The sequence below is a fragment of the Amborella trichopoda genome, chromosome 3, assembly GCF_054954075.1.
Source record: "Amborella trichopoda isolate Santa Cruz 75 chromosome 3, AtrichopodaSantaCruz75HAP2 v2.0, whole genome shotgun sequence".
In the NCBI taxonomy this organism is placed as follows: domain Eukaryota; kingdom Viridiplantae; phylum Streptophyta; class Magnoliopsida; order Amborellales; family Amborellaceae; genus Amborella; species Amborella trichopoda.
The window spans coordinates 44,083,475-44,155,000 of record NC_142338.1 but is presented as its reverse complement, the minus strand read 5'-3'; the positions used below and the strand labels follow the sequence as shown (position 1 = coordinate 44,155,000).

The 71,526-nt window shown below is 34.7% G+C and overlaps 1 protein-coding gene across 1 annotated transcript; it reads right to left on the bottom strand.

Moving 5' to 3' along the window:
• Positions 1 to 22,771: 22,771 nt before the first annotated feature.
• LOC18444004 (Major facilitator superfamily protein) lies at positions 22,772 to 32,724 on the bottom strand. The gene is made up of 3 exons (XM_011628690.3): positions 31,930 to 32,724; positions 25,101 to 26,035; positions 22,772 to 23,317 (listed from the first exon to the last, which is right to left on the bottom strand). Exons 1-3 carry the CDS (start codon positions 32,236 to 32,238, stop codon positions 22,870 to 22,872), a joined length of 1,692 nt encoding a protein of 563 aa, XP_011626992.2. The 5' UTR covers positions 32,239 to 32,724; the 3' UTR covers positions 22,772 to 22,869.
• Between the last annotated feature and the right edge of the window lie 38,802 nt (positions 32,725 to 71,526).

Here is a 71,526-nt window from a genome sequence, read left to right as displayed (position 1 = left end):
TACAAACTTGAAAGTCATGTAATTCTTCTATACTTGGTTCAGTATTAGAAGTTGTAGGATGAGATGATGTATATGTTGGGATTACAATATTATCTCTGGTTCTATGTGTTCCTTGAAATTGTATATCTGAACTTATTTGATTATTGGATGAAGATGGATGAATATGACTTGGAGGAGAAGGTAATATAATAACATTTGGGGTATGAGAAATTGATTTTCTACTTGGTATCTTTTGCTTATTATTTCTCTTTCTGTTGATATCAATATCATCCTGTGTTTGTGAATTTGTATTTTGGAATTGTATTTCTACATTTCCATCTGTATGTTCTATGATATGATTGGGAATATACTGTTGAGGAATTTCTCTTGGCTGATTGGCATTTTGTAATGCCCATGATTGAGGTAGAATTATATCTGACCATTTTATAGTTTTTGGGACTATCATATTAGATTTTTCTATATTTGTTTGGAACAAAATTGTTTGGTCTTTTTGATCAAGTTTCAAAGTATTGGGACTTAATGTATTCATAACCTTATAGTATATTCTATAGACTATGGCAAGATTTTGTGATCCATGGATCATATTAAAACCATGTGTTTTAAGATTTATTGTTAATATATCTAAGATATTGGGATCTGTTAAAGAAACAGAAAAATTAGGAAAACAGTTAAAATATATTGGCCCGCTACAGAGGCTGGATTCTACCATGCCTAGTAGAGAGTCTGTGAAAATATTGTGTCTTGTATCTCTTAGGCATACAAGCACAGAAGTGTTTAACCCTGGTCGGGTCAAGGGTTTCACGGCTATTTGGATTAGACCAATGTGTAGGTATTTGTAATTATTTTCTCTATGTTTTTCTATTACTTTTTTAGAGAGTAGGTGAAAGTCTTCTTGATTTTGTGTGACTGATAGACTTTCTTCTACAGTCTTGATGGCATAACCCATCTTAAGTTTGAATGATCCTTTGTTATAAACATCATGTATTGGTACCTTGGGAATATTCCAATTTTGTATATTTTCTTCAATATCATTTATGATTATCTGTTCTTTATTTTTGACTCTAAGTTTGGAAGATGAAGGTACAGTTTTACTAGTAAGATTTCTTATGAGATTTGCCATCCGTAGGTTGCGGATAATGACAATCTGGACATTCAGTGGCCTTAGCTTTTTTCCCTAAGCGGCTCTCCTGGCCTTGGCGGTACTTTTCGCATCGGCGTTCACTTGTCTCTTGTCTTAACTCTCGGACCAACTTTCTTGGTGGTCAATCTCACTTAATTTCTTATAGTAAAATGTCTCTTTATCTTACTTATGAGGTAAGAAGAACAGTTGTACAAATTCTACAGTTATAACTGTTTGCACAGTTCCACTGGGGAATAGTTCTTACTGTTGCAATTTGTCAGACAGTGTATCACTGTATGGCTCTGATACCACTTTGCGCCAGGATCTACAGCACTGTCTTTTGATTAGGTTTTATCTATTTTGATTGATTGCTTTTAGGTTTAAGTCTATGGAGATTCGACTATTGCGGATAACAGAGTTATAATAAGTAAGTAAACAGCAAGCTGTTATATTGGATTAATGATTGTAAAATTCTGTAGTAATTTAAGCAGAATAGTATGATTCCTATGAAAGGAATTATTGATATGTCAATTACAATCCACTGAGCATAACTAATATTACCTATTTTAATATTAAATAAAATTTTAAATTGCATAGAAGATTTTCTAGGAATTCTCACTAGCATCTTATTATCATGTACAGGGGAGATTACAAGGAAATATTACAGAGGAAATAAAAACAGGAAAGCAAGAAATAAAAACTAGAAATGCATAAATGAGAAAGGGAGCATAAGACTTACTGGGTACATATACAGTAACTGGAAAAGAGTTTCCAGTGGTGAGGACAGTAAGAAGGCAAATTATTGATATTCGTTCACCATCTCAATCACCAGTACATCAAATAACATACCCAGAGGCTCGTACTTCAACTCCTACTTTTTCACCTGCCCAATCCAAGTCCACTCTTCCTACCAATACTCCCAGATCTGAATACATTGAAAGAGCCTTTCTAATAGATATTTCCATAGAGCATCAGCAGGTTCACATGGACCCAAGCAAGCTCGTACCATTATATCTATTAAATCATCTTAATCCTATCAATGGGGTTAAGACCAGAGAGTACTATGAAGCAATTCTAATGGAAACAGGATCCATATCTGTTGTCCATTATTTCCAACAAAATACCAGAATCATAGCCTATTCAAAGGTACAAATAAAAAAGCTCCTTCCTTACACTGAGTGGGGTTCTAATCCCGCACATGGGAAGAAATTACAAAATTCTGAATTTTCTTACAAATATTTCAAATACGCTGAGTACATAGAAGCTTGGCATAAATTTTTCTACTACCAAAACCCCAACAATACTCATAGCTGGTATTTACAGTTCCGGCTACCAATTTTCGAAAGATTCCCCACCTGGTTTCAAAACTGGTTTTTTGTGTGGGGATCAACGGCTATGATTTTACCTCCTGCTTTCAAAGATTTGCAGGAACAATTTATACAATACAATAATACCAATAATACAGTTGACACTCACCTTTACTTCATGGCTTTATACCAAATCCCTTGGATTATGAAATGGGATTACACCATCTCCCCTATCTCCCCTAATACTTCAAATGATTATACTTACATCCCTCGTTTGGGAAAGACCATCTCTGTCAAATGGTGGGATATCTTCCAAATGGATCTCACCAAAGCCACCCCAAAGAGAATACCTCCTGAATCACCTATATACCAGAAAGACCTAAATAATACTCCAAACACTTCATTTGATTTTCCTACTTATTTGAGAAACATGCTTCAAACCAACCCTCATGCTTCCAAGGACGAACTTGAAAAACAAATGAAAGAGATATTTGCTGAAGCAGGAAGAAAACCTACATCTTCCGAAGAAACAGTTCAGTCCTCTCCACTACACACCAATAGGTATCTTCAGCTCAGTCAAAAGGATCCAGAAGAAACAGATCCAGACGAAACAGATCCAGAAGAAGACGATCCGGACGAGTTTAGCCAGAGACCATAATCATTGCAAGAAAGATAATATGGGTCCTACCACCAAAGAAGGACACTCATTGTAATAAGGCCAAAAGAGCCGAAATAGTTTACTTTATTTTTTACTTTACCTTTATTTTACTTTTTACAGCATCCTCCTATGCTCATGTTTTGTCCACTAGCACTTTTGTCCTATACCACCGACACCTCCTCTTGTCGTATTCGCAGACATCTGGGCCCCTCTCTTTTATCCATATGCACCAAAGATTCCTTTCTCTTTGTCCACATATGCAATCCACATATGCTTTCTCTTTTCCTTTTTTGTCCCATGCAAAACAGTTGCCAGCTATCTTCTTTTATTACCAATGGCCGACAAGATCATTGGCTGGATTTGTCCTCTTGCCAGCTGCTTTCCTCCACCGACAAAGCTATCCACCTCACTTGTTGTCTTCTTCTAACCTAATGGCCAGCTGTAAAGCCAAAGGAATCTCCTCCGACTCCTATAAGAAGGAAGCACCTCCTTCATTCAAGGCAGGGCCTCACTCCTCTCCTCTTCCAAAGCCAAACCCTTCCTTCAACCTACCCGAAGCCTCTCAACCTACCTGAAGCCTCTCAACCTACCTGAAGCCTCTCAACCTACCTGAAGCCTCTCGACCTACTTGAAGCCTCTCAAGCCTCTCAACTTACCTGAAGCCTCTCAACCTACCCGAAGCCTCTCAACCTTACCTAAAGCCTTGACCAACCTCACAACCTTTACCCGATAGCCGCTGAGTCTCTCTCTCTGAAGTTCCTAAGTCTTAACCAAACTCTGCTACCGACCTCAGATCTCCGATCACCTGCAACCTGACTACCTGAAACCTCAGACCATCAGACTACCTGAAACCTCAGACCATCAGACTACCTGAAACCTCAGACCATCAGACTACCTGAAACCTCAGACCACCTGACTACCTGAAACCTCAGACCACCTGACTATATATATATATATATATATATATATATATATATGCTAAAGTATGGACATCCGTCCATTCAAGAGGATTCTTTTTTAATATTTGAAATAACGGTTTAGCATCAATAGCTAAATCTTTATAAAAATCAGCAATGTAATTGAGACAACCCAGAAATTGTTGGAGCTCAGTTTTGTCTTTAATCACATCTGGGAATTTATTGACAAAGTCAATAGCTCTATCAATAGAAATTATTCTTCCTTGGAAAATATTGTGTCCTAGAAATCTTATTTTTGTTTGACAAAGACTAATCTTTTTGGCAGAAACTACCAACCCAGCTACTTCGATTGCTTTGACAAAAATGTTTAGATGTTTGAAATTCTGAATGGGCATTTTTTAGCCCGAAGGGCATAACATTCCATTCATATTGTCCGAAAGGAACATTGAAAACAATTTTATAACGATCTTCTTCAGCAATTTGGATCCGCCAATATCCAGATTTTAGATCAAATTTAAAAAAGATACAAGTATTAACAAGTCTATCTAACAGATCTCTTTTATTGGGAATGGGATATCTTATCCATCATAAGGCTTTATTAAGTTGTTTATAATTTATAACCAATCGTGGAGCCCCTCTTTCTATTTTAGAAGCTTTTTTACATAGAATGCCGAACAGCTCCAAGGAGAGGAGCTTTTTTTAATGAGCTTTTTGTGAAGTAAATCAACAATTTCTTTTTTACATATTTCCAACCCTGGGATTCATTTGGATTGGTCTAGCTTTGGTAGGAATTTTCTCTTCATGGAAATTGGCTTCATAGGGCAGGTGAACAATATGTTTTTGCCTATTCCAAAAGGCATTTAGAATTTCAGCACATATCTCTGTCTCAATATTTTTTCCGAGGGATTCTATTATCCTTTTATTTTCAAGAAGTAGAAGTTTAGTCCCTATTGTTTTATATTTTATTTCTTCTTTAAGGAAATATAAGAACTTTTCTTTATTAGAAATTTTTTCTTTTATATTATTAATTTCTCGATTGGTTTTCGAAAAACTCAAATTTTACGTCATATCCTATATTTGCTTCAATTTCGGTATTATGGAGTTCCCAAAATTACAGATTGGCTTAATCCTTTTACCATAATAAAGGGGAACTCAAAGCAATTGCCATTTTTGCATACTGCGGCATTTGACAGTTTATAGTTTATGATAATCTTATTGCCATCTGCCATGTTTAAGACTTGCGTGGTCTTACTAAAATATTTAGTAGGGACCAATCCTTCATTTATGCAATTCAAATCTGCTCCTGAGTCTATTAGAGCAAGGGTTTGAAACTATATTCTTTTTGAACTATTATTTTATCATAGTGAACCATTTTTTACGTAATTACTTTGTCAAGAAGACTAACGTAATTACAATCTTGTGTTATATTAGAGGATTCTGGTTCATCCTTAACTATTTTAGGGAGAAATTCTTCTGCAATAGGGGGTAGAGGATTTTTATAATTATTTATAATATTATTAAATTCTATCTCATCATCTGTATTAACAGGGCTATCTTCAACAAGGTTAGAGGCTAACTCTATAATCTGTACTCTATTTTTTAGGCTTATTAGTTCATTCCAGACTTCATTTATTTCTTGCCTTAATTTAGAGATAGAAGGCTCTTTGGGACCATTATTTTTGTCCCCAAACCTTCTAAGAATTTTGGCAAAACTATTGTCCCCTTGAGTGTGAACTAGAGGAGGAGAAGGTTTTTTATTCATTTTGGCTATGTTTATATATTGGACTAAAGCATCCCGCTTAGTCTCAGGATCAATTATTTTATCAATTATTTCTATAATTAAATTCTCTTATTTGGTAAGAGTGTTGCAGAAACAATTAGCATCAATATTATTATAATCTGAGTCTGAACTGCTAAGGATTAAATCTTCGTTTTTTATTTCTCTGGTTAGCATCTCTAACTCAGAATCAAAAGAATTATCAAAGGATTCTTCATTGATCTGTAGTATATTAAACAGTTGGTCTTTAATATTATCTTCTAATCGTATAGCATCTATTTTTTTCTTGATTCTACACTTATTTTTATAATGTCCTACTTTTCCACAGTTATAGCAAACAGAAATTCTTATTTTTCTCCTGGCCTTTTTAAAATTACTTTTGGGGGAAAATTTCTTAGAAAATTTTTCTTTGATAATATTTCTATTGGATCCTGGCTTGCTGCTATATTTTCTATTTTTATATCTTTTTCTATCAGAATCTTTGGAAGAAAGCAGAATATTAAATCCAAACTGTTCACAAAAATCTCCCTCTTTTCTTCCAGTCATTCTCTGTTTTTCTAGCTGTCTCTTAAGCTTTAGATCTGTACAGAGGGCAAGGGCTTCTGCACAAATTTCGATTGATAACTCGCCCAATGTATACAAAGAATATGGGATTATTCCTCCATGTTTATTTTTTAATCGTGTCTTCACCTTCTCTGCAAAAAGATGGGGTAAACCAGAAATGAATTTTTCTTTCCAATGATCGGATTTACTATCTTCCCTATAAAGGAGTATGGAGAAGAACACATCTTTGTACCACTTATAATGGGATAGTGTTAGGCATCTGAGATTGGAAAGAAGGTCTTCTGATCTAACATCGAGTAATGCAGTACTTCCCACAAAGTGGAGAGTAATAGTATATATTAAAGTATGGACTGCATCACTCTCATTATTTATTATATCTTACCCAAACTCATTTTTAACCGCCCACTATTTGGTGGCAGTTAATATTTCATTTTCTGTATTTTCTTTCATATGAAAATCCCCTCATCCTCTTAGCCATCCTGTAAATCCACAAATGATGGCTTTGGCTATTTCTTGGTCTTGGTTTCCACTTATTTTGTACGCAGTTGCGTACATGGTCATATGTTTCATTAAATCAAGAATCTGATTTTCAGACATTCCATCGATATTCCAATTTATAATGGACCTTCCAGAATAAGATATAAAGCTGGTAATTAAATCTTCTTCAAACTGGATATCTATAGGAGTAGGCCTAGGATATTATATCCTTGTCTGAGAAGTAGGCTTAAACTTTTTCCCATAATCTATTCTATTTATCTCAAGGCTTTCAGCCTTGAAAGCTTATTCTATTTCATTAAGTTCGTTATTGGAAAATGAGTCTTCTTGAAGGACCATAGCTCTTTGATCAGAACTAGTCTTAAAAGTTACTCTATTTTTTTTTATATTTAACTTTGTTAATTTTTTTATTAGCTCATCCACCAATTCTTTATTGTTATCTTTCTTTTTTATTCCTTGAAGGTTAAATTATTCTTTATTGATAGTTGGAAGAGGTTTGAACAGTAAATCTTTCTTTCCCTCAGACTTAGGATCCGTCTTCTTATCCTGAGGTTTATTCATCATATTTTCAATCCTGGTTGTCTGTCTCCCAATGGTTTGTAAACAGAGATTAATATAATTATTTTGCTCAATTATATCCGGGATTGCATCTATTTTATGGGTATGGTGATCATTGCTTTTTGGGGTAATTTTATAAGGTGAAGCTTTAGCCTCAGGTTTATCTTCTGATTTTCTTTTCATCTGAAGACTTCTTTCAGGGGGATGAATGGAGTTCAGTTCTTCTCCTTGCGTAGTATAAAAGGTTTGATACTGATTCTCAATAGTATTGAGATCAAACTCTGGAACTTCGATCTCTTTCTCCTTTAAGGTGTCTTTTAACCAATCAAAGAATTTTATATTCTTTTTATGTTTTAATATAAATTTATTGAATTTTTTATGCATAGCATCCAATAATTCTTGGGGAAATTCTGCCAGATACCAGTCTCTGATTTTCTTATTTTCATCAGACAAAAAGTCCTGTTTGATCCCTTCTTTATCTATTCTAAATCTTTTTTCCTTTTGAAGGGTAAAAATATTAAAATCTAAGTCAGAAGGTGTTGGTTCTTTATCTGGAGAATCAGGTTCATATATTTTATATACTGGTTGTTGCACTTGACTATTAGTTCTAGTCAGTCCTTCGACTATTGGTCTTAGGTGGGTTTGCTCATGTTCTGACTGCGGAACAGAGGAAGTAGAGCATCTTGAAAGAATTCTAAAAAGGGTTTCAGAAATATTTATTCAGGTTCGTCTATTTGAGCTGAATTGTATTTCTACATCCCCATCTGGGTATTATATTATTTGTTCTGGTTCTCTATTTATTGGGATCCTAGACTGTTGGTTTTCATAGCGTAGAGACCACTTTTCAGGGAGTTTTATTTGTGACCAGGCCATAGACCTTGGTATCACGGTATTAGATTTTTCCATATTGGTTTGGAAAAACACTGTTTGTCCTTTTGTATCCATCTGGAGTGCGTTTAGACATATAGTGTTCATCACTTTATAACAAATTCTATAGACCAAAGCAATATTTTGGGATCCGGTATTCATTTCGAACCCTTGGGATTTTATGTTTAAGGTAAGAACCTTTAAGAGGTTAAGGGTCCGTTAAGGCCACAGAATGATTAGGAAAGCAATTGAAATATATAAGGTCATTACACAGACTTGATTCTACTATACCTAAGAGAGAATCAGAGAATTTATTATGTCGTTCATCTCTGAGACAGAGAAGTACAAAGTTATTTAAACCAAGTCAAGTAAGTAGTTTTATTGCAATTTGAACAAGTCCTATATGTAAATATTTGTAATTCTTATTCTTATGATCTTGTATCATTTTATTTGAGAGAAGTTGGAAACTATTTTGTTCACTAGTAATAGAAATACTTTGTTCTACAGTTTTAATAGAAAATCTTGTTTTAAATTCAAAAGTTCCTTTTTTATAAACATCTATGGCTAGAAATTTAGGGATATTCCAATTCTGAATTTGTTTTTCTATATTATCTATAATTATCTCTTCTTTGTTTCTTACGTATAGTGTACTATTAGAAGAAGAGGTTGTCATATTGGATAGAATTCTACGGAAATTTTCCATTTCAGATAATTGTTGATCACAGAGTCAGTCGGAAACAGTCCCTGTAACTTTCGCTGCTCTTCCTGGCCTATCGGTAGTTGGGGTCACGACGACTTCTGGTGTCAATCTTATTATCCCTTTTGGGAAATTTCTTTAGTTCCTAAACTCTAGGACAGTTCTTTTACTATAGTTCACCATTGTAAGCTAATGGCTCTGATACCAGAAGGCTCAAAAAAGCAAAATTACAACAGAAAACACGTAATAGCAACGAAAATACTATTAATAAAGAAACTTTAAAGGACATATAACAGTCTTGTAAAAATAAACACTATTAGACAGAAAATACACAAAGGAGTCGATATATTGATAATAGTCCAATGAACATAAATAGCATGCCAAACTCTTATATAGACAACTATTTTAAATTGCATGAAAGAAAATAGACAACTTACATATGACACTTGCAAAAGCTGGAAAACAAGTTCCACTCGTCTGGACAGTAGTTGGGTAACGAGTACCAATTACAATCACACATATAGCAAACCCTCTTATAAAAATTTGATCTGGTTGGCTAGATACACCACCAGATATATAGTCGGGAGAGAGTAGAGTGGCAGAGAGAGTACAATTTCAGAGAGATTATAGAGAGATTACAGATGCAAAGAGCACTGAGGAAAACTTGAGAGCGAAGAGCACTGAGGAAAACTTGAGAGCAGAGAGAAAACTCCCGGATGCCCCAGATGAATGGTCTTCCTCCCCTTTTACAACCTGTGGACTCCAAATCTTATTTTCAAGTCCGTCGGTGCTGGACAAGACCTAAAGGTGTTGCTGACATTGGGTGGGACTAAAAGGTAAAAAGGTGTCGATGATGCTGAGTGGGGCCGAAAGGTGAAAGATGCTGTCGTTGAACAGGAAAAGGTGAGGAATGCTGTCGGTGAACAGGAAAAGGTAAGGGATGCTGTCAGTGAACAGGAAAAGATGATGTCAGCGGCTTTTACTATTTTGTCGACATTATTTTGTCGGTAGGACTCGTGTGCTTCTGGTTGCAGTCGTTCTGTCCTGTGTATTATGGTATCTCCTATTGTGATATTCCAAAGTCCATATCCTCCTTTTCTTGCTCAAAGGATTCCTCATTTTGAGTTGACGTGGGCATAGCTTCTTCTTCTTCATCAAATATTTGGAGTAGTTTCTTTTTGAGTTCTTCCGTAGTTGAAGTAGGGTTTTGCTGACGAAGCTTATTTATATAGTCCGCCATTTTCACTTATGTATCAGGGGGTGAAAATGGTACCGTTTTCATTTTTATCTTGTCTAGGTTTAGGGCTTCATTTTAGTACACATCCCACCATTTTATATATATTTGCTTGCCTATTTCTGGGATATATTCCCAATTATTTGTATAATCATCTGTTATATGGTACGACCATTTCATGATCCACGGTATTTGGTATAAAGTCATAAAATACATATGGAGATCTATTTTATTATTATTATTGTTATATTCTACAAAGTTCCTTTGCGAAGCTTAAATATTAGGTGGCAATATTTACATTCCAGATCTCCACAATTGGAACCAACTTTTGAACCAATTTGGAAATTCTCCTGGTATAGGTATTTTTATTTGTATGAACCATGTATGAGAATTATTAATATTCTGAAAAGTAAAGACCTCATGCCATGCTTTAATGTATTGGGAATATTGATAATATTTATCACTGAAACCTTCATTTTGTAATTTTCTATGTTTCAAGGGGTCTGAACCCCACTCTTTTTATGAAATTATTTTTTTTATTTGAAACTTGGAATATGCTATCATATTGATATTCATTTTATAAAAATGGACTATAGTAACAGATCCGGTTTCAAGAAGGATGGTTTCATACCATTCTCGACTTTTCTCTCCATTATTTGGGTGCAAATGGTTTCTCAAATATATAGCGGCTACTTCCCATGGGTCCTTGTCTTTATGAATATCTTCTATTATAGTAGTAGTTATGAAAGAGGTTTCAATGAACTTGCTCTTTTCTCCAGTTGTATTTATAGCTATAGGTATTGGTTCAGGAGAAAAAGTAATTTCTTGAGTTTGTTTTTTGATTATTTGGTTTGGGGTTATTGGTGATGATGATGTTGCCAAGGTTTTACTTGGTACGGGAACTATTTCCATTTTCCCTTTTTTGCTAAACTCCTCTTGTCCCCCCTGTAAAAACTCATGAGTTAAAAATCAGGAAGGTAATTAGTAGTGCTTTTAATATGTTCAATATCAAATTCAAAGGAAGAGAGAATACGTTGCCATCGGGCAAAAATTTGTTTGGAGACAAGGTTTTTGACATCTTTAATGAGGATGTCTTTTGTAGCTTTACAATCGGTTCGAATGAGGAACTTTTTATTGAGTAAATCATTCTGAAATTTGGTGACACAATGGACAATAGCAATGAGTTCTTTTTTAACAGTGGAGTAATTTTGTTGGGTCGGAGTCTAGGCTCGAGAAGTAAAACGGGCCAATTGTTCAGTATTAGAAATTTTTTGTTTTAATATTCCTCCCAACCCCTTTTCTGAAGCATCACATTCAATTATTTTAACAGCAGTAGGGTCGTAGAGTGTAAAGCAGGGTAACTCTTTAGCTTTTATTTTTATTTTCCTGACTGCTAAAGTATGGACATCCGTCCATTCAGGAGGATTCTTTTTAATCTTTGAAATAACCGTTTAGCATCAATAGCTAAATCTTTATAAAAATCAGCAATGTAATTGAGACAACCCAGAAATCGTTGGAGCTCAGTTTTGTCTTTAATCACATCCGGGGGTTTTCTCTCTGCTCTCAGGTTTTCCTCAGTGCTCTTCGCTCTCAAGTTTTCCTCAGTGCTCTCTACATCTGTAATCTCTCTAAAATCTCTCTGAAATTGTACTCTCTCTGCAACTCCACTCTCTCCCGACTATATATCTGGTGGTGTATCTAGCCAACCGGATCAAATTTCTATAAGAGGGTTTGCTATATGTGTGATTGTAATTGGTACTCGTTACCCAACTACTATCCAGACAAGTGGAAGTTGTTTTCCAGCTTCTGCAAGTGTCATATGCAAGTTGTCTATTTTCTCTCATGCAATTTAAAATAGTTGTCTATATAAGAGTTTGACATGCTATTTATGTTCATTGGACTATTATCAATATATCGACTCCTTTGTGTATTTTCTGTCTAATAGTGTTATTTTTACAAGACTGTTATCTTTCCTTTAAAGTTTCTTTATTATTAGTATTTCCATTGTTATATATATATATATATATATATATATATAGCACTGATTTCATGCAACGATTATATCATAGTATAATGCAACAACACTTCTAGAAAACCATATTTGTGGTATTTGTATGACCCAAAATTTTGCACACTTACTCTCTTCATCTCAATAATCAATCCCCAATAAAAAGAATTTCAATTTGAACCTTAGATATGGTCAAAATGAGTCCCCTCCAAAAACGAATCTAGACCATTCATTTGGTGAATTTCAATATCTTAACCTTTATAAACTCAAAATCATTTTTTTTTCTTTTTTAACATTATTCATCTAATGATAATAAAGTCATCCAATAAAATTGGAAATGAAAAAATCATTCTAAGGCCTAGATCTAAGCATCTCACCAAAATGAACGGCCTATGTTAATTGGGCTAAAAAAAATACTTTTTAAGTTGTGTTTTCAAATTTTCCTTTTTTGTGGTTGTTCATTAGAATGAAAAGAGTGTATATTTCAAAATTTGGATAAAAAAAATGGCCATAACATGGTTTTTTAAGGTTGTTGCATCATATTACTATACAACCGTTGCATGAAATCATTGCATATATATATATATATATATATATATATATATAAGATTGCTTATAAATAGACCATTTATCTATATATATAAGATTGCTTATAAATAGACCATTTATCTTTTATACAAAGAGGTCACAACTATATATCAACTTGTGCAGGCATCCTTCTTCCACCCGTTGGCAAAGGGTCCATATCCGGGATCGTATTGATAGATGCCTCCGCGGTAAGGAGGTGTCCTTTATCCATGTTCACATAGAACGAAATGGAAGTGTTGATGCCATTGCTAGGGGTTGGTAGTGGTGTAATGTTTTGTTGCCCACCTTTTTTCGTTTTTCCTTTTTTGTTTTCCTTTATTTTGCTTCTGTATAATTTTTCATTCTATCAATGAAAAGCTACAGCTAAATGTTCAAAACAAAAAAAAAAAAACTTGTTAGGACCATTTGTTTGACCTCAATTTTAAAATATACAATCTTTTCATTCTTAAAAACAATAACAAAAAATAAAAATTTGAAAACACATCTTAGAAATTTTTTTAAGCTCAATTAATATAGATCATCCATTTTGGTGAGAAGCTTAGATCAAAGCCTTAAAAGGATTTTTATCCTTTCCAAAACTTTTGATGAATTTTTTATTATTAGATGAACAATAGTAAAAAAAAAAAACTTGATTTTGAGTTTGTGAAGGCCTAAATCTTGAAATTCACCAAATGGATGGTCTAGATTCATTATTGGAGGGGAACTCATTTTGAGCTTGTAGAGGCTGTAAGATGAATTTTACTTTTTTGAGGACTAATTATATGGGGAATAGTGATTTTATGTCACTGAGTCATTGTAATATAATAAAACAACACTTCTAGAAAATCATGTTTGTGACATTTGTATGACCCCAAAAATTGCACATATCCTAATGTTACCATAGTACTTGGGGACCAGGTTAGGCTAGCCCTTGTTGCTCTATCATTGCTCCCTGGACATGGGCTATGGAGGCTAACCCTAGGAAAGTCTATTTTAAGGTATTATGCCTAACTTGAGATCCTTCCAAAACCTTATTTCATTCCCTTACCTCGCTTTAAACTGTATGTGCCTCATGAAATATGGGTATATATAAAGGAATGTGGAATTAAACTCTACGTGCTCGAGGAAATGTGAGGAATGTGGGATTAATCAACCATCTTTGCCCTACATTTTAGTCATCAGCTTTATAGTATTCATCATAAAATCGGTGGCTCTTGTAATCTTTGGTGATCTCTTAACCTAGTGACTAGACCCTCCCTATAACCCTTGGAACAAGGACTTGGTTCCTGAGCAAGCAAGCCATTTGCAGGGGGTTTACTTGTCACTTGGCCAAAGTGTGCTCTGGCAAGCTTAAGCCAAACCCAGACTAATGCACATATATACTTCAGCAAATCCACTCAAGAGAAATGGAGCAAACACTCACACAAATTCATGCAAAAATCATATACAAGGCTCATAACCTATTCTAAATGCTCTATACACTTGATTGTATACAATGATTGTTACCCCTCAAGGGTCGAGGCAAGGATTATATGTAGTCTCAAATATGCGCTTACACACTTGCCCTCATTTGTATTGACCTTTACGGCTTGCACCACAATATTGCCCACCACCTGGTGTGCTAGATACACCAGTCCATACCTCACCATTTATGACTATTACCATGGATCACCAAGTACATAGCTCCATAATGCCCCCTCAACTCATTGAATGTACACTCACCCACCACTATGGCCCATAACTATTACACAAGCCTAGATCTGGTGGACTATACATTTCAAATTTGAATTTTAATTTGGCCATTACGGTTCACACCGGCCCAACCAAATGTTTCGTCAGCTGCCTCTTGCAGCTGGTTGATGAGTATGCCATATTAGGTCAAATTACTGAGGTTAAACCAATTAAGACGTGGCGTGCCTGTCCATATATACCATCTCCGATTGTCTTTGATAACAACCACATTACTTGCCCAAAGCATTTCGAAGTGTCTTTAGCTGCTGGCTCACACTTGCATGTGTATTTTATGCCAGCCTCACATCTCGCTTACGGACATCAAGGCAAAAGTTACTCAACTCCCTCATATAGGTTCGTGGGTCTAAAGAACTGCTCGCTAAGAGAGAGAGAGCTAAACCACCTGAAGTAGCACAAGTTTGTATAAAACTTGTATGCAAATTGTTATATCTGTGAGGGATTATTGAGCACCCTACCTAGCCTGCATGCATGAGCGATTGTCAAGCCTCTCGTACCTTAACTCTGACATCCTTGTTTGACACTTATTCTTCTAGACTTTGGCCCAATTCTCGCATATGCTTAAACAAAGCCTGCTATTAAAGTTCTTCTCATGCTTGGTCAGGTGTATTGTTGCCATCATGCCTCGCTACTCATGCGCATATGATCAGGTCACTACGATCATGTGCTCACCTGGGTGTGTGGTGTGCTCCATACCTGCTACAATTCCTGCCTCCTCGTGCATCCCTCTCAAAGAAGGCTTCACTCTAGCCTTACAATAGGCTGAGTAGCACAAGCGATGTTCACGCTAGTTACCAAATATCCTCTTATTTCTCCCACTCGGTCTTGGTCGATATCCCCATTCGACATACCCATCATTGGTTGAGGATGGCTTATATGTCATGGACCCTGTCCCTCACTTTGCAGTTACCCTACTCCACCTTCCTGTGATGTGCTATGTCCCTAGCAGCCACCATAGCACTAGGAAAGTCCTAGACGCATTGCATCCTCAACTCGGCTTGGTCCCAACCTTGCAGTTCAAAGACAAAATTGAACAACCTTTAATCCTTAATAATTGGAATGTCCAGCAAGGCAGATGCAAACCATTTCACATAATCATATACAGAGCTCATGTGCAAATCCTCAAAGGCCTTTAGGATGCATTGCCCAGTAAGAATTGGTCTTTTAGATCTTGTTTTAAGGCCTCACAAGTACTCATCTTAGGCCTTGAAGTGTCGCGAACCAATATTCTTCACCAGAACATCTTTGGGAGGTAAACTGTACAAATGCCAACTGGATCTTCTCAATAGCATGGATGGCTCCAAAATAATGATTCATGGCCCCATAGGATGTTGTCCAACACCTTAGAGTTCCCCATGCCTTCAAACACCCACACACTCCAAGAGGCCAGCAGCCATAGTGCTACACAAGGACTTCTTAATTCTTATGGAGTTACTGAACTCACCTTCAAGGAGTCTAGAAATGCTTTGAGGTTATTCATAAGCCCTCCCATGTGAGCATCAAATTTGCCACATTGCTTTTCCAAGTTAGCCTCCAAGAAACCGATCTGAGCCTACAAGGCAATGATGCTCAACCAGGGGGCGGTTCCTATTTTGGCTGGTTTTGATGATATGGCTGAGTATTTAAAAAAAATTTATATAAAGTCCCCAAAAATAAAAGATTTATTTGTAATGCAGTTTTAAATGTTATTCATCATTTTGGCAAAGATTGAAGTGTTTTAGCCATTAATACTTATTTTTACATTTTCTCATCTTTTTTGAAAAATCTCAAAAATACCCCTAGGCACAAATCGATTTTTTAAAATCTTTTTTTTTTTTAACTAATTTTCAACTTCATTTGGATGCGATTTGTTTAATTATGATTTAAATATACTTTTCATACTTTTTTTAGATTTATTTTGTATTTTTTAATTTTTTAACCGGCTGAAACTTGCCCAGTTAGGACAGTTGAACCAGCCGGTTTGCCGGTTACTTGGTACGGACCCTTGGCCAGTTTCTAAGACTTTCGATTTTTCGAACATTGTGCTCAAACCTTAGCCATTGTCTTGTGCCCGTCATGATTTGCTCCAACTAGTCCTTGAGGCGGTTGACACACCTTACAAATTTTGACTGAGACACCACCAGCCATGGTCATTTAACCACACTTTGATATCATCACAGGGAGCTAATTTTTCACTTGGCTAAACCATGCAACATCAAGCCTAAGTTGAACCCAAAGTAAGGCACCACCAACTTTCCACAAACCTACACAAGAGTAAGCAGTCACGCGAGCTCATTCACAAGGGTAGCATCCGCTCTCATTGCTCATACACTTGGTTGCATACAAGGAGGGATGGCCCTTAAGGTGCAAGGCAAGGTGCGCATGGAGCACCGTGAATAAACCGACACTCTCACCTCATATATGTTGGAGATTAAGGTTTGCACCACATTACTACCTAGCAGACCACACCCTACCATCAATGATTGCTAACATTTCCCTATGTTTCATAACTACCGATGCACGTCCATTTAGACATGCATGATCATTACATAACTCTTTAATACCCACTTAACACACTACATGTGCAGTCACCAACTAAAACAAGGCCATAGTTCGTTACACAAGCTAATGTATAGGGAAGTTACACATTTCAAATTTGAATTCCCGCTTCACTTTATATTCAAAAGGGCGCGGTTTGTATAGAGCCAAGGCTCTAAACAATCAAATTAGAGTTCGCCTCCAAATGGTATCGAGAAATGTGGTTTGAATATTGAAAATCTTTGTGATAGCCTTAAAATATATTTTCATCTTTAATTATTAAGCTTCAAAAATAGTGTAGATCAAGCAGATCTATGAACACTTGAAAATCATAAAAATTGAAGGTCCCAAAATGCATTACAAGATACACGATTTTCAATACTTGAAATCTATTTTTTTCTCTCGTCCATGCATCTAGACGTCGAGATGATCAATTTGAAGATATTTGGGAATTAAAACAACCACTCCTAATAAATTTTTTGAAGTGGGCTCTAATTTGATTGTTTAGTGCCTCAGCTCTATATAAACTTTTTCCATATTTAAAACACATACACAGCTCAGTCTATGCTTCATTGCTTGTTACCCATGGTTCTCACCCATCCAAGAAAGGCTACCCATGGTCCTGGACCAACTATCATGCCCAACTGTCCATGGTCCGACCAATCAAGCATCAGCCTGTCGGTTTTAGCTGTTGACCAAGTCTCACTGTCATCTACACCACTTGCTCAAGGTCATGTATCAAGGGTCTTTAGTCGCCATCCCCACATGTGCAGTATGTTTGTACACCAGGCCACACCAGCCACACCTCCCGCCCATATTCGGTTAAGCTGGTTATGGCCTAGTACACAAACACATGCGGCTTTGTTGATTCACATGAAATTCTTTGATCAAACATTGGGGAATTTCGAAGGAAACTCCTTCAATACAACAATACAGGTCTTTTCGGAAACACATTTAACATGACGCCAACAACCCACCATAAGCATAGTTTTATCAGGATCATACCGATCACCAAAATGGTGAGGAGACTAGTCTAATTAAAACCGGTCTTACCGCATGTCCTTTGGCATGATCAGATTTTATTTTTTAAAACAATAAAATTGATATTTTAAAAATATATAATATATTTAAAAAGACACTATCCAACTTGTTTTGGCCGGTCAAACCAGTCAATCAAATAGGCAAAAACTAATCGAGTATTGTTTTTGACTAATTCTTACCAAATTCAATTTTGTATCCAGACCAAAACGGACCAAGGCACTAGCAACAATCTAATTAGTCGGACCGCTGGTCCTGTCTGGCCTTCTAATTATATCCAGCATCGGCCATAGATGAAGTAAACAAATGTAGCCCACCAGTAAAACCAGCACTCCACCAGCAATTTTGCAAAGAAAACGCAGTTTTTGGGAAATTTTGCTTTCTTCCCCGCCGTTCTTTGAGTCCCACGAGGGTTTTTTTGCCTATCTCAAAAATTTGAGATCACACCATGTAAATAATTTACATTTCATCATCCATGAAACAATTAATATTGGAAGGAGGATACATAAATAAAAGACAGAGAAACAACCCTAGACAATTTAACAGAAGTCGGCACCACAATCCAAACTAGATGGCATGAACACGAAGGAAACCGACTTCTCCATCCTCAATGCTTCATCCTAAGTGCCACCAAACTTCACGACTTACACTTCTCTCGACCTTTCTACATGTGTAAAGCTCTAGCAGGCTTGAGAAGATGCATGTTCCGTGAGCAAGGATGAGCGGCACACAGAGAAATATTTCAAATTTTTAAAAATACTTTGAAATTTTGCAATTTAATACTTCAAGTATTTAAAAATAATTCAAAAGAAATCGTCAATTTGGACCGGAAATCGCTTGGGACCGAACCAATTCCGGATGGTATTGGTATTTCTTGTACATCTTAATCCTCTAAATCCCCCTTTTCATACCTTTTTCTTTTCTTTAAGTTTCTCATGTTTTTCCCAAAATCCCCCGACTCCCCCTCCAAAAACAAAGAAAAATAAAAAACCTCTTCCATTAAATGACAAAAAATAACTCCTGTGTTTTAATTTTTCAATATTTTCTTGATTACCAATTCGAACCGATCCGGATCGGTGATCAATGGTGATCCGTCGCACCAATTCGGTTTTGAAACACCAGGTCAACGAGTGCCACAACGCCTCTATTTGTAGGAGGACAACACGTGGCTCATTCCTCTCTTCCGTTATTTACCTTGTAAGAAAATCTCAAGGAGGCTGTGTCAAACTGACTTACTGCATGGTGCAAAGGGCAGGTGTCACGGGGACTTAGCCCGTGCAGCTTTGACACCCAAGCGAGCAATACTTGGATGCCAAGTTAAACATCTCTCAATGTCTTACATGGATAAAGTGCCGCCAATCCTTGGTCATGCACCACGGTCCTATGCCTATCGACTACAGTCCACTCCTCACCCCAAGGTCCCCTTTACGATCCAAGACGATCAGGCCCTCAGCTTCATCATGTCAGTCTGCACTTGCCCACACTGTTCGTACCTTTGCACCAGGTCCTTTGCATCTGGCTGCAAGGGTAAAGTGCTACCAATCCTCGATCATGCTTTGCCGGCCTCTGGTTGCGTATTGCCTTCTCCCAGTCACATGCCACTTCCTCAGTTATAGGACTCCTCCTCAACTAAAGTCATCACTTGACTCCTCCTTGGTCATAACCAACTATCACGGGGTGATTCTCTCAATTCCACCCACGTGTGGCGCCTAGCCTTAGTCCTCGCACAACTAAGCCTAAGCCAACCTTCACACACCATGCATGCACAGAAGGGAGTTAGAGTCAATCAACCACAAAAGGGCACTCTCACAAATGCTATGAATAGCCAAGGGCCTCAGCCCAATTTATTTCATTAGACAATTGCAAATAGCCAAGGGCCTCAGCCCAATGTATTTCATTATACAATTGCAATGTGTGTACAGCCATGGTCCCCTCACTCTAAGCCAAGCAAGGGGGTACTTATAGCCCCCCATATTTATATTTAAATTTCACAGCCATAGCGGTCATGCCACCACCATGACCGCTACATAGAGGCCACCTGCCCTCCATGCACTCTGTGTCAGCTACCTGGCCGCCCACCACATGGGTCGGTTATGTTTTGACCGTGCCTATGTCCCATGTTATGTGCCAACTAGGCATAATTTCCCACCAATCATGGTGGCCGTTATGCCCACCTTTCTCATTCCCTCAATCCACGCCCTTTGGCTCATGAATAGAGGGGTCGGTTACACCTAGTCACCCCACTGCTCTAAGGGTTGACTAGTCACGCCTTTGCATAGGACGGTTACAAGAGTCCAGTGGCATGCACTACCACTCACATATTAAGGGCTATGGCCGTTACATGAGCCCATGCATGTGCGGCTACACATTTTGAACCCACACATATTCGTATCGCACACCTACCCAGCAAGCTGTATGGCTCGCCTCTTGCACACAGTCCTCTTGACCATGTCCTGTCAAGTCGAGCCATCTCTTGGCCAACAGCCTACTTCGTCCTCTGCCCAAGGCCTCACGCTAAGGGTTTTTAGCCACCACCTTCTTGTGCATGTACCATGCACCTAGTGCTGAATACAATGGCCCCTCGAGCAGGTCAAAGAAGATGGTAACACATTCTTCTCAACTATAGTTGTAAGCCTAAAGAACAAGCCCTTCATGACTTACAACTCTGCTCTGCCTAAGTTGATATGTGCTGCCTGATGCACCAAGGGGTTTACTAAACCCTTAGCCATCAAGGCACAATGCATACCACTTGGCCTGCACCACACACATCATGTTGCTAGTCGGCCTGCACCATGCACCAACCTCACATCTAGCTGCAACATATGGACCAGGCTGCCTGTGTCATGCGCACTATGCCACCGCCTACACCATATGCACCAGGCTACGTTGCCTAGCAATAACTGCTCCTTCAGTTCTTGCTTTTAGGCCTCTCAAGTGCTCACCTTAGCCTTGAAGTTTCCTGAACCCTAATCCTCCACCACGGCTTCGCATCTCCAGCGAGGAACGTGGTGCAAATGGCAACTCAATCCTTCTCATGAGCATGAGCAGCCTTGAAATACTACATGTCCCGTAAGATGTTCTCCAAATCCTTCTCATTGAACTGAATTAAAGAAGGATAAGGTGTTTAAATCCATACTATATATCATGATGGCATGATGGTGGATGGTAGGCTAGAATCAAACCTCTCTTTGTAGCTATTGAATGTTAATATGGAAAGCCAAGATTCATTAATCTAGAAGTATCTCTACACTTAATGGTTTGAAGTCCTTAAAATACCCCCTTGAGCCTTCATTTCACACGAGTTCACATTCAATCTCTCTAAAAGTGGCACCCCATTCTCTCTCTCTCTTCACTCACAGAGTGGCGTGCCCAAGCCACTTCTCCTCTTCATTTCTCTCTAAAGATTGTCTTTAAGTTAAAGTGAGAGAAAACTCCATTTAAGCTTCTTCATTACTCTTTTAATGGTGATCCAAAGCTCAAATTTAAGTCATCGATGATCTAGTCTTCAAACCTGCTACAATTGAATTGATTCTCATTGTTTCTCCTCGTTGTAAATTCTCAATTATAGCAAGTTATCTTCATCGCTTGATGATATAATCATTGATCATTTGAATCCATTTTGATCCCTCTTGATCTATATAGTTGAACGCATTATCCATGCATAGTTTGATCTTGTTTCCATGAGCTTTTCTCTTTGATTTTTTGAGTACTTTTGATTGATATTTTTTGAGATTTTCATTATCATATCAGACATTTAGATCATTTTGTATCCCTTAAATTGTTATTTTATAAGAAGAGACTATGCTAAAATTTTGTGGCTTAAATTATGAACTCAATTGAACCGATTTTGTGTTTTAAGAGCCCTCCCACAAATTCCCCACTTGATTTGATATTTAGATATCTGTTAATCCTTCCATGTTTTAAATGTATATTAATAGATGCTTGGCCTACCATTTATGAGACAATGAATTTAGCTGATTTTTTAGATATACCATCGCATGTCACACAATGACACAGCTAAGACTCAAGACCACAAACCGAGCACCCGAGAACTCCGATTGACTTCCCAAGGTCATGATGCATTGCACACTTTTAACATGTGAATGTTGGAGATCATGTTTTGTTGAGTTTTATGAAGTTTATTGATGTATAATTTTACCTTGTAAATTTGATTGGTGCGGAATTTTCAAAAGCACCATATACATATGTAGCTTGATGATGTCCTTGTGTAGTTTGTTATGTTCATATATAAGGGATCCTAATTGAGTTGTATCTTCTCAGAGGAGTGTATTTTGAAGTCAATTGTTCCCTATAGTTACGCTGACCTTGCTGTAATTTAATTTTGCAAGTTGTATTTTCAAGTGTATTGAAAATTTTCAAGGTGTATTGTATTGTATTTTGACTACATCGTACCCCAAGTACAAGAGAATTGATTTCTATACACTCACAAAATTAAGGAGAAAAACCAAAAAAAAACCACTACCATAGATGGAACTTGTGTCACCTATCTATCGTTCAAGATGTGATTGAAGCATGTCCATTTGTAAAGAAAGGTCTCCATCTTTTCTCAGTCCTTAAGAGTAGGGTTGTTTCAACTCTAAGGCCCTGCATGCCTGCAATCAATTGTTTGTCAATCACCTGCTCTAATTTTCATGGGAATGAATGAAACAAGGAACATCATAACAAGGCACACAGTCCTGCATAAATTGAACCATCATGATATAAATGTAAATGTAAATTCATTATTTTTTCTTGGGAGGACTTTTGCCTGTGTCGTCTGTTACCCCCGTTGTGAATCACCCCCTAGTTATTCTCCTATAGTGATTATATATGCCTTTTGTCCTCAAAAAAAGCAAGAAATTACAAACAAGCCCCACAACAGAGAGACACCCCCACCACACAAACGTTGTCCGATAACATGCTGCCCCCATGCACACGATTGCACCATCGTTCTCTCTTCCATTAAGATCATAGATAAGGGCAGCAATTGAGCCATACACCAAAGATCCAATGGGTATGTTAGTGATAAGTATGTTGTGATTAACCCCGAAAGCATTAGGGCCGAAAAGCTCGGCAGTTACTGATACTGTGGCCGCAAATATGAAGCCTGAGCTTAGGGCAATGAGTGCAGTGCTTATGTACACCATACGTGCGGTGCTCCCTGAAGCTATTAGGATAAAGAAAGCAATGGGGGTTGGCACTAAGGCCATTGCAAGTGAGCCAGTCCGAGCAAATGACATCCACCTGCACAATCCACCAACACACCTAGAATCAATATATGTTTTTTAGGTTTTTATTGGGAAATTTTGATTATGAAGACCACTTTTTTGCGACTGGTTCTCTATGTTCACCCTTAGGTGGAAGGAATTCGTAATCTTGTTTCGAGTGCAACTAAAGAAAGCACGGTTACAAATAGCAGTCACTGAAAAAAGGGGAAGTCTACTACGGACCGACATGCACAGGAAAATCATTCGACTATTCGGCCATCACCATCCAACTAGGGGTTCGCTGGTTGCAAAGAGTGGAGTCAACCAAAATGTGACATGATCCCAATAATGGACCCCTCTCTGTATACCCCACCATCGATTATTTGGATGGTGATGACTCAACTAATGTTTTTCCATAGTATGTGGGACTATACTATGTTTTTCCCACGAGGAAAGAAATAAATTGGATGTCATGCATGCGGAGCTTTTACTATACTCCCTGTTTATATCTTGTATGGATATAAACAAGTCTTTCAGTCAGCTATGGCCAAATGGGGAGCTCCATTCCTCCCCTCGAAATCCATCAAAAATTTCGATCTGAATTTAGAAAAGACACACACCATTGGGTATATGTTTGAAAAGCTATTCATATCTATATGTAGTATATTCTCACTGAAAGACGAGCCTTTAGGAGGTCACAAAACAATTTTTAGCTGGAAAGTTTCATTTGGAAAAGCATGCCACACTCAACAGTCCATTCTTAACATGGTTGAGATGGACCACTGAATAAATTATGGGATGTATTGTTCCAGAAAGAGGTAATATCAGTCTCAACCATCCGCTATAGAATGTATGGCTGATACTGTGATGCCATTTTCCCCATAGACTTTGGCAAGGGCAAGGCAACCATAGTGTAGTTTCCCTTAAGAGGCTTACAAGTGACAGGGAAGGGGGAAGGTTTTAGAAGTGCATCCAGTTCTGAGAAAACAGTGAAACTAACTGAAGCTCCTCCTGTTCTTAGAAAACCTTGAAGTAATGCCAAAACTATCACTTCCTTGAAACAACCAAATCACACCAGCATTCTTGTGTACGATTTCGTACAGTTTCAATAAATTTGCAAATACCCCACAGTTATTGGAAGAACTTTAAAGAGATGCATCAGTATTCAAATATGAGAAAGCAATTGTTTTAAGAACATAAAACAACCACTGGGGCTTCCCCAATACAAAACTCAAAACTTCAAAAAGCCTTTAAAATGAAAAAAATGCTACTAAATGTTCACATTTTGAAAATTGGAAAATCAAAAATTGAAAATAGAAACCCCAATACACTTCAGTGTACCTGGAAAAGATAATGTCTTAAAATTGAACAAAGACAGTCCCATTAATAGACAACTAGCTCCATGTGTTTGGGAGGTAAAAATCAGAATTCCTTTTTTTCTTTCTTTTTTAAATTGTTATCTTATGATTCCTAGTAGGAAAACTCCTCTTAAAGGCTCACTAAATACTACTCATGACTATATTACACGTAATTAACATAAGCCACCATAAAACGTTTGGGTGAACAAGTCACCCTAAAACTAGCAAAACGAATAATTGGCCTCCCAAGCTTCTAAAACCGCTAAAATCTGACCCAGTTCTTGAAAAATGAAAGAAGTGCCCTTACAACTCCCCCACTCAGAAAATGATGAGACAAATAGCCATAACCCTACCAGCTTTAGAAAAATGATCAAAACACCTCAAACAGATTTTTGGATGTTCAACTCCCCCAAAAGGAAAAGAAACTTGAACACGAGCAAGGAGAAAAGATTCTGATCTTACCCTCTAGAGTAATCTGGCCATGCAGAAAGAAGTCTTCCAAAAAAGGAGAATGAGGAGTAGAGAGAGACGATGCTCGATGCCCCCGACGTGCCCCCCACCGACTGCAAAATCTGGCCCATATTGTTACTGTACACCAGCCCCACTGTGCCCCCACAAAAATACCCCATAAAATACAACCAAAAATCCACCCTCCGCACCAGCCTACTCACATTATGCTCGTCACCTAAGTAGGCAAGTTTGTCCACTCCAAGAATGTAACTCCATAATTGACCAAAGTACCCTCGAATCCTTGAAAACAAATAATTTCCATCTTGCTCCTCGAGTTCGAAGCCATCACCATGATCCCCTTTCTCTTTCTCATGCACCAAGAGCTCCTTGGTCAAATCCAGGTCGTCGTTGTCAATGAGATTGAATCCTGGCCCTTCAAGCCTGAAGCTGGAGTGGATAGTCCTCTTTGCCCAATCTCTGGCATATATAATGCCGGGTATACACAATGGAAGTATCATGAAGATGATGGCCCCTGCAAAGAGGCCCCTATAGATATCTAGAGAGGTAAATTTCAAAGAATCCATTGAGAGTAAGTATATGCCTATGACTATGGCTAAGATATTTAAAAAAAGAAAGACCACAGCATCGCGGTTTGCAGCTTCCTGGTCTAGGGGCCTAGGCTCGGGCTGTCGAAGAATAGGGGGGAGTGCAGCAATAGAGGCAAAGAGAGGAGCAATGGCATTGAGTAGGAGATAGACAGAGCCAGAGGAGGAGAGGGTAATTGAGCGGGCAGCAAGGTGGTAGATGGCGGCGCTCACACCATTGTAGCTTATGGTGAGGGCGAGGGCAATCGGGCGGTTCACTGGGAAGTTGCGAATGCATAGCACAAAGGACACAGTGTTGAACCAACATATGCTGTTTCCGGCTAAGAGGCATAGGAGGAACACCTACAGAGAGATGGGGCATCAGTGCTTAGGCTTAAGTCATAAAATTACCATCAATTTTCTGAAATTCGGTTTAGAATCTAGCTCAGTTTGGCATGAGAACAAGAGCATTTTAACAAACACTTTTAGTCCTCCCGTTCCTCGTTTAAAGATAAATTTAAATTGCTAAAATGCAAAAAATGAAATATAAAGATATGATAGCATTTATTTTTGTTACAAGGTGATCAATATTACTTCTAGTATTAGATATACTTTTTTAAAGATAAATATAATGAGTTTTTAAAAGCTAAATATGATTTCCACTGTAATGTTTTTTTAAGAGAGTAGTTTTTTAGGACAAAATTAGTCCATGTATAAGCTGAAATTTGAGAGATTTTGTCTCTAAAAATTTTGAGATAGTTTCTCACCCTAAAACTTAAAAATTGAAATAGTTTCTCCCTCTAAAAATTTTAATATAGTTTTCTCTCTAAAATTCAAAATTTAAGATGGCATATCTCTCTAAATATTTTTAGGTAGTTTAAAATTTTGAGATAGTATATCTTTCTTTAAAATTTTGAAATCTGAGATAGCTTCTCTCTTGAAAAAAAATTGAGATAGTTTCTCTCTCTAAAATTTTTAAGATAGATTCTCTCTTTAAAATTTGAAATTTGATATAGTCTCTCTCTAAAAATTTTGAGATGATTTATCTGTCTAAGACTAAAAATTATGAGATGGTTTCGCTCTCTAAAAATTTTAAGGTAGTTTCTTTTCCTAAATATTTAAAATTTGAGATAGCTTCTCTCTCTAAAAATTTTGAAATGGTTTCTTTCATAGTTTCTCTCATTAAAAAAATGTGAGATGGTTTCTCTTACAAAAAATTTTAAGATAATTTCTCTCTCTAAAAAATTTGAGCTGGTTTCTTTATCTAGAACTAAAATTTTGAAATAATTTCTCTCTCTAAAAAATTTGAGATAGTTTCTCTTTCTAAAATTTTAGAACTTAAGATTGCTTCTCCTTTAAAAGCTTTGAGATAATCTCACTCTAATATTTTAAGTTACTTTCTCTCCATAAAATTTTTTATATAATTATTCTCTAAAGCTTAAAATTTGTGTTTTTAGAATTTTTGAGATAGTTTCTCTCTCTATAACTAAAATTTAAGATAGTTCCTCTCCTTAAAAGTTTGGAGATAGCTTCTCTCTCTCTCTCCCTCTCGCTCTCTCTCGAGAAAATTGAAATTTGGTATAGCTTCTCTCTAAAAACTTTGACATAGTTTCTCCTTCTAAAAATCTTAAAATAATTTATCTTGAGATAGTTTTTTTCTCTAAAACTTGAAATTTGATATAGTTTCTCCCTCAAAAAATTTTGAGAGCTGGTTGAAGGTTTTAGAGATTGAGAGAGATTGTCTTGGGTGGGAGAGATAGGAGTAACCTCTATTTTCATAGAACCAAAGGACCATTAATTGTTCTCAAAGTAAAAAAAAACCAGTGTTTGAGAGACTTGTGTCACCTCATGCCCAATGATGAACAGCTATTTCACCATTGCAATTTTCAACTATATATTTTACTGAAATATATAAAGGAAAAGGTTTATGTACTTCTCCTATACAAGATTTATGCTTCCCCTACTATCCAACTGTCCAATTTTGATCAAGAGAGCCACTCACCGTTTGATCTTAAATCCAATGTCTCAAAGTATTTTTTTTTATACAAATTGTATGAATATGAAATTGATCAAGAGAGTCACTCACTGTTTGATCTTAAATCTGATGTCTCAAAGTATTTTATTTTCAGTTTTTTTACAGAAATTCTATGAATATGAAATTTGGTACGTATCATCTTTTCATTGGAGCGCACTTATAAAAAATATTAAAAATAAATTTTTAATAAAATATAATGATCAAAATACTTTTCGAACTTTCAAAAGTATTTTGGTTATATTTTTCATTTTTTCGATAGTGCAAATTTAATAAAAGATTGGACGTACAAAATTTAGCGAAAAAAAATGAAAAATAAAATAATGTAGAGATGTAACATTGTGATTGAGGCAATCTCAGCCCTCCATACAAAAAAGAGGGGCTTGGAGCTAAAATAGCGTCGAAACGTGAATATATTCTCAATCAAAACCCCTGACTTGAGCTTGGAGTATCATATTTGACGGTCGATTCTTCTCTTTTCTGTAGTACCATTCTCCTATGTTCTAATTGAGATTTCTCAAAATACCAGTTCTGAAAATACTGGATCACAAAATTTCAAATCGACAACCTCCGCTTTTGCTTTGTTGCCCAAGGGAGCAAGTGCACAGCGTGCTCCCGCGGGAGGACTCTATACGCGCCTAGAAGAGTTGCGAGAACACGCAAACCAGCGAACGTAGCGCACGTGTCTCGACGAATTTATTTTTTGTTGATCGTAGCCCTTTATACCCCTTCCCGAAACTTTCCATGCTTCCCATTCGGTTCACGTAAATCCCTTTTGTACCCTTTTAAATTTAAAATTTTGGGATGTTACCTTTTATTGTTTTTGTTTTTATAAAATTTAATTTTTTTTATGTTAAAAAATTTTTCTTACTTTTTTTCTTTCCATGCTTAAAACGAATTTTACTTCTGTAGATCTCACTTTATAAATTTAGACATGAAAAAAAAAAAAAAAAATTTAACGCAATGACCTATTTTATAATTATTAAAATATCGTTTGAACTTGAAAAATGATTAATCAAAATATTTATTACTATGTTAATGGTTATTATTATTTATTTATTAAAAAAATTTATCAAAAAACTTATAAGAGATGAAATATTTAACAATTAATATATTATTGTTGTTGTTATTATTGTTATTATTATAATTATTAATTAATTATAATAACTATAAATTATTATTATAAATAAAATTTATATATCAAGTTAGAAAAAAAATATGGATGACTAATGCATGGGTTTGGCCATTCGGCATATTGTAAAACAAAGAGATCAAATTTGTAAAAAAACAAATAAAATTACAATTAAAAGGCTAATGACCCCGAAGTTTAAAACTTGATCAAGAAATTTTGGTGAACCCCAAAGCTAATAGGAATGAAAATTCCAGGGGGGAGGTAAGAGGTTTTGACTGGATAAACTTGACACCTTGTCGTGGTGGATCGTAGCTGCCAGATTTAAAAATAGAATTCACAAGTTCGGTTTTTGGAGAGAAATTTATTGGAAAAGAAAAAAAACAGCCACGAAATCAGAAGCTAGAAACCTTGCTGGATTCTAGAGAGAGAAAGTAACAACTTACAACAAAATATGCCAAACGTACTAAAAGCCTTGGCCTAAGTCCTATTAGGGCTTAGGGTCGGGCCGGGCTGAAATAAATAAATTAGAGAAAATAAAGAAGCCCGGATCTGACTGGGGCCAGGTACGGCCATGGTTTTTTAGGGCAAGATTGGCTGGTGGATTGCTCCGCTCTGACTGAAACAGTGTAACGACCATTGCTGTTTAAACTTTTAATGGTAAGTGGAGAGGATGAACAATCCAAAGGAAAATACAAAACAGGGCATGGAAAACATCAATGTTTAAAAAAACGCCGAGTCGAACCGGACTCGCCCGGTTCGACTCGGGAATCGCTATGGACGGATCGAATCGGCGAAAAGAACGGGAATCGTCCGGTTTTAGAGAGAACCGGACAATTCTGTACAGTGACTCGCCGATTCACTGTACGGAATCGGCGAGCCCGAACAAAAAATCGGTGAGTCCCGTACGGATTTATTTTATTTTTTTTTTTTTTTTTTTTTTTTTTTTTTTCTGTTTGTTTGTAATTTGTAATCCATGATAGATTTTTTTGTATAACTTGATCGATTTTTTTGTAATCCATGATCGAATTTTTTTTTTTTTTTTGTAATCCATGATAGAATTTTTTGTTTTTTTTGTAACCCATGATAGAATTTTTTGTAATCCATGATCGAATTTTTTGTAATCCATGATCGAAATGTTTGTTTTTTTTTCTTGTAATCCATGATCGAATTTTTTGTTTTTTTTTTTTTTTTTGTAACCCATGATAGAATTTTTTGTAATCCATGATCGAATGTTTTGTAATACATGATCGAAATGTTTGTTTTTTTTTTGTAATCCATGATCGAAATGTTTGTTTTTTTTTTCGTAATCCTTGATCGAATTTTTTGTTTTTTGCTTTTTTTGTAACCCATGATAGAGTTTTTTTTAATCCATGATTGAATTTTTTGTAACCCATGATCGAATTGTTTTTTTCTTTTTTTGTAATCCACGATTGAATTTTTTGTTTTTTTTTGTTTTTTTTTTTTATAATCCATGATCGAATTTTTTTTTGTAATCCATGATAGAATTTTTTGAAAATTTGTGATTTTTTTTTTTTAATCCATGATTGAATTTTTTTTTGTAATCCATGATAGAATTTTTTGAAAATTTGTGATTTTTTTTTTTAATCCATGATCGATTTTTTTGAAAATTTTTTTTTTTTTTTTAATCCATATTATTCAAAGAGAAAATGAAAGAGATAATGATTCTGAAGCCACCCTATCCCAGCCATATTATTCACATATCGAGTCCCAATAGCAACAGTGTAGGGATGACCACGACAGTGCAAGTGAGCATGAAGGATGGACAATCTTCGGGGATTTTAGATTGGGAACACAACAAAACACTAACACTCAGGGATTTGGGAATAGTCAGACGCCTGCTAATATCGATGATTCGTTTTTAGATCGAATCAATGAATTGTTAAACGAATTCAATCAATGGCACCAGCGTGACCAAGAAGAATAATAACGTCGTCTATCATTTTATTTTTAGATCATATGTTACTAATTTTATGCTTTATAGTAGTCCATGTATGTTGATATACTTATTCCATGATAATTATATGTTTATCCTTTGTGTGATGTAAATTAAATGCTGAATGGCGGTTCATGCAGGGAAAGAACATATCAATATTCGTATATTCATTCAAAAACATGAAAATTCTTAATGGAGTACCCTCATTTTTTATTGAATTCCTAAAAAACAATATTTATAATGAATTTTAATAATTTTTTCGGATTTTTTTTAAGCTTTAATATGACCGATTCATCCGATCCGGATCGCCGATTCATCGATCCGAATCGATTTTTTGGAAACCCTATCCAGATCACCGATCCGTTTTTTGAAACCATTGGAAGACATGCATCAACATAACTCCGAAAAGAACAATGAGAGGTACTGTAAGCTTGACATTGGAATTAGCATTCTGATCCCAATTAATTGGGAAAAGATTATGATAATGAGGATGATGATACAGTCCGACCTCAATTAATTGAAAAAATATTATAATAATAAAAACAATGATACGGTATAAAGCATAAGCATTATGAGTCCTTGATTAATTGAACAAAGCATAAGTCTTATGAGTCCCCAATTAATTCGAAAAAAGCTACGATAATGTCGACGATGATACTGAAATGATCACGACCATTACGAGTAAAGAGGCCATAAACTAAAGTTCGGAAATTAATTCAACGAACCAAATTAAAAGCCGATGGTGACGTGAGAGAATTGCTTAGTTCTCAAGCATATGTGGAACTGGAATCTTAGAACCAGAGTGAGAGGAAGGAGGAGAGAGAAACAGGAAAATAAAATTTACCAAATTATAATCAGAGAAGCTCATAATTGATGATTCGATTAAACCCAGACAAGAGATTAACAGCGAACCATAAACTGTATTCGATGATTTTTTCTTTTCTTTTTTTACTCTCTGGATTGATTTGACAGTTGAAGGAATTGGGGTTTTTTATCCTTCATAGGAAACTAGAGAGAGATTAAAATTTACCATCAGACCTAGAAATGTACTGTAATAAGATACAGAAAGCAGAATTAGAGAAAGAGATTAAGACCTAGAAATGCTTTGTAAGCTAGAGAGAAAAAGAGAGATTGCATACCACGAAATATGGAAGAGAGATAAAGCTTCGAATGACGAGCCACTGTGCCCCATAGCCAGCAAGCCCCATGATGGCAGCGATGAGAAGAACAGTGGGCACAGGCAAATGCAGAAGAGCAAAACCAGAGGACCACGCAAGAGCCTTTCCAAGATCAGAGGCCACTGCTAAGTAATTCAACTGAACCTGAGAGATCCCCAGCACCGATTTCAAAGAAGAAGAGTAAGCAGAGAAGTCGAAGTTGGTTCCAGTAAATGCCTGAATCCAAATGGTTGCCACCAAAATGGTCCATTTTCGAGATTGGCCAGCCATGGTGAAGGGTTCGCCGGAAAACAAAGAAACACGGGGAGTTTCTGGTTTTTCCGGAGTCGTTAAGTTTGCCGTCCAACGCTACCAGACCGGACTTTCCATTTATACGCCGGAAAATTCCCCCTCCCCGCTGGGTTCTCTTAGGCTTCACTTTCCAATGAATCTGACTAGAAATTTTTTGTCTCTGAAATTGGGTCCCTCGATTTGCTAAAGCTTTTGGGTTTCTCTCTCTTCTTCGAAATCCAATCCCTCTCTCTGCTCCATGTTTCGTCTCTTTCTCCCGCTCTCTCTCTCAGTTGCCGGGAACTTTCAGGCCCCAGAAAATCTTGGTTTCTCTCTTTAGGGTTTGGGGAGAAAAAGCTTTGGCTTCCAGCAGATTTGGTATTTTCCGGCGAAATTTCGGTGAGCTGCTGTGATGCAGTCGCCGGAAAATTTTGAGGTATTGGAGTTGGGGGTGCGTACTTGCAGGATTCTTATCCCCACGGTTTTGAACGTGAAGTACCCTATTCACTGCACTCTAAAGTATCGCCGAAATTGTTATTTTGAATAGTTTTGCCGAAATTGTTATTTTGAATAGTTTATCCGAAATTTCGGGTTTCGCGAAAATAATTGGGTCGTCCTAGCTTTGTGGAGCTGTTCTTTTCGGCGCCGAAAAATTTCCGTTTAAGAATTAAAGTGTCCTCATTTCGAAATGAAAAAAAGTTTATATAAGGTTGTTGACACCTCATGAATTCACACCTCGTAAGGCGTACCTCATGAGTTCACACCGCGTAAAGTCACCAGAAGAAGTTGTCATTCATGCTAAAAAACCATCAAATGGATCATCTCGACTTTGAGATGCATTCACGTAAAAAAAAAAAAGGACTTTAAGTTTTAGAAATGGTGTATATTGCAATGCATTTTATTTATCCAGTCGGTTTTTAAGATTTATGAGTGTTTATAAATTTATTTGATCTACACTACTTTTAAAGCTTTAAATTTTGAGTGTGGTTTTTATAAATTGTAACTTTAAACAATCCAATTAAGCCGTACCTCTAAATTTTATCATAATATGTAATTTTGGAGTAAAAAATTGTTAGGATTATCTGAAAATCTAATTTTATCTCTAATAATAAAATTTTAAGCTCTAAAAATGGTTAAAATCAAGTAGATCTATAACCATGTGAAAATCTTGAAAATGGACGGTCTAGATAATTTATTGTAAAATATACTATTTATGAGACTCAAAATCTTTTTCTTTTTTTTCATATTCATACATCTTGATGTCGAGATGATCAATTAGAAGGTTTGTCAATATTAAAACAACCTTTTTCGATAGATTTTTTATGTGCATCTTTAATTCTACATTTTAAAGTTACAACCTTATATAAACTTTTTTCCTTAAATTTTATACTTAGAGATGAAAACAAACTTTTAGGTCATCATGAAGATTTTCGAAACTGAAATGACATCTTCCTACAATATTTAAAGGTGCGCCTTATTTTGATTATTTAAAACCGCACCTTTTGGAAATTCGCCTTTACTGGGTGTCGTTTTATTAGGCCCACAGTTAAATGAAATTTGGTAAAGTCGCTTAGAAAATTACACATTATCCCGAAAAACGCATGGCTTGAAACCCTTAAAAATAATCTGGAAATTTATTTCCACATTTGCAAGATTTAGTGATTTTGGAGTTTGAAATTTATTATTTTATTCTTTTCAGTATCCTGAAAAAATAATGCAAACGTTATGGATGATGGCTTGAGATAGACGGTCCAAAAAATATATTACAAGATGTATTAACTTTTTTTAGGATTTGAAAAATCATTTTTTCATATACATGTTTACTGAAGTAGAGATAATTGACTTGCAAGTTATAAACCCACTGAACTTTATTTTCTAATAAGATTTAAGTTGTAATTTTTTAAAGTTACAATCTTACTATATACTTAACTATTGGTCTAGATTTCCATTCCCAATAACACATTTGAAAAAAACTAACTATTTCTAAAAACAAATAGGGGCCAGTTATCCCACTGATCCACCTAAAAAAAAACGTACATACTCTCCATTCTTACCTTGCCCCAAACGTACATACTCTCCATTCTTACCTTGCCCCAAAATATGTAGCTAGATGGATTTTTTAGCTGCAGTTTTATGCAACATATTTGATTAGCAAAAAGTTAACTTGAATAAACTCATTATGAATTTTTTAAGCCCTAGATCCAACATCCATTAAATAAATGACATGAAAATGATGAAGTATCTTTGCTTGAATGCAGTGTCGTTTAAATAGGTATTTCATCACCAGGACGAGTTCGACATATGTTTCATTAATGTGTCACTACCGATTGACAGCATACAAATGTTTTTTCATGTCTTGAATAAATCAACTTGCACAAATCCGTTAATAAAAAAATCATGCGAGCAGGCAATCTTGAATTATTTGGATGAATGTCCAAATTGTTGGTACTTGTGGATGGTCATGGCCTTCACATGTGCTATATTTCTGTCTCTTTATTTTAATAATATATTTTTATATTTATCACTAAAAAGACATTTTAGAGAGAAGATGTTTTGTATCCAAGTCAAACGTTGGAGAACGGCTTCATACCCTCCCTCTATAACTAGGGTTTCATTGTTATGGAGAGGCATATAGAGAAAGCTTGAGTTTTCAGTTGTTTTTGGTAAAACCCTGATCTCTGTGATTCACAGTCTTACGACATTGCTTTCGATTTTTGGGATTTTTGCGGTTCATCTCTTCCCCTAAAAAATTCAATACAAATGACTTTGTCCTTATCAAACATTCGTCCGGAACTTCGGAATTCGGTCGAGTGAGTGATGTTCTCTGGATGCCTGAGTAAGAATCATCCATTTCTTTGTTCAGCATCCATATCAATGTTAGAAAGTGCGACTTGGACTGAGTAATTGGTCTTGGCTTGAGTTAATTACTCGGATTGAGTCCGAGTAACTCAGGCCGATTAGTGTTGAGTATTGTAGCAAAAAAAAAAAATCAACATATTATAAAAACATAAAAAAAAAAAAAGTTCAAAAAAAGAGGAAATGTAAGATCAAGCGAAACAGTTCAAAATGATGTTAAAAAAAGTAGTAAAAACATAGATTTTAAAAGACCTACTTGTGATTGGGTTGTTATCAAAATAATTCAAAAAAAAAAAGGGGGAAATGTAAAAATTAAGTATTTATGACTAAAATGAAAGTTGGACTAATGAAATCTAGCCAGTGTATATATTATTTTTTCCTTTTTTTTTGTATTTTTCTTTTTATTTTCCAACTTTGATTACTCACAAGTAGTCCATTACAATATATTGACTTGAAAATAGAAAAAAAAAACAAATCTAGGATCTAAAACTTGATGCTACTAAAAACTTTCTTTTAATAATAAAAAAAAACCACAACAATATGCTTAGGAATAATAAAAGACGTAAGAAGTAAATATAACAAGAAACAAGAAAGTGAGTGTCGAAGATTACATCAACCAGCCTTATTATACCCCACACCGACTCACCACCTTTTAATGACACAGGATCAATGATCAATCTTCAATCTCAAATATGAGAAAGCAATTAGATCAAATCCTCTAATGGAACAAGAATTCCCTTAAAAACTTAGACCTCAAACTAAGGCTTTAACCCATTGATAACCTAGTTGAGAGAGATAATATCTCATTACTAAAACTCTTAACCTTTTAGGCCACATGAAAGAGGGGAGATGAGAGATAAACAAAATAGGTGGGGGGCATGCCCCTTATGGATCATGAAAGAGACTCAAGAGATGGGGGCATTATTCATGAAACTAGAGAGAGAGAGAGAGAGAGAGAGAGAGAGAGAGAAACTCTTGCTAGGGGTATGCCCCTTTTTTTTTCTATACGAGCGAGAGAGAAGAGATGTGATGTAAGTGTAGAGATATAGGAGAGGGCACCTCTTTTTTATAGTGCTTCAAGGGGTTCAGAGTTTTTTAGGGTTTTCCATGACTTGCCTCCCCTTGTGAGATAGAATATATACCATTGATCTCGGGTGACTTGTGGGGTGAAAGATATGAGTCATCTATTTTATAGATAGACCATCAATATCACATATAAAGTGCTAGAACCTTTTATCCCCCATTTCTTAAATCATTTTCCTATCAATTAATTTAAATAAAAAATATCTACAATAATATTATGCTTTCTTATTTTTATGCACCAACATTATGTCACTTTTCTTATTCAATTTCAAAGTTTCTTTCAAGCATAGTTTCTAAAACACAAGTTTTCTCACCCTCAAGCCATGAGCTTGATATACCAAATGAAAGGTTCCATAAGGTGGGGCGTGCCACCCTAGGTTGAGCCCCACCAAATAGCCATGTTGGGCCTATATACATATTTGGGCCTCCTATGTAATATTAAATTATTTTAAAGTTATAATTTTTAGAAATTCATAAATCATATTTGAATAATTAAATCAAAGAAAAATTACTAAAAAAAGCCCCAAAATGAGCTTTTTAGACCTTCTACCCCACCCTAATCTTTCTTTACTCTTTGTTTAAAAAAACCAACTTTCCTTACTAAAACCCCCCAACAGAAAAAGGTTTATTTTTTTTAACCAAAAATACCCCTTTCCGTACCTTGAACGTCCGATCAAATCTTGCAGACAGATCCCAATTTCCATTAACACCGGACCGTGGCTATTATTTGCCGAAGTGCTTATGAGAAAACAATATGCCGGATCGAATAACTAAAACGCCGGACTGAAGTGCCTGTATATCTAGGAAACATATCGCCGGAGTGCTTCTTAGTTTTGCCGATGCACGTTTTTTAGATTCCGGACAGGCTATTAACAGTGAATCAATCTCTGAAGTAAATTCAAGAAAAGTCGGAGTGCCTTTTAGTTTTTTCGGAGTGCTTTTTACAGATGCCAGACTGCTTTTTTATAGTGAAGTAATCTCCGGAGTGCTTTCAGCAAATGCCGGAGTGCTTTCTAATGTTGTCGGAGCGCATTTTACATATGCCGGAGTGCTTATTTAACAGTGAACATTCTCCGGAGTGCATTTAGAAAATGCCGGAGTGCTTCTTAGTTTTACCGGTGCGTGTTTTTTATATTCCGGACTGTCTATTAACAGTGAATCAATCTCCGGAGAGGATTCAAGAAACGCCGGAGTGATTTTTAATTTTGCCAGAGTGCTTTTTACAGGTGCCGAAGTGATTTTTTATGGTGAACTAATCTCCTGAGTGCTTTCAGAAAATGCCGGAGTGAGTTTTAGTTTTGCCAGAGCGTGTTTCATAAATGCCGAATTGTGATCTCCGAAGTGCGTTCAAAAAATGCCGAATCCCCCAAAAATGCTCCAAGTTCTTAGTTTGTTCCTTCATTCTTTGTTTGCTATAAATACTGGTTTTCTTTCACCAAACAACCTTCTTTCTCTATCTAGAAAACACATGTGCTGTGTAAAATCTCTCTCTCTCTCTCTCTCTCTCTCTCTCTCTCTCTCTAGAATACCTCTATTGTGTGAAATCTCTATCTTTCTCTCTCTATAGAGTACGTCTATTGTGCGAAATCTCCCTCTCTCTCTTTCTCTCTCTAGAATACCTATACAAAATCTCCCTCTATCTCTTTCAAACACACAGACACACTCTCTCTCCTCTCTTCTCTCTCTAGAATACTTCTATAGTGGGTTGGAATTTCCTCTATATGTTATTTATTCTCTCTACAGAGAGATTCTATTAGTATGAGGAAGCCAATGGAGAGAGAAAGAAATTCGTGGAGAGGGAAAACCGTGAGGAAGCTAATGGAGAGGGAAATCTGGTGGAAATAAGAGATGAGGAAGAAACCCGGGGGAAATAGAGAAAACCATGGGGAAGAGGTCGTGGTAGTGGAGGAGAAAGTAGAGAAACCGTGGGGAAGATGCCATGGTGGTGAAGGAGAAAGTTGTGAGCATGTGGAAGAGGCCGATAGCCCTGAGGAAGAGGCCATAAGCCTTAAGGAAGAAGCCGTCAGCTTGCGGAAGATAGAGGAATGGGTAAAAACCAGTGTTGGTGAGGAAAACATAATAAATGGGTTAACGGGAGGGGTAACGGATAAAGGTCAAAACAGGGGTAAAATTGTTTTTAACTCATCTTTTTTTGAGGTGGGGGGTTTTAGTAAGAAAAATTGATTTTTAAAAAGGAAGAGTAAAGAAATGTTAAGGTGGGGGTAGAAGGTCTAAAAAGCTCATTTTAAGGGGGTATTAGCAATTTTCCCTTAAATCAATATAGAATCAATATATTTGTTTTTGTAAATCCAAATTTTATAAATAAAATACCCAAAGATTCAAAAATACTCAAATAACAATTCTAAAAATCACATAACATTAAAACAAACATAATTAAATACTTTAATGAAAAAATGGTCTATGTAGTCTAGAAATAGTTAAATAAACATTAGGGCATTTCACCTTCTATTGTGGACTAAGATCCACACTTGCTTTTTCAAACCGACCCAGTGTTGCCCATGACCCACACTCTATGCAAGAGCTCATTAGTGGGTCACCAAAGTCTAGTCAATAGATAAGAGGTCTTAATCCTCCCCTAGAGACGTACTAAGGTCACTTAGACCTGATACAACCATAACTCTATGGTGCAAATGAGTAATCTCTTGCACATGCACAAGCTTCACTTTGAAAGATGGTTTGTTTTCCCGAAATGTCTATCATATGTGCATGTCGTGTGATGGTACGCGGATGAGGCTTTGGTCGCCATCTCTGAAGGCATCCATCGCACACAATGACCACGCAGTCTTTCGGCTCACCCACCCGGGCATACTCCGACCTCATCAAAAGTGACCCATTATAATCCTTATCAGTTTAATCTCTATGTCTAAGTAACATGGGTTTTTTCCAACCTTCATGTCAAGCTCAATCCAGTATTAGCAAATATCGTTTGCTTAGTATGATCCACACATGATCATACTCCCACTGAGTTCCTGTTCCATTATATCAAAAGTTCAATTACATGTATTCGTAAGGCCTTTAATGGCCATATATACCCAACGTAAAATACTTTTCAATCTTTGCCAAAATAATAGAAAGCATAAAAAAAAATGAAAAATTTCATTCAGAACCCTAATTCATCATATTATTTCATAGTAGACCCTCCTTCCGTTTTTCTTTCAAATGGTGTAAGGAAACCCCTAATATTTCACTATGCCTCATCATCTTTTATCTCTTTCTTTTGTTGACTTTTTATCGTAAAATTTAATTCCAAAAAATATTTTTATATCATTTCAACCCAAAAACTTTTTTAATGGGTGAAAGGAAAAAATAGAGTTAAAAAGTTTTTGGGTTGAAATGGTATAAAAAGATTTGTTGTGGCTAAGTTTTATGGGCAAAAGTCAATAAAACAGGAAGATAAGAGATGAGAGGGTGCTCTTTAAGGTTTCTTTATGCCGCTTGAAAGAAAAACGAAAGGAGAATCGACCATGAAATAATATGAAGAATCAGGGTTTTATTTAAAATTTTCACCAAAAAAATACATTTCAAATAAATGACATGTAAATGATGAACGGCTCAAAACGAAGTCAACATATGTGTCCTTACTGTGTCTAAACCGTTGACTATGTACAGTTTTTTTCCCTTAAATAAATCAAGCCGTTTTGCACAAGTCCATTAAAAAAAATTTCAAGCCAACAGGCAATCTTGAATGATTTGGATGAATGTCCATATGACGACTATATGAATGATTTGGATGAATGTCCATATGACGACTATATGAATGATTTGGATGAATTGGATGAATGTCCATATGAATGTCCAGTGTTAGAAAGTGCAACTCGGACCGAGCAATCGGTCCCAGCCAAAGCCGATTGTTCGAGCCAAGTCTGAGTAACTCAACCTGATTAATGTCGTAGCAGCAAAAAGAAGGTCGAAAAAATATAATAAACAATCTAAAACATAGGAGATGTATGGTTAAAGAAAATTAATCAAAACACTTTAAAAAAAAGAAGTGAAAACATAGATTTAAAAAATAAAATCAACTTATAATTGTGGGTATTTTCAAAATAATTTAAAAAAAATGAAAAAAAATATAAAAATATGAATTTATGACCAAAACACTTTCAATCTTTGCCAAAATAATATATATATATATATATATATATATATATATATATATATATCCAATAATTTTTTTATTTTTAAATTTTTTATGATTTATTTTATTTTATTTGTTTAATATCCTTGAGTTGGACACCCAACTCGAGCTCGGCAAGGGCCCGAGCTCGAGTAACTCGGCCGAGTAGAAACTACTCAGCCGATTTTTCAATTACTGATCTATACTGTACTCTCGCAGAAGCATATACTTTCACATGTGTTGGGGATTTTAGGATTCACTAGAATAAATCGCTAGTGGTTATACAGAAAACTTTGCTTTCTTAAGTAATAAATATTGCTTTGTCTTCGTTCGATCCCGAAAGGACACAGTTTCTATGCGGCCAGCCCACATAATGTAGAAATGCGGGTTTGGAAATAAATATGTGTTTTAAGGGAAAAGTTTATATAGAGCCTACGCTCGAAACAATCAAATTGGAGCCCATCTCAAAACTTTCACTAAAAGAAGTTGTTTTGATGCTCAAATATCATCAAATTGATCATCTTGACATCAAGATGTATGGACATGATAAAAATATATATTTTAAGTTTTATAAATAGTTCATCTTGTAGCGCATTTTTTTACTGTCAATTTTCAAGATTTTCAAGTTTTCACATATCTACTCGATCTATATTATTTTTTAAGCTTTAAATTTTATAACTAAAGATGCAAATATAATTTAAGGCAATCATAAAACTTTCCAATGTTGAAATAATATTTCTCAATACTATTTGAAGGTGGGCTCTATTTTGATTGTTTAGAGCCTTAGCTCTATACAAACTGTACCCATTTTTCAATTACAATTTGATTCTAATTTTTAGAGAATATATAATCTTTAACATAGAGATTATGAATATGAAAAAGAAAAAAATATAAAAATTAAAAATAATAATTATATTAAGAAAACATTTGGACACTTAGTTACAATTGTTTTTTCATATTGATCACCTATTTGCATCCATCTTTAATATGGATGCTTTATACCTCTGGACCGTATATTGTAGAAGTGTGGTTCAACCCACATCAAACAATTTTCCATCCTGAAATGTTTAAAAAAAAATTAAAATTTTCTATTCATCACGCCGATTGTTTGGTTGAAGAAGTTACATGACCCGGAATGACGTTATAGCAATAATACCCCATCACTCGAGGGAGTAGATATACAATCCATTCCTGCTGGAGCACCAAATCTATTGGATTCTTTTAATTTCTCGAATACGATCCTTTTACCAGGCTACCCTTTACAGAATGGAGACGTAAGCGAATTGTACTTTACTCAGGTCTCTATAGAGCGCAATGACTGAAGTACCCATTGGCCTTCAATAAATTTCGACAAGGCCTCATATTTTAACTTGATTTGAGGATTTAAGTTACGGGTGTGGTTTTTAAAAAGTTGCAACTTTAAACCATCCAATTAATGGACCATCAAATTTTATCATAAGATGTAATTTTAGTGTAAAAATTATTAGGATTATCTGAAAATCTATTTTAAAATATCATTATAAAATTTTAAACTTAAAAAATGGTTAAAATCAAGTAGATCTATAAACATATGAAAATCTTGAAAATGGACGGTCTAGATAATATGTTGCAAGATGTATTACTTTTTTATCTCAAAATATTTTTTTTTTTATATTCATACATCTCGATGTCAAGATGATCAATTATAAGGTTTTTCGACATTAAAATAACATTTTTCAATAGATTTTTTAGATGAATTTTTAGTCATATATTTTAAGGTTGCAACCTTATATAAACTTTTTCCTTAAACTAATGGAAATTAATTTATCATGCTTACATAAATATACAATTTCCTATGTGCACAAGATTTGTTTATTTTGAATTTTTTTTAAAAAAGGCAGAATGACGAATAAACAAATTTACTCCCCTCATGTGAACGTGGATTATTCAAAGTTTCACATTCATCCATGTTCAAGCCAATGGCATGAATATATGTTAGATGCACACATACATCATCATCAAAGCATCTTCCCAAGTATTAGGATCGGCAACACAAATGCTAGTCCGATTTTCTACTCTATCAAAAGCCATAGCCTCAATGGGGCCTCCAGTACAACAAGTTTCTTATGGAGAATGCCCGAGCATCAACAAATAATTTAAATTCAACATTCATGTAAAGTTTTGATAGAGGTGGCAATAGACCTGGACCTGACCCATACCCATCGGGTATACCCAACATGGATCCGAATATGGGTCTAGGTTTTGGACATGTAGGTAGGGCCCAGGTCCAATAAAGGATACCCGAATAGTCTCGGGTCCAGTTACAGGTCATTCTATACCCGACCCAATGGGTACCCGGACCCAAATTTTTAGTTTACCCAGAAGCCAAATCCCCAACCCTAAAATTTTTTCAATAGTTTTCGACTTCCCCTGGTTCCCCAAACGGCCAAACCCCATCGCCTCCCTCTCTCAGTTTCTTGGAGACGTGTCTCTCTGGATCTCAAATGTCTCTCTCTTAATTTCTCTATCTCTTGAATCGCCCACCCCTCAAAAATCAGTTCTTTGTTTTTCACCATTGTAGGCTACAGAAAAAGAAACTCATAGTGAGGGCGGAAATGGACCCGACAAGACCTGGTACCCGACGGAATAGACCCGAGACCCGACGGGACGGGTCGGGTCTGGGTCCAAAACTTGGAAGCGAATACATTCGGGTATGGGTCCAGGTGCAGTCGGACCCGACCTTTTGCCACCCCTAAGTTTTGACAAAGTTTTATATTGACTGCCTACCTAACATAATCTACCTCATTTATTTGGGCTTAGGACGGGTTAAGGGAAGGTTTAAGCTCCTCACCCTTTTTAGACCAATATGCAATGCATACATGCATGTATGAGAGCATGGATGTATGTCAAGTTGTGTTCTAATTTACGATATGTAAACACGAGTGTTCATGGTTTGATGTGCTTGTTGACGCACTAAAGATATAAACAATATTGTAGTATCTTTTTATTGGTATTTATTCTTCACATTATAAAAATAAATAAATAAAAATCTTAATGTCACCTAAAATGTCGCATCTTCATTTGTTTAAACAGTAAATATTTGGACGTTAATTTTGAGATTAGTGTTTCGAGCACTCAGTCCCATGTTAGCCATTAAAACACTTGGATGTGGACATGAATTATAATTTCGTGTACACTCTCATGGCTATGAGAATATATGGTACAGGGCATGCAATATATGAGATTGGGCATATGTCTTTATATGTATTTGGTTGCACCCCTCATCACCAATCACCACTCACACAGTTAAGATAAAATTATGAGTTATTTACGTATAAACCCTAAAATTTTAGGTAAAATATAAACTACTCCACTTGTAAACAAAAATTACAAAAAAGATCAGTTAACCCACTTAGGATTTCTATCTCCCTGAACATGGGAGTAGAAACCGGTGCTTGTCTCGAGAGAATCTGAAGCCATATTCCAGGTTGCTAATAAGCCAGAGTAGTGTTAAATAAGTCGGCCAAGTCGTTCAACGCAGCTGAGTTACTCGAGCCCGAGTTGTCCCAAGTTGGTTGTCCTACTCGGGGGATCTTAAAAAAAATAAAAAAAATTTATAAAAATCCAAAAAAATAAAGAATATATTGTAACATGATTATTTATGTTCTATCATTTTGACAAAGATTGGAAAGTATTTTGGCCATGAATTTATTTTTACATTTTGGCCATAAGTGGAAAATATTTTGGCTATGAGAATTTTGAAAATAATCCCAATCACAATATTATTTTTTAAAAATATATTTTTCACTACTTTTGTAATCAAAATTAGTTCTGTTTTGCTAAATTTTTACTTTGAATATATTTTTCCTATTTTTTGGAATTTTTTTACTTTTTAATAGTTTTCAACTGCTACGGTACTAGGTGGAGTTACTCAAACTCGGGCATGTACTCGGCTAGGGCATGGCCGATTAGTCAGCCCCGAGTCGACTCTTCGAACAGAGCGAACCCTTACAAATGCCTTCAATGGTGGATAAAAGTTTTAGAAGAATAACAATGGTTTTTATTTGGATGCTTTTTTGGGTGGAGAAAGGAAAAAAAAAAAAGCTCTCTCTAAATAGCCGAAATCTTAATAAAACTTATTCTCCGCAACTTTAACGCTGCAATCTCATCAAAAAAACCTCAATGGTTAAGCAAGCGACAGAGTTTTCTCTTTGAAAAACCAAATTTTTGGAATATAAAATCTTATGGCCTTTGCGATAGAGTTTCTACAGAAAATGCTTTTATAGAATTTAAAGTTGCTAAAAATGTTGGGACCATGGATCAAGAACATCTCAACACCAGTAAAATATTCAGATGGCTGAAATCGATGACCGGAAACTCAGAATGCAAAGTTGGAGAAGTTTTTGCGGCTGTTTTTCAGCTAGTTAGAAGGAAATCAATTGTGGGAAACATAAGATTGCATATGCTCTTTAGAGAGCGCAGTACAATGAAAGTTATAAGCTATGTTCACGGAGAGTTGTTACCTATCGTTGTTGGGCCCGTGTGGTAGTTATCATCCAGCTAGCTCACTCGATTACCAGAAGGGACGAGGAAAGAATACTATAAAAGAGACTTCCTATGTTTGATTGGGCTTAGATAGGGGAATCTTGAATCATGAAAAAATTCATCTTTGTTGATCAAAGAAATCACCATTAATGGTGAACACCATTCATTTCAAGTAAATCAATGGTTCCTTTGTATCTTTGCTTCAAATTATCATAGAGCCGATATGTTCTTCTCTTAGGACATCTCTTACTGCGCTCCTAGGATGAACAAAGAGTGATTTAGCTTACGAACTCAAAAATTTTACCTAAAATACGAAATGGGGTAATTTTAGGTGAAAATTAAGCAGAAAATCAATCAAACCACTTTTTTTTTTAATACAAAATTGCCCCTCATTCCGAGAATTCCATTATCGGACTGTATTTTAATTTTTTTTTTTAGTTTATTCATTAGTAGGGTAGTGCCTCAAGCTTTAGAAACAGTGCCCAGACGGTCTGAGGTTAGAATCCTTGAACCCCCATTTGGATTGAGCAAGCCTCAGTTCCTGAGCAGTCCAAAGTCCTCATCCTCATACCACTCTTTCTTTCTTTTTTTTGAAAAAATTAGCGATCCGAGGTCTTCCTCGGACTGTGCTTTATTCCTTATTTTTTGAGTAAAACAGTAGTATGAGGATAGGGGCCTCGGACCTCTATCTGGATTGAGTAGAGCAGTCCGAAATCCCCATGCTCAGACCGCACTTTATTTCTTATTTTTAAAGATAAACAACCGTTTGAGGATGAGGACCTCGGACCGCTCTATTGGGGTTTTGTTGTGTTCACAAGGTGGTCTAAAGATTCTAACCTCAGACCGCCTGGGCACCACCTCTAAAGCTTCAGGCACTACTCTCCTAATGAAAATATCCATCCTCAGACCAAGGAGCAATTTTAAAAAAAATAAAAAAATAAGAGTTGACCGACTTTTTTTGTAATTTTCACCTATAATCAAATCATTTTATATTTAGGTAATTATTTTAAGTCCGTACATAATTAACTCGTAAACAAATTAGAGCAAAAGCTGTCACACTAGGGTTCTTCAACTTCATCTACTTGATTTGGCGACAATAAACAGCGAGAGAAAACAGACTTTGAGGGTTGCTACCAAGATAAACTGAGAGACTTTGGGGTTCTCTTGGTTTGGGGTAGTTGAAAACTGCAAATAATAATAATAAAAAAAAAGCCTAACAAGATAAAAACTGAACAATATTATCCTGGAATGTATACTTTAACAGATAAACATATTCTTGTTATAATTGGCCCTATTAAATATGGGTACGGTTTGCATAAAGCCTAGGCTCTAAACAATTAATTAGAGCCTATCTTCAAATAGTGTTGAGAAATGTGGTTTCAATATTGAAAATCATTGTAATAGCCTTAAAATATATTTTCATTTTTATTTATAAAGTTTAAATCTTCAAAATTAGTGTAGATTGATAGATAAATAAAAACTTGAAAGCCTTGAAAATTGACCGTCCAAAAATACGTTACAAAATATACTATTTTCAAATCTTGAAATTCATTTGTTTCTCTTGTCCATGTATCTTGATGTCGAGATGATCACTTTGAGGATATTTAGGCATCAAAACAACCTCTTCTAATAAAATGTTTGAGGTCGGCTCTAATTTGATTGTTTAGAGCCTGGGCTCTATATAAACTTTTCCCATGAAACCCCAATATTGGGATCTAACTCAAGATTATGTACAAAGTTGGCTAAATATAAAATGGGAAACTTTTATATATAGCCTAGGCTCTAAACAATCAAATTAGAGCCTACCTCAAAAATTTCATTAGAAGTGGTTGCTTTAATGCCCAAATATCATCAAATTGACCATCTCAACATCAAGATGCATGGACATGAAAAAAAAATGGATTTCAAGTTTTGAAAATAGTGCATCTTATAACGCATTTTTGGACCATCAACTTTCAAGTTTTCATAGATCTACTAGATCAACACTATTTTTTAAGCTTTAAATTTTAAAATTAAAGATGAAAATATAATTTAAGGCTAGCACAAAACTTTCCAGTATCGAAATCATATTTCTCCACACTATTTGAAGGTAGGCTCTAATTTGATTGTTTAGAGCCTCGGCTCTATACAAACCGCACCCATATAAGTAAAGATTTTTGTCCACAGCTTAAGGAAGTAGAAATCAACTATCAAATTTTAATTATAATTTAGGTTATAAGAGATATGCTGCAGTCTAAAGATTGACAAAACCCTAGTCAGTTTTCCTTTCTAAACTCGTACCTCGACTGAACAACAGTACTGAAAAACAAATTTTCCTATTGTCCTGCTACCAAAGAGAGAACTTTGAGAGGGACCAGAAAGATAATAATGAAGTGAGAGACTTTAGTGTCATGTCTCTCACTTTTGGACCCATTTCTCAGTTAGAAATCTCTTCAATGAACTCAAATGGGTGACCCTAAAAGGATGAGTATTATGTTAATAATTAGTTCCCTTATACAAAGATCATGGGCATCTTGCTTGCTCACTAAAAATCCTCTTTAATATTTTATCTTTTATTTAAGGGTGCGGTTTGTATAAAAGGTGAACCTAAACAATCTAGGTAACGGAGGACCTCTTGATTTTGCGTAGTTCATGTGTTGAAAACACTTAAGATGGTCTAAATATCAATTTTCATATCTAATTATGAAATTTAAAGCTCCAAATATGATGTAGAATGACAAATCTATAGACACTCAAAATTTTTAAAAATAGACGGTCTAGATAATATGTTGCAAGATGCTTTAATTTTTTGACTTGAAAACCTTTTTCCCCCTCATATACATACATCTCGAGGTTCAGATCATGAACTGTAAGGTTTTTCAACATCACAACAACTTCAACTAGATTTACTAAGCATTCCGTAGGAAAGTATAAGGTTGACACCATATATAAACTTTTTCCTTTGTTTAAACACTACTAGTGATATGCACGTGCATTGCACGTGAAATTAATTTAATTATAAAAATAAATTAATACAATCTACATATTTATGGGTCAAACCAAAGCCCAAAAACTTCCTTATTATGTTTTCTTCTTTTTAATTATATCATTCACTAAATCAGTTTTACTTATTTATTTATAAGTTAGTATTATTTTGATAAATTAACAAAACTAAAGATGCAAAAAAGAAAGACAACAAAGAAATTATCTTTTTATTTTTTTTATTTAGCAATATAAGTTTTACTATATCATTAACCTATATAATTTGTATTGTTATTAATTAATTTTTGGTTTTTAGATTTTAGGTTATATTATTTTTAATATAATTAATTTTATTTTGTATTACAAAAGTACATATATTATTCATTTATAGTAAAAATTATTTAAAAAATAGATAATATGAAAATAAAAAAATATTACACATGATACATATAATAAAATTATAATACACATGCATATATTGTAATCAGAACTAATCATAGAGTTGTTATTATTTATTTTTTCTCCTTTTATGATAGTAAAAATTTTCTTCTTTTTGCAAAAATTTTATTTTGGATTTTGAAAATTATAAAAAAAAAAATACATATACAAAATGAAAGAAATAGAAGAAGAAAAAAATAAATAAATAAAGCAAATCGAAAGAGTTTTCTTTTATTTTTCTTTTTTACAATTACTAAACATAATTTTAAAAGTTTTATTTACAGATGTGACTTGATTTTGAGGTAGTCATTTCTACAAAATAATTTCAATTATGTTAGTACCTCTATAATCTGTATTTATGATTAATTATAATTATTTTTTTCCTATTATTTGCATTTACATTTATATAATTCATTAATTTAAATTAAATAATTTTTACACAAAATATAAAAATTTTCTTTAAAATTGAAAATGAATAACATTAATGATTTCGAATATATAAAAGAAATTTACATGAGATAGAAAGCTACATTTTATATCATACATTCAGCCGCTCACTAAAAGAAAACTTTTTTTTATTGAAATATGAAAGAAAATAAAGTATAATATGTGTAAATGGAAGTTATGATAGAAGTTTTGAAATGTGGGCGAGAGAGGTCAAGAAATTTTAGAAAAGTTGATTTATTTGGAAAGAGAGAGAGTAGAGGTATGTGAGAATATTGGTGAGGAGAGAGAAGAGAAGGAAAATAGTAGGGGGAAGGAGTTTTATTAGGAGGGATAAAATAGGAGAGAAATTTTAGAAAAGTTGATTTATTAAGAAAGAGAGAGAGAGAGAGAGAGTAAGTACATAAGAATATCGGTAAATAGAGATAATAGAGAGAAAAACGTGGGACAATTGTAGTATTATATTAGGATATTTTTTATAATAATTCAATAAATATTATTGAAAATTAAAAATCAAACTAACTTATTTTTGTTACTATTAGTATTTATAACTATATAGTTACAATTGTAGTATTAAACATATTTATTACCAAGAGATTATTATTTTCCTTAAATCAAATTATACTTGTGTGATCTATATATTAAAAAAATAAATTACTGCAATTAAACAATGAGTATCACATAAAAATTGAAAATTCGGTTAATGCAAAGATGATGATGATATAACATTCACTCATCTTCATGAAATGTTGCATGGGTCCATGCATGACAACTAATACATTTTATTATGGTGTATTTTATCATTTATAAGCATAATAACTTCATTGCACATATAGAAGTACAACTGATAACCAATTAAAATTATTTAGTTCTTATATTAAACGTTACACGTACTTCTAAGCAAAAGTAATTCTAAATAACTCTAATATCCAATGAGTGGCCAAATGAAGGCTCATCTAGGTTCTCTCTCTCGAAGTAGTCAAGGCTGCTATATAGATCTTTTTTTACTTTTTGCATGGCATGTAGATGGACTTCATCTATGGGTTCCTAGAAGAAAAAAAAAGAAAAAAAATTTCAGATAATATACAATATCAAAAGAAAATAGAAATCAACATATTTATGTAGAGGAAAAAATATGATTGCCTTGCATAACTTCATTGAACATATAGAAGTACAACCGCTAAACAACTAAAATTATTTAATTCTTATATTACACACTACACACACTTCTAAGCAAAAGTAATACCGAAAAACTCTAATATCCAATGAGCAGCTAAATGAAGACTTATCTAGGTTCTCTCAAAATAGCCAATGCTACTATATTCATCTTTCTTGCTTCTTCTATGGCGTGTAGATGGGCTTCATCTATGAGTTCTTAAAAATAAAATAAAAACAGAAAACCAAGCAATATACAATATCAAAAGAAAATGGAAGTCAACAAACTTATATAGAAAAAAAAAATATATTTTCCTTGGAGAGTATTAGCATATTCATATTTGTTGTGTGTGAAACACAAGTTAAAAGTTGAGAGAGAGATGTATGGCATGCATGAGAGAGGGAGAGAAGAGAGAGAGAGTTTTGGTGTACATGTATGTATGAGTAATGTGGGAAGGAGAATTGTGAGAGGGGGAGAGAAAAGGTAGGAATGAAAAAGATGGGACAGAGGTATGTGGGATAGGAAGAGAAATATAGAAGAGATAAATATGGGAGGGAGTGAGAGTAAATCATAGAGAGAGAAAGAGAGATGAATTTATTTAAATTAGGGAGATAAAAGAATTTACTTAAAGTGGAGACAGAGGGAAAATAAGGCGTCACCACAATTTAAAAAAATGAGTTACTCAGAAGATGATGTGTCATCATACTAAAAAATGAGTTACCTATTTTTATGCCTTTACATGCATGTAGGGAGAGAAAGAAAATGATAATATAGAAACACGAGATAGAGGAAAAGATGAGTAAATTAAGTTTACTTTAATTGGGATAGAGAGAAGATGGGGTGCCATCACACAACCAAAGAAGTTACTTATTTGTATATATTTTCATGCATATAGGATGGAGTGAGAGATAGAGAGCTAATATAGAAATGTAGGAGAGATAAAGAGAAGATAAGGTAACATCATACAGCTAAAGGACTTATCTATTTTTATGTATTTGCATGCATAAGAGAGATAATGAAAAAAAGTAGGAGAGATATAATTTAAAAGTAAATTAAGAGAAATAAAAAAGAGAGATCGTGTGTAGAAATGTGGGGGAGAGAGAGGGATAAAAATTGAAAGACATGTAGCACGATAATAAGAAGGGTGTTACCCTCGCTTAATATATAATATAATAATTAGATAAATAGATAATGCCTTTACTGAAATTTTTTTTGAGTGGGTGATTTTAGCTATTACTAACCTAACAACATCTAAGCCGGAACACGAGCAAGAAAAAAAGGAACCACGCAAAACGGGAAATGTAAGATGAGCTTGCGAAGTTTACTTCCTCTACAAATGCCTTAATTATGCAATCCGAATCGAGAATCTTCGATTCTAATTGGGAATCGATCCAAACGGACTAGGAATAGATCTAGGTTGTAAGGGATCTAGGTGAGTCTGTCAAGGAATCGAGTGATTTGGATTGATTTGGATTTGACGGGTCATCCAGTTTTCACGCATTATATTTTTTATTATTTTTTCCTTTTCTAATTTTTTAAAAAATTTATATTTCTATAGACTGATTCTCACACGGCAGAGTCAATTCGGTCAGCCAATCCGATCGATTTTTTAAACAACGTACATGTAGTTGAGACCATAGGACTGGTAGATGAGAGGTTTTGGAAAGTAGGTTTTGCCCCTCTTGGAGGTTGGACCTCCACGTTTTGCAACAAAAGCATGCCCGCATTTATTAGAGTTTGAACCGTGTGTCTACTCATGAATAGTGGGAAGATGTACAATGAAAACGAAGATACAGATCCCCCATGAATCCACCTAACATGGTTAGCATCGCGCAAAATTTTATGGTTCTGATTCATAACTTCGTGGTTAAGCTTTGGACGACATGGCGTCCTCGTAGATGCTCCATAAGACTCAAATTCTATGCGGATGCAAACACCCTCCTATCCTTTTCTTTTGATATTATTGCAAATATTAAATTAGGGAAATTTGATATTATAGAATGTGCATTGAGGGGCAATTGTACAGAAGAGTGCTACATCTCAAGTTCGATTCCGACCTAAACCACCGAGAAAAAAAAAAAAAAAGATTATCCTGCTTTGAATGCTGGGTTGCAACTTGCGAATATGTTACTTTCGTTTTTCTTGTCTTGCTTTCCTATGTATGGATTGACTGTCCCCAACAACCAAAATTCAGAGATTCACTTTGAAAACACTAGATCACTATTTAAGGAAAAACAAAAAAAAGGAAAGGATTTCGAGTTCCTAAACACTTTAGATCAAATCTCCAAAAATTTCACGATCTTCACTCAACCTTAAAAGCGTTATTTTTCAAGAACATATAGTGTGTATGTGTGTGTTTGTGTCTCTGTGTATTGTTGTTGGTACTAAGTTCAAGAGGTTAGATATTTTTCAAGAACATATAGTGTGTATGTGTGTGTGTTTGTGTCTCTGTGTATTGTTGTTGGTACTAAGTTGAAGAGGTTAGATCCCAAAATTTGGGAGCTTAAAAATATTCATAAATAGGATTTTACAGGAGGGAGTAAATCATTTCCTCCCATGTACGAAAAATAATCTTTTAGCGAAGGAAACTTTTATCTTCTGTGAACGAATGTAATTTTTTTCCTGGAGTTTTAGAAGAAATGGACTCAACCCATGTCCAGGTTTTTTCTCGAGAGAGTGAAAGAACTGAACCAACACCAATTTCCTTTTCTTTTCTTTTTTTTTTTCAAATATTGCTTAGTAATAAAGAAGACGATAAGTTTTGTGTGGAAAATCGATTTTTTGTCCCATCATTATTGAAAAGGACAAATTGTTCTTGGAAACTTATCAATATATAACAAAATGGTGCGGTTTGTATAGAGCTGGCGCTCTAAACAATCAAAGTAAAGCGCAGTTTCAAATAGTATCGAGAAGTGTCGTTTCAATATTGAAAATCTTTGTGACAACCTTAAAATATATTTTCATCTTTAATTATAAAATTTAAAGCTTCAAAAATAGTGTAGGTCATGCAGATCTATGAAAACTTGAAAATCTTGAAAATTGACGGGTCTAAAAATGCGTTACAAGATGCGCTATTTCCCAAAATAACATTTTTTCCTCATGTCCATGCATCTTGATGCTGAGATGATCAATTTGAGGATATTTGGGCATCAAAACAACGTCTTCTGGGGGAATTTTTGAGGTGGGCTCTAATTTGATTGTTTAGAGCCTCAGCTATCTATAAAAATTTTGCTAAAAATAAAAAATAGAAATTGGAAGTTCTCTAGTAAGTAGAAGTTTGACCGGAAGATGGATATTTCAATGTCTAGAAATGTAACTTGTTTGAAATTCTAGGAATTTTAGGAACCTAAGTTTGATTGAACCTAGGATTTAGGAACCCTACCGCTTTCAAAATTAGCCACTTTTAACAAGTCAATTAAGATTTTATCATAAGAAGGTGATATTTTTTCAATGACAGAGATTTTAAAATCATAGGCCGTCTACCGTAGGTTTAATCAAATGCATAGTCTATAGCATATATAAAAAAGAAAATAATGTGGTCGCATGTCACTACAAAATCTATGGTTGACAACATATTTGATGATCTCAATTTTATTTTTTTTATCTATACATTACATTGAATAAAATTTTTAGATATTCATACTTCTCACCATTATGCGCTTATAAAAAGTATAAAAAATATTTCAAAAATATAAAATATAATATGGTCCACTCCTCCTGTCCTTGTGCACCTCTAAAACACTATAAAATAAATATTTTAAGAAAGAAAATGACAAAAATGCACTTGGATAAATATTTTTTTATACTTTTTAAAGATTCCATGAGGCACACAAACCCAAACTTCATTTACATCTAAGTTTTATACAATTAAAAAAAAAAAAAAAAAGGTATTGGATACAAATTTGAAAATGATACCACAGTCCATTAGTTATTTCCAAACTTCACTCTTCCGGGGGGGTCATAAAGACATTCCATTAGGAATTGGGATTGGATTAAAACGGTAGAGGCTTAGTTTTCATAGCCCAGTGTGATCTTGTACAAACAAAGGATAAAGACATTCTATTGACATCTCATGAAATTTGAGCCGTCGAATGTACCAAATCTTGATTTATAAAGTTCGATGCCATCTTGAACAACATTTTAATACCTCGAAATTGTTGGATTTTGGGTGCTTGAGAACCAAATTTAGACAGATTTCTCTAACTTTCTAAGGTATACCTTAACGACCGAAGGTATACTTAGTCGTGATCAATACTTGAATATTTCTTGACCATGGTTAAAACTTCGTATTCTCCTTAATTGCAATAAAAAAGAAACTGTCAGCATAGAGCTAAATTCAGAGAAGATTAAGGCACAGGTCTTGAGTGAAAGTTTACTATTTCGTGACATTGAACCCTAGGTTTGAAACAAAGCTTAGAGCGTCACTTTTTTGTAAAATTCCACATAATTCCAAAAAGGGCAAGAGCTTGAACTTCATCAAAACTGGATCGACCTGTTGCTTCAACATGACCTAGAGGCACCATATGCCGTCCCTGTTGCTTCAACATGACCTAGAGGCACCATATGCCGTCCCAATCTTTGATGTATTAAATGCCCTTGACATCGACAATCTAAGATGCACTCTTTAGAAAATCGACTCGGTCAAGGTACACGGACCCTAACCGGGGCAAGTTGCTTAGAAAAGTTCGAGTAACTCGTCCGAGTCCAGCTCAACTTGCTTTTCTAAAAAATGGATGGAAAAATGTAATATATATATAATTAGCAGGTTACTTTTTTTTTTTTGGAACTTTCTTCATATAAAAAAAAATATGACATACTTTTTTTCTTTTGGAACTCTTTTCATATAAAAAAATATAAATTTCAAAAATTGATGGCCATCAGGGGGGTTTAAATCCCAATTCCGCTGGATATATTCGTCAAGGCTAACCGAATAGCATTACCGAAATTTATTGCATTAATATTAATAAACTTTACAAATATTTTATACAACCTATTCGGCCAAGACTCAGCCTCACCTATAGGACAACGCTAAGTTATTGGGCCGAGTCCGAGTCTCTTTGGCATAGTCAAAAGCAGTCCTTGGAAACACAGTCTTTTTACTGATTTGCCTTAAAAAATGACTTAGGATTGGGTTTGGCTCTATTTGGAATCAAAAAGGAAGAAATTTGATAGAAATGGAAGGTTTTCAATTAACCATGGCGAGAAGTCAATTATTCTCAAGCGTACAACTTGGTTGTGACCTCCCTGCTCGCCATGGCTATTTTGACTATATGCTGAAAAACCAAGGCTATTTTGACGGACATCTTTCTTAATTAACTAAATAGTGACGCATCTTTTACCACTCAGTTTCAAATCTAACTTGTGATCTCCTTATATTAAAAGTAAATGATATTTTTATATGTATTTCTTATGTATATAATAGTTTTTTGTATACGTAAAAACAAAGTTCCAAAAGTGGATTGTTCCAAAAGTGGGTTCTAGCTTTCTTGCAACACCACTAAGAGTTCTCAAGTTTCCTCACATTCATATTCATTTTTATACCTCTTAAATTTTACTTCTAGTGTCCTCACATCGATAGCAAATGTCTTGGCCGAGTCGATTTTCAAAACAATGTATTAGAGTAACACCCATTTGGCTAAAAACTTTCCCATTTGTAAATTAGTTATTGTTATCTCTAAACAATTGCGTAAAAAAAGGGAAGTAGTAGCACCTGTCTAAGCAAAAAAAAACGCAAATAATTTTGTGAAATAGCCCTGTGACTTCATAGGAATTATTTGTTTGAAGTTTGTAATATTTGTGAGTTGTGAAAGGTGAGAGAATGATCCCAAAGTTGTTTGAATGGGAGATATGGACCCAGTATTGAAAAGTGCTTGCTTTCTCTTTTTTTAAAACTGAAAAGTGCATGGTTTCATTCTCTTCTAAATCCAAAATGGTCTTGAGAATATATTGTTTTAGTCGACCTCAAATAATTAAGAAAAGGTTTTGATGATGATGACGAATGATTAGAATCAATAACTTATATATGTTGTCATTGGGCTTTAAGCACCATAATGTTTTCAAGGACGGTATGTTTACATAAAGGAAAATATTTATATAAAGTAGACACCTTAAATTATAGAACTGAGTTGAAACTCAAAAAACCTTAAAAAAGGCTATTGAAAATGAAAAGCCATTTAGTTAATAATTTCGACATCGAGATGTATGGATATTGAAAAGAAAAGAAAAATATGTCAAGTCCTAAAAATAATATATCTTGCAACACATGATTTCGACCATCCATTTTCAAAATCTTCATGCGTTTATATATTTGCTTGATTTAAATTATTTTTGGAGTTTAAAATTTTATAACTAAAGAGAAAAATAAATTCTCGAACCATCATTAAAAAATTTGAACATCAAAATTTCAAAGTTCGAAGCTACGCTTTATCTTACTTGTTTAAGATGGGAACCTTATGCAAACCTCACCCTTACATAAATGCATTGCATGTGAACTTTGCGTGCAAATGCATTGTACTTGGGTTAGTGCTAGAAGTCACGTCTTCTTTAACTCATTCTCATGTCATCCTCTAACAACCCTTGGAAATTGAAGAGAGAAGGGAATAAAACTCAAGACGAGAGTGGACTGTTGATACTTAACATAAAGTAACGATTGTTTCATGTGAGCAGGACTGCATTTCTATGATATCATGCATCCATCTTAAATATGGATCATTTAAAAATAATTGTAACTAATGGTTCAAATGTTTTAATACAATTACTATTTTTCGTTTTCAATTTTTTTTGTCATATTGATAATGTCTATGTTAAAAATTATATATTTTCTAAAAATTAAGATCAAATTATATTTAAAAAATACATTTATTGTCAAGCCCTCCTTTCTACAATATACGGGCTGGCCACATGCCAGCCAACGGCGTCCTAACAGAAAAGGACTTTGATCAAGTGGGGTCACAACCAATTGTATGAGGATCGAGTGGGGCATAACCAATGTGAAAAAAAATGGATTTGAGCCTTAAAATAGTGTGTTTTGAATACTTTTGCACCACCATTCACTTTACTTCTTTGCATATCATCAAACCTGCATGAGCTGCACAATCATGGAGTTAAGGCAAAATTCCATGTAGAGTGGCATGAAAATTGTTTCACATCCTAAATCCATAAGTAGAACTTTTGGAAGAGGAAATACTTTCTTATTCAATTTTTGGCTTTATAGAATCGGTAGGGAAGATCCAAAATTTTGTGCTGCACATCTCTAATCTCTAATGGTCTGTGGTTGGTCATTGCCCGTAAAGATTAGGAGCTTACCACGAGTGTTTAGGCCTGCACATGTTGAGTCAGGTCGGGATCTATGTCAGCCCTTAACAAGGCCAAGGTATCACAAGAACAAACTTAACCCTAAATTTGGAACACGTCAAAGACATTTGGCTCATCATTATCATAGTTTTTTTCAATTAATTAAGGTCGGCTACACGAATCTTGATATGTCATATTACGGTCACCATCAAAGTCACTTGGATATATACATTAAATATTATATACTTTTAATCTATATTGTGTATACACTTAAATATACTTGGTTTGAAAGACTCTAACTCAGAACCCACTTGTCCCAGTAGGGCAGGACCTGGACTCAAACCCAACCCGTTTGTCAACCCATGTCACTAGAATGTCACGGCTGAACTAGTGGGTTCCACTCTTTCTTCGTCACAGCTCGACATTGATTTAATGGTGAAGCCATGTGACTACAGACTTTTTATGCTCATTCAGATCCTTGTAGGGGTGGCAATGGGTTGGGTTGGATCAGGTCTGCATCCAATTAGACTCGGACCAAGACCCAAAAATTGAATATCTATGTATCTAACTATATTTAAATATATGTCTTATATTGCGAAAAATATTATCGGACTACCCAAACCCGAATAATGTTCAGGTCCAAGATTTGGACCCAGACCCAGATCGGGTCTACCCCTCAGGTCCCTGGTCGGATCCGGGTCTGGGTCCATTGCGACCCCTAAACCATAGTATACGGACCAGCAAGAGAACCAATCTTTCTTATGGCTCATGGGATGCCACCCTCTCCGACTATGATCGCATGAGCCATGGGCCCCAATCGCTTCGGAGCCTACTGCACATGCTTAGTGGCTAATACAAACATATGACTTTGTTAATGCTTCATTAGATTTATTTTAATCGTTCTTTATTAATATAAGCTTCTTTAAATGTTAAAGTAATGTTTTCTATTTACTATTTATTTACAAAATATTTTAATTGCATGTTACTTGAGTGATGATGTATCTTTTGCCAAGTTCATGCCATGTGTGGGCGATGCCAACTTAGGGAAACAAAAAATATGTCTTCAATATATTTATTTGTTTTTTAATTTTTATATTTTTGAATGTAATCTATTCATTAGATTCTTGTAATAGTTGTCAGGAAATGGGGCTAATTATTGGTTTGCTGAAATTATATGCTCGTCATGCAAGAATTGGTGGAGTGACAAAGCATTAGATTGGCTTTTCCTGTTAACTATGGTTGAGTAGCTGTTCTCATGTTTATTGAAATAAATAATCCAAAATAAAGTTAAAAATGATTAATACATATTTTAAATCCAGAATAGGGAGTAAATACCGTTGAAAGCCATTTACGTATACTTTTGGACTTTTACTCCGGGGTCGAAATTTTTTGGAAAAAGTTTATATAAGGGCCGTGCAACTCAAAAATTCACTATAAAATGTTGTTTCGATGCTTAAAAATCTTTCAATCGATCATCTTGACCTCAAGATGTATGGACATGAGAAAAAATAGATTTCGAGTCTTGGAAATAGTACATTTTGTAGAGCATTTTCTAGACGGTCAATTTTCAAGGTTTTCAAGTGTTCATAGATGTGCTCAATCTACACTAATTTTAAAACTTTAAATTTTATATTAGATATAAAAATAAATTTTCAAGTCATCACAAAGATTTTTTGAAACAATATCTTTCAATACTAATTAAAAAGGTGGTATATTTTGATTGTTGAGAGCTTCAACCTTATACAAATAACACCCTTTTTTTATATATTTTTTACTTCCATTTACCCTCCGATTAAAACTCCAAATTTTGCACGGCCTAAAATATAAAAAGGTTAAGTAAGTTTCAAACCGCCCAGATATGAAAAAATTCAGGTCTTTTATCGGCTAGAAATAGGATTTTTTAACTACCTAAAACACAAAAAGTGGGCATTTGAATGGTTCTAAAGTAGGATTTTGTAACTGCCTAAATGATTAAAAAAAATTTATTTTATTTTATTTAAAGTGGTTTGAGAGTTGGATTTTCATACCACATAATTTTATTTTTTTTTTGGGTATTAGGTGGTTCCAAAGTCCTATTTTAAGGGCAAGCTTTCATATTTCCCCTACTATATAAAACTTATATACTTCTTCATATCCAACCATCCATTCTGAATGGACGGTTGAGATGACCCCAATCACAATGTCACGCCTCTATACTATGTTACTTTTAATTTTTTTACAAACTATTTTAATACCCAATTTTGGATGTCCATTCTTCTCTTTTAAAATTCGCACCTGTAAAAAAATATAAAACAATATTTTCAATAAAATAAAATGAATGAAATAACCCTAAAAGTTTCAAGGGGTATTTTGGCTATTAATATTTTATCAAAAATTTCTTTGATGTACTTTTTTTAGTTGCGCTCATTGAGATGATGGCACGTACCAAACTTCATATTTATGTAATTTGTATAAAAAAAATTAAAAATCAAATACTCTGAGGCATCGGATCTAGATAAAACGGTCAGTAGCTCACTTGATATAAATTGGACGGTTAGATGGGGGAACATATATATTCTATGCAGTAGGGGAAGTATAGAAACCAAAGTGGCAGTTCAAAAGTTGAACTTCCACTGGCTATTTTTTTTTTTTTTTTTATATGTTTTAAGGGGTTGGAAAGTTAGAATTTCGAATGGGGTAAAATGGGAAAAGAAGAAATGCTCGAAAATTTTGAACTTCACCATAAAATGTCCAAACACATAATCCATTCTTAATGTCAGAACTTATTTTTGGTTTGTAAGTAAATTTCTTTAAACTTTAGCGCTAGGTATAGAGATAGAGATCCCAACAGCTCCTGAGCAAGACAGAAATAGAAAACCTGAGAAAAGTATTACCAGCCAGACAGCATATGTGATATGAGGAAATGTTAACTGCCTCACGGAATGGATAAGTGAATAATTGAACACCTTAGGAATCTGGTTTAGGCTTAATTGGTTACCGATTCGCATTTGCAGCGATGCATCTTTCAGTTTGATTCCTACCACTAATATATACCAAAAAAACCGATGGAAGATCTCTGAAGGAGAGAACTTATTAGTAAGCATTACTGTTAAAATAAAAAACATTCGTTGATTCATATGAGAGAAAGAGAGGATGATTATACTTGTATTTTCTACTTTAATTTCTCAAGATATCTCGTCTTTAAAGGCACTCTTTTTTAGCGGTGGCAATGGACCCGACCAGACCCAGGACCCGACAGGTAGACCCGACTTCGGGTCCATGTATGGGTCCAAATTTTGAACCCGAAAGGTTGGATCCGGGTTCAAAACTTGGGCGGTGATACTATTCAGGACTGGGTCCAGCCAAACCCGAACTAGACCCGACTCGAATAATATGGCATATGTTTCTTAGGAATTTCCAGTTAATAAGTAAAACAATAACGAATGTGGGTGTATGTGGGTATTCATAAATATTGTGCAATATTCTAAATATTGTCAATAATATGTATATATCATATTAAAAAAAAAACTCATAGTCATAGGGTGGCAATGGACCTGACCAGACCCGAGATCCGATGGATAGATCCGACATCGGGTCCAGGTATGGATCCAAATTTTGGACTCGAAAAGTCAGGTCTGGGTCCAAAACCTGGAGCCAAATACTATTTGGGTCCAGGTCCAACCGGACCCAACCTGTGGACCTGGACCTGACCTGTTGCCACCCCTACTTTTTGTTTTTTCTTTGCAGAAAAGAAGTTTTTAAGGAAGTTCTTTCTTGCTTGGTATCCCTGTTTCTATGCTTATTTTATGGGAAAGTGGCAATCATAATGGTATCTGGAAAAGTATTTTCCCAGCCTTTTCCATCTTTGGTGATTTAATTCTTTACCTCTTTCGGTGTGAATGTGCTTTTTTAAGCTGATAAGAGAGTTATCTCAATCGGCAAACTTTCTTTAGGGGTTTGGAAAAGGAATTTTATGTAAAACTAATATCTTTTAGGACACGTTTAGTATGCGTGAGAATGCTTCTGTGATAGTATTTTAACGTGGAAAGACTTTTTTATGTGATTAAGTGTGGTTGTGTTTTTTATACCAATTGGTTGTGCATTTCTTCTCACCAATTTATAGTAAATTGATGTGACAAAAAAAACTCCCACACCTAATTATGTAGGAGTTTTTTATGTGCGTGCACCAAACGCTGCTAAATTTAGTTTTATAATTTATTTGCCAACCACTTATGTTGTTCGTACCTTGGGTCATCCCAACTGTGTATTCAAATGGGATAATTGGGAGTAGGGGTCACATGTTCTTATGGGGAATAATTATGTGTATAAATACACATTATTATGGTGTAAAGATTTTCTTTTATGGTTTCTTTTAAAAAATCTCATTTTGTACTCTTTCCACTTCCACCAACTCCCAATCTGTCTCTACCCAAAATCCTACTTTGCTCTTTCTCTACTAGCCCCAAATCTCTCTCTCTCTTACAAAACAATTTATGGGATCCCTCCTCACTCTCTACTCTCTAGAACCTCAAAACAATAAAAAAGAAAGACAACCATTGTTATTACAATCTAAGAAAAACCCAAATTAAGAATTACCCTATTTGAAATACTTTTGGAACATCTTCAAAAGATAATAAAAAAAAGAAAAATCAGATAAATAAGCTAATTATGTTTAACAACATGCTGCATCTTGGTTGCTTGATGGGTGACATTAAGCCCATAATGCATAATACTTGTTGCTTTGTGTTGCACTCGCTTTTACCGTATTGCTTGGAGGATTGGAAAGAGAGTGGAGGGAAATGGCAATTCAGAGAAAGAGAATGGGAACTGAAAATAGATAAAGATAGTTGCCGTGCTGAAGACCAGAAAGAAAAATGGCAGATAGAAAAAACGTAGAGGAACAGGGAAGGGTTTTAACGGGACAAAAATAGGGAAGAAAGTGGAAGAGAGGGAAGGGTTTCAATGGTAAAAAGAAAGATATGGCAAACTGGTCAAAGATAATTTGACAGGAAAAGCTTTTTCTGCTATCAAGTTAGTAGCCTCCCCGATTCTTAGATCTTCAAAATCAATGTCTACAATTTAGATACACTCCACCGATGTATATTCAAAATACACACGAACATTTCTCAGTCTTTATACATGGTTAGCAACAGCTGTAAAGCTTATTTTAAAAAAGAGAAGATATTACATACTTATCATTTATCTTTTTTCACTTTAAAATGATCAAATTGCCCATATTTTAGATCTTCAATGTAATAAATTGTACATTATAAGAATTTAGCTATTTTTAAGATTTTGAGATATTCAAAATATAAAAATCTAAAATGCAGGTTTTACATGTTTTTGGATATTAGAAGTTGAAAATTTCAAATTTTGAATATTCAAAATATTGGAAGTTTGTTTATTAATTGATGATATTAGTCAAGAATTAATTTGAGTTTGTGATTATTTTAATTTCAAAGCTGCCTTCAAATACATCAAGCCATGAGCTTGATTCAAATGGAAAGTGCATGGGGTGGGGCTTGCCACCCTATGGTGGCATTCATGGGCCCCACCGAATTGTCATGCTGGTCCATATATATAATTGGACGTCCCATACAATATTAAATTATTTTAAAATATAGTATGATTTTTAAAAATTTATAAAATTTTATTTGAACAATTAAATCAATGTAAAATCAATATCTCTGTTTTTATAAATCCAAATTTTATAAATAAAATACCTAAAGATTTAGAAAAATTCAAATAACAATTCAAAAAGCATATAATATTAAAACAAATATAATTAAATACTTTTGATAGGAAAAATAATCATATGGTCTAGAAATAAATGAATAAACATTGAGGCACTCCACCTTCTACTGTGGACTACAATCCACACTTGCTTTCTCAAACTGACCCAGTGTTTCTTATGACCCACAGTCAATTGTAAGGGCTCATTAGTGGGTCATCAACGTCAACCGATGGACAAGGGGTAGTAATCCCACTCTGTGAATTTCAGTTTCACCCCTAGAGACCTACCAATGTCACCTAGACTTGATGCGACCACAGCTCTATGGTGTATAGGGGTAATCTCTCACACATGCACAAGCTTCATCCTGAAAGGTAGTTCGTTTTCACGAAACGGCTATCACATGTGCATGTTGTGTGTTGGTACACGAATGAAGCTTTGGCCCCGGTCTCTAAAGGCCTTCATCACACACAAAAACCACACGGTCCCTCGACTCACTCATCTCAACATACTCCGACCTCAAGAGATGGCCCATTATTACATTTATCTGTTTAATCTCTATGTCCAGATAACATGGGTAGCATACTCCAACCTGATACATTATAACCCTTATCGGTTTAATCTCTATATCTATATAACATAGATTTTTTCCAACCAACTAGCCTAGCTCGTCAAGCTGAGTCTGGTATCAGTAAACATCATTTGTTTGGTATGGTCCACACATGACCAGAAAAGAGAGGAACGATCGCAAATAAAGAGAAATTCGAGATAGTAACGAATTATGGATTGAGAGATAGATTATCGGTTTCAAGAGTGGGGCAATCCTCTTGGAAGTGGGGGTTTTAGTTGGAGATCATATTTCCATATGATGGTATGATATGGAAGCAAGAATGGTATGTTGTTATTTAGACAAGGATTAATTTTATTGTAACAAAGAGAATGTAATGAATGAGATTAATGGATCAAACTTAGTTGGAATCATTTTTCCATAGAATGATGATATGTTGTTGTTCTAATAGGTAATAAATCTCTCTTTCTTTCTCTCTATCTATATGGGCAGTAAATATGTTTCTCTCTATCTATCTAATTAGGATATTTCTCTATCAAAGATTCCATACGATGGTATTTCATGGAAACAATAATTCAAAACTTTAGTAAATCTCTTTCTCTCTTTTACGCATATTAGTTGGATAACATATTTCGATAGGATGGTATGATATAGAAGAAGTAAATGATATGTTATCATTTCAATAGGCATTAAATCCTTCTCTCGGGAAAAGGGCTTGGGTCGTAGTGGTAGCACCCCACACCTTAGTTATCACGTTGTGGTTTTCATTTCTAATACTACCCCACTATTACTTTCATAAAGCTAATTCCTAATCTACTTGAAAAAATGGGTAGCGGCATGTCTTCCCCATTGAATTACCCAAAAAAAAACAAAAAAGTAAATCTTTTTCTCTCTCTCTCTCACTCATTACAATAAAGGTAGATAATCTCTCTCTCTCATTAGGGTATAAATGTAGAAATTCTCTCTCTCTCTCTCTCTCTCTCTCTATATATATATATATATATATATATATATATATATATATATATATATATATATATATATATATATATATATATAAGTAGTGATCCTATGAGACTTTCCCACACTCATGTGAATAAGATCCCAAATGATCATTATCAAATTTGGCACAGATCTCTAGAAAAGTCAAATCCCACACCAATGTGATAATTTTTTAGATATCTGTGTCAAATTTAATGATGATCATTTGAGGTCTTACTCACATAGGTGTGGGACGGTATCGTAGTGTCATTCTCATTCACATATATATATATATATATATATATATATATATATATATATATATATATATATATATTCTGCATAATGTGTCCTACTATCCCTATAGAATTAGGGCCCCTTCTTATTTCCGTGATACGTGTCCACCTTAAATCTTGTTTAATAATGTAGTGTATATATATTAAAATCTATAATAAAAAGCTTAAAATAGCACAAAATTAATCAATTCCAATACATTATCGTAATACATAAACTTGAACTTATCCTACCGTGTACTTGAGAGCATGGATAGTTATCCTAATATGCATTATGATTTACTAAAGGCATGGTTTGTAAAAAGTATTATTTATTCCATATGGCTCTATCATTTATGGAATATATATATATATATATATGAATATTATTCCAAAAATCTACTAATATATATATTTTATTTATAAAAATCTAGGAGTAATCTATGTAAAAATTTAGGAAATAGTAATCTACAAAACATTCTATACGTATATGCGGTAATGATATTATCGTAATATATAGGCATATGACCTCCCATATGTTTCTTATAATTATTATCATATGCATTATTATATGGTAGCTATGTGTTAGGTTCCTATTAATAATATCTAAATTTATTCAAATGAAACTTTAAAAAAACAAATTTAGAAAATTCATAGTGGTCTTGAGCCCTAGCTAATGACGTGTATCTATTTTCTATACTTTTTTTTAGTTATATTTTCTTTATATTGAAAATAAAATTGATTATCTCTCTAAAAGTCTCCCTCCATAAAGTTCTCTTCTAAAAACCTCATACTTCTTAATTTTCTCTCCATATCTCTCTCTTACATCTGTCTCTTTCCATATATCTCTCGTCCATATTTCTTTCATTCCATCTCTCTACTAAAGACGGGATTCACTCTTTTAATTTTAGGGGTCTCTCGACACTAAAAATGGTAGTACACACCTCTCTATCTCTCTCTAAAATGGGATACGTATCGCTCTTTCGACCAAAAGACGAGGAATAGGTCACTCAAATCTCTATAATATTACGATTCTTTTTTATTTTCGTGACACATTCACCCTTTAACTCTAACTTAATAATGCAGTATTGATATAAATTATGTTATTTAGTAATAGGAAAAGCTTTCTATGTTTCCCCAACAACATAGAAGTTCTATCTTCCCTCTTATCCAATCATCCATTTTTTAATGGAGGGCTACGATTTCCCTGTTCACAATGTCTCTATACTGTTTTATTTTAAAAAAAAATTTATAAACTGTTTTGACACCAAATTTTGGACGTCCATTCCTCTATTAAACTCGCACTAACAAAAATATAAAAAAAAATATTTTCAATAAAATAAAATACCCAAAATACCCCTGAAAATTTCAAGGTGTATTTTGGGCTTTATTTTTATCGAAAAATTATTGTTAATATTTTTTATCGGTACGCCCCAATGAGAAGATGGCACATACCAAATTTCATATTAAAAAACATTGTATTAAAAAAACTAAAAATAAAATACTTTGAGATGTCGGATCTAATATCAAATGGTGAGTGGCTCTCTTGATAAACAATGGACTGCTGGGTGGTAGGAGGAGGATAGAACTTCTATGTTGTAGGGGCAACATAAAAAACTTTCCCTGTTATAATCTGATATATTATGTTATATTATAAATCATTTTAATGAGTAAAATAATTTATTTTTTCAAAATAAGTTGAGGTAAATTAAGGGGCTGTTTGGTTACCTATAAATCAATTACAGAGAAATAGATTATTAGGAAATTCATAATTTCTAGTACTTGGGTACGCACATGGTAGGCAGGAAATGAAACGCATTACCAAAAATTTCTTTTAAAACCGTGAAATCAATTACCCGCCCCCAAGAGCGAGAAAATGTATTATGGAGTTGACGGGTAATGTGGAGCTTGACAGCCCCACTACAAAACATACAATTAATCCATGTAGATATTACAGCTTTTTAACATAATAATTATAGGGGGAAGAGAAATTAAATTAATCCATGTGGATATTTCTTTCATATATTAAAAAAAGAGTAGTTTTAATTGATTATTTATCCTAAAAAAGAAAAAAAAAATTAAAAAAACATCTTACTATAGATAAAATTAATACAATATTTCCTAGAAAAAAATATTGAGAATCCATTTTCCAGATTTCTTCTAGACATAACCAAATAGCAACAATGTATTTACCAAGTGTCATCTATATAATACGCAAACAGTAACAATCCATTTGTAGGTAATATATTACACCGATAATGAATTACTCCAGTAATATATTTTCTAGACAATATATGTTTAAGTACCCAAACCACCAGAGATTGGGAGTAGATATTCAATTTTTAGGGGGTCAACAGTCATGTATTTTTTTAAATAATCATATTCCCAGAATTTTAGATCCAAAAAATCTTTCTAAGTAGCTTTCCTACACGAGGGAGCAAGGGGACTTTGTGCTCCCATGAGATTAAAGTATGCACAATAATATATAATAGAATATTAGTTTGAGAGAGAAAAATAGTATTTCATGCTTTTGTGGGAAGATATTGTGCACTTATCCCTTCAAATTAATCCATTCAAGAGTATTTTCTTGCTCTAAATTTTATTGATGCACCTTAAACAACCAAATGAGTATTTCTTGAAGGAAAATAGATTTTGAGTTCTCAAACACCTATATTTAATAGCCCAATTTTTTAAAAATATAATCATCTTGTGATTCTTGCACTGATCCCCTCAAGTATTAAAACCACTTAGGAGTTATTGTTGTATCTAAAATTTTAGGATTCACTTAAAAAATAATCAGATTAGTAGTTTTTTTTAAAAAAAAAAAAACTGATCAAGAGCTTCTAACAATTACACTTGGGCACCCAAAATTTTATTGGAAATACTCATCTGGTGAATTTTAAGCGGATCCTAAAATTTAAGCTCTGAATAATCTTAGTAAGTAACAATTTGATCTTTTTCACCTAAAATGGTAAATAGAAGATAAAAAATGGTAAAGTGGGCTCCTACGGGTTCACATTGTACACTTGCTCCTTAGATATAACACTTAGTGGATTTCATTGAAACAAACACAGTCATTGAAACAAACGGAGTCATTAACTTCATTTCCAACAAAAAGAAGCGATTTGTGAGCCCCACCCACAAACGTTGCACTAGGGAGTCTATCGCACATTTCATGTCCTCCACATGGACATTCTCTCCCCTTAGTTCTTATAATACAATAGCAATGTGAATTCCCACATTGAAGCATTACTTATACTCCTTCATTTTTCAATGTGGGACAAAACCCCACTACTTCTATCTCTACCATAATACATAGTCTCACTTTCCAAAGATTAAGATTTGCAAGGATACTTGGTGCTTTAGTATTTACCACTATAACCACTTCCAGGTGATTAACGATGATATCTGGTGGTCTCTATAACAGTAAACTCACCGCCAAAGTCGCCATCGTTAGTCACAATTGGGTGGTGGTAGTGCTAGCAGGCTCACCAAGAGAGATGGCTAAAAGAACCTGGGCCATGTCAGTAAAGCTGATGTAGGGAAATTTGAGAGAGTAGTAAAATCAGCAAGAAAACATGTCAAACACAAGCAATAACTAGGAGAAACCTAGGGTTTCCTCCTCACCCCAAGCTAGGGTTCCAATAGCCTAAACTTTCCTTCTCTTTCTCAATTCTAAAAATCTCGTGGAACCACACACCTCTTAAATAATAGTATTTAATGCTCAAAGAGATTAAATATCAATACAATATTTAAATGACCCAAAAAATCCTAACTTAAACAAAAAATTCATAGTAACAAATTTACCCATGTGAACAGTAAACTATGAATATTAATAGTACCTATGAATGAATAGTAAATAAAAGGTGTATAAGAACAGCTAGAATCCTTAAAAAACTTTAAAACCCCAAAAAATAGACTGTAAATCTACATTAAAATAAAAAATTAAATTTAAATAAATATTAAAAATAGGAATACTTTTTCCTCCATCATTCTCCCTTGGCTAAAAAAAAACTCGTTCTCGAGTTTAAGTTTGCTCTGATACCACTTAATATAGGGAAATTTTATAAAGTGGTAAAATCAATAAGAAAATATGCCAAATACAAGCAATAACTACCTCAAGCTGGGGTTTCAAAAGCCTAAGCTTTTTTTTTTTTTTTTAATTCTAAAAATTCACTTGGAATGACCCCACTAGGCCCCACACATCTCCTAAATAATAATATTTAATGTTCAAGCACAATAAATGTCCATGCAATAATTAAAATGACCCAAAGAGTCTTAACTTAAACACAAAATTCATAATAATCATTTTACTCCTATGAACAGTAACCTATGAACAATACCCACCGATACTACTTGTGAATAACAAATAAAAAACAAATAAATACCCCAGAAGCCTAAAAAGACATAAAAAACCTAAAAAAAAAACTAAAGAGAAATTAAAATATACATACTTTTAAATTAAACAAATACTAAAAATAAGAATTATTTTGCCATCCATTACATTCCCTCAAGAATGTGACCATCTTACTCATTCTCCAAGTGGTAAGGAGATTTTGGTCTCGGTTACCCGTGGTTTCCCTCCACATCTTGGTTGGTGTCTAACACCTCTTTGATTGTGGCCAACAAAATATCAGTTAAACCTGAATATGACTTTGAGATTTTCGAGCTCATAGCCACTCTTGGCTTCCCAATCCCTTAAACCTTGGTCCAAGTCGATAGGCTCATTTTAATTGGAATTTTCTTTAATGTAGTTGTACTCGCCATCGGACTCAACAAAAGCTTACGGCAAGGGAAGCAGTACCAAAGGAAAGTCCATCGGGTCCTTATCATGATGAGAGCCAAGGGAGCTCTATGAGCTAAAAGAAGAACCAGCAATTGATGAAAATAAAAAGGTCAAAAGAGAATTGAGTTGCAAGCTTGGAATGCTTAAGACAGCTATGAGGTCTAAGCTTATTTATAAACAACGAGTATACCATATAACTAACCATAAATCTAATCTTGAACATACAAAGACAACACAACTCAGTTAACATAACTGACATAGTTTTGCTGCCAAAATTACAATAAGAATAAGGCATATGTGTTGAGCTTCACAAAGACCAAATTCAAAGGAAATAGAGTCACATGAGCAAAATCAATGGAGTATCAAAAAGGAAGAAGAAGAAAAAGATTAAAATCAAATCAAAAAGTTGAAAGGAGAGTTAGGCTCAGAGGCTTGAAGTGTCAGCGAGAATCTCCTATAGGTGTCAAGTTCACCCAAAGGATCTAATGCCCCACAAGAACATCAGCACCTTAGATTCAATCACGTAGGTTGTCTCGCTAGGTCTATGTCTAGAGTTCAGATTCTTCTCATTTCCTCTTCAACTCCTACTTCAACTTCTTCACACTCTTCTCCTTGTGCCTTAGTGTACGTTGAATGAAGTCTATCTGATGGCATAGAACGTTCATGGAATTGCATTCCCCTAACAATGACGAACCATTAGACCAAGGAGTTGCATTCCCCTATAAATAACGAACCATTAGACCAAGCACCACCATATTCCGAAGATGACCCAGAAGATGGAGGATTCCTCCTCTTTCCGGACCTTGATGTAGAAGGATCTGCTGGATCTGGAGGAATAAGGACGTCTCCCTCAACCAAAACCATTTTCTTGTTTAAAGGAAAAGGAAATTGAAGAAAGAGAAAACTCAAAAAAGTTTAAAAAAATCAAAATAGAAGAAGAAACATGCCTATACCTCAGTGGCCCACAGCCTTTTATGGGCAACATTCAAGAATGGTGAAGAGGTGAAGCCAAAGTGGTGCAAAACTTCCCGAAAGACGAGTCTTTTCCAAGAAAAATACCAAGGGCACCCAAAAGTTGTTGCAGCAAACCCCATCCCGAAGGTGACCAATGCCATCCTTGGACGAATAATTTTCTCTTTTAAAAAAAAAAAAAAAAAGAGGAGCTATAAGAAAAAGAAAATATGATTTATTCAACTTATCTATTTGAATACAAGTGGTTGTTCTTACATCCATTAATAAATTCCATATGGCACTTAGCCAAAAAAGCATTATGGTTACATATGAAATTTATTAATGGAAAAGTTATGGATGTAAGTCCAACCACTTGGATTCATATATATAAGTTGAATAAATAATATTTTTCTTTTCCTCTCTCTCTTCTCTTTTCTTTTTATTTGAAAAAGAAAAGAAAAGATGCACATCAATCTTCAACACAATTTCTTAGGATCCCTAATGTGCAACTTATCCCACTTTAGTGATTGTTATCCTACCCCAAGGAAGGAGATGATGGAAGCAATGGATGTGAAAGAGAAGATGCACATCACTGCCTTCCATCATCTGTCTCAAGAGCAATAAAGAAACTCATCCTCTTGGGAATTAGTATATCCCCTCTTGGTACATGTACTGAAGGAGATGAGACAGTCCTCTGTTCTCCTATCGAGATGTGATAGACCATCGGCCATTGGCTCTCATAAGGAGAAGGATATCCTCCAAGAAGGCCCTGCAAAGATCATCATCATATATGAATGAAACAGGACGGAGGATGGATCCTGAGGAAGTCCATCCAAGCCCTAGGATGCCCCATGTTATGAGAGATGCAGTTGGATGCCCTAGAAGCCCATAGGGTCGAAAGGTAAAGAGACACAGGTCATCATATGACCTCAAAGTTACACAATGAAAAGGAATCCTATGAAGCCTTCCAACCACATTTGTTACCACATTAAAATGGCTTACCCACCTGGTAACCTTCCTAAAGAGCAGTTGGTGACTGAACTAGAGAGTCTAATACCCACCCCGAAGATGTTGCACCCATTGCTATAGTAACAAGAAAGTTGTTTGCATGACTGCTATAAACCCCTATT

Coding starts and splice junctions, on each gene's coding strand:
- LOC18444004 (XM_011628690.3), bottom strand. CDS start 32,238: ATGGCTGGCCAATCTCGAAAATGGACCATTTTGGTGGCAACCATTTGG. Junction 26,036..31,929: donor TCTCTCTTCCATATTTCGTG/GTATGCAATCTC, acceptor ATCTCTCTGTAG/GTGTTCCTCCTATGCCTCTT. Junction 23,318..25,100: donor TGGCCAGATTACTCTAGAGG/GTAAGATCAGAA, acceptor TGGATTGTGCAG/GTGGATGTCATTTGCTCGGA.